This window comes from Cebidichthys violaceus, unplaced genomic scaffold, assembly GCF_023349555.1.
Source record: "Cebidichthys violaceus isolate CVI_PGR_0920_01 unplaced genomic scaffold, fCebVio1.0.p SCAF_29, whole genome shotgun sequence".
Classification (NCBI taxonomy): Eukaryota; Metazoa; Chordata; class Actinopteri; order Perciformes; family Stichaeidae; genus Cebidichthys; species Cebidichthys violaceus.
The window spans coordinates 4,659,379-4,728,543 of record NW_027176472.1 but is presented as its reverse complement, the minus strand read 5'-3'; the positions used below and the strand labels follow the sequence as shown (position 1 = coordinate 4,728,543).

Sequence of the window (69,165 nt, the reverse complement as noted above, 5' to 3'; positions counted from 1 at the left end):
CCATGACAACACACACGCGTCCTCACACAGCTAAATGTAGTTATTCCGCTTATTCATGGTCAGAATGTGACATATTGCTCCATTAAGTACGGTTTTTTGGGGGGGGGGGGTTTAACGAACGACTCTTTGATTCCACCGGCTAACGGCTCATTTGTAACATCCGCCTTCCACGCGCCGCTTCAATCAAAGATGAAATCTTACTCACAAATATGTTCTTTCCCGCCGATGCCGGCTCTCCTTCAGCTCTCAAGAAGAAGAAATGACTCTGCTACCTGCTACTTCTTCTTCTTCTTCTTCTTCTTCGTCTTCTCAGCCTCTCATTCCTTCCACGCTCTTTATTCGGTTTCTTCCGTTACATGTGCGACGCTTAAGCACGTCTCTCTCTGCTGCCGACTCGGTGCTGCATATTCACAGATTATATATATACGGCCACCGCCGAGTCCGACACCCAGCCGACCAATCAGGAGCGACCTTCCGCTGCTGGGTTCGGCTACCTCACGCGCGATGTCGTCAGAAGAAGAAGAAAGATCGTCTATGTACACGAGGAGAAGGCTCGAGGACAGTACGAGGATGACACAACGGAAATAGCCGAAGGCTCCTGTTCAAATACAGGTATCTAGAGGTGGAAGAAGTACTCCGATATTTTACTCACGTGAATGTACAAATACTTCAAAAATAAAAAAATTGTGTGTGTTGTTTAGGCCATCTTAACTTTCCAGCACAATACTAATTATTAATATATTAATGTATATATATATATATATTATACTATATATTATGTATTATTATATATTATAATATTATTAATTATAAAATATATTATTATTATAGATTTTATTACATATATTATTATTATTATTATTTGTAGCGGTGGTGGTTTCCAGAAATGTAAACAGAGTGGGCGCTCCTCCCCCCCTCCTATCAGATGGTCAAACTCTCCTTGAGGCAGAGCGTTGTATAATAAGAGTTGGGTCAATTTTTCCACCAGCCACTTTGGCCCTGACTTAAATATCTCAACAACCGTTGTTGTAGGGTTGTCATGGACATATTGTACCCATATTCATGATCATATATTAACATTAACCATTGGTGCATATCTAAACCATTATGTATATAACTGCATGAATAATGCACATCCAAATAATTGGTTTGTAATATATATATAATACTTCATTTACAAAAGGGGAATCCATCATTTATAAAGTATGAAAACACAATCACCAAACACATAATAGACGAGCTTATTAGTCAAGAATAAAACATTTATAACTGTTGTTATGAATTGCATACTAATGAGTGTTAATGTAGGAACAATGCTCTTTAAATGATGAATTAAGTGTTTACTCATACTTGTGTAGTTATTATAAAGTGTTACCAAGTAAGGTTGTATTTTGTCCTTATGATATTATTTTAAGAACATGTGGGATGTTCTGTGACCGACCGTCTTCATGGCTCTGGTTTCTGGCTCTTTCCAGCATGATGCAACAGGCCGACCGCTCACTGCCGCTGCAGCACTGCTCATTGCTCACGTTGTTCGTGGGGTGAAGTCACCGCAGTAAAACCAAGGCAGCCAATCTGTGATGAGAACACTCAAGAGATAAGAGGATATATATATATATATATATATATATATATATATATATATATATATATATATAAACAAACAACATCCCTCTGGATCATTAGAGTTAGGAGCATGAATGTGTTTGATTTCATTCTTCTATTAAATTAATCGTTCTTTGATGATTATTTTGTGAATAAGTTTGATAATGGCGATGAAAGGAAAGGTCAGGCGGTCTTTTTTTACTCTTATTTATTATTCTTTAACCTCTTGGACCCTAGCCTTATTTTTAGGCCATAGGACCATGCTAATGCTAACGTTAGCATGCTAAAATGATCATAATGTCAATGCTAACACGCATGATGCTAAGCAGGTGTACTGCTTAGCATCATTACTCCTCCGCTGTCCAAATATGGTCACTTCCGTCCACTGGTTGCAAACAAGCCAAGATGGCGACGGCCCAAAATGCCGAACTCAAGGCCCCGAAACCGCAGTCCTCAAACCGACGGGTGACGTCACGGCGACTACGTCCACTATACAGTCTCTGGTATGTATACCTGTGTGTATACGACGGTTCTAATAAAGCTGAGGTTTAGAGAAGGAAGTGAACCTCATGTTGGAGCAGGAGGAAAAGTCAGAGCCACTGTCTGGGAACCATGAACGTCAGCGTAACATCAATTAATTGTTCAAACATTTCAGAAAATATAAACGTCGACGCAGCATGAAACAATGGAGCCATTATGAGAAACACAAGCAGTCTGTATCAGAGAGGCCTCTGGGAGAATGAAATACAATAAATAGATATACAGCTGTGTAGCATAAGACTAGCAGATGTGTTGAGGCCTGCAGACGAGCTGTTCACTTATAGAAACAGGCAGCTTCAGTGAAAATGTACTGAATGTACTGATGACACGTCGCCAGCGGTCACACCTTTTATCTTGTTCCAGGACTCTAACAGAAACATCTTTGTCATGTTGGATGTTTGGTGAGGCAGAGCTGCAGGCGTCTCTCACATACAGTCTTAAAATGACAAGACGTTCAAAGCCTTTTGTACGGGTCCACTCATCACCTCCGAAATTATTATTAATCTGTGTACAATTATCTTTTGTAAATGTAGGGTTGACCTGGCTGTTAACACACAACCTTTTAACTGACAGAGTATATAGAAATTAGTCAAGTCATCATTCCTTTATTCATAACAAAACAAAAAACAGCCGAGGCACCGCATGTGTGTTCTGGGCTAAGCTAAACTAGCTTAGCAGGAAATCCAACACGCTACGAACCCCCCCCCCCCCGCAGCGTTTAGCTAGCTGTTCCCCACTGATTCAAACAGGGCTGAAGAAATCACCACACCATCCTCATTTCTCCAGACCATGATGCTTTGTTAAAGAAACAAAAGCAACTCACAAATCCGTTTCTCCTCCTTCAGCCATTGAGTGTTAAAAAAAAACAAAGCTAGGTTAAAAAAAGCACCAAGCAAAACGCTACAAATGTCATCATTTCTTCCATATCTTTCAATTTGAAGTCTTACTACTCCGACTAAGTTCTGATAGCTACTTTAAGTTTCACAATAGTCACATGCTCGCCCACCGACCAATCACGCTGCACCTCACTGCAGACCACACTGCTGACGCACTCGTAGGCCAGCTAGAAGGCTCTGATAGGTCAAAGAATACGGCCAACATGTCAAACTAAAGATCTGATTGGTTGAAGACGATGACAATCAACATTATCGTCCCCATTTACTGAAACTGCAAAGGCTTCACTTGTGAGTCTGAAGGCCTCTCTTCTTACCCAGGTCGCAATCGCATCACTATTTGCCACCAAATCCAACACACTGTCCCTTTAAGCACATTATTTTACCCCAAAAGCTCCCAGAGGCTCCCGGTGTATAAATGTGGGTCAGTTCAGGGTCTAGAAAGCCTCCGCCATCAGTATGAGTGGGTGTAAATGGGTGAATGATGCCATGTTGGAAAACTAAAAAGGTGTTAGACAAATACAAGTCCATGTACCATTTACAAAGTGCTAGCTTGTGAAGAGTTTGGAATGCAGACATGTTGCCGGTATGCTTGTGATCGAGACACTAAACTGGTTTGCAACGAGAAACTGGAAACAGACATAGCAGCTGGTCCAGGTTGTCTTCTCATAAAATACAGGTAGAGGGAGGGGAGCTAAAAACAAAAATGTGCATCAACTGGAGGAGGATTATATAACATTACACTGACATGGACTCAAGGAAAAAAGAAAACCCGGAAGACCAAAATAGAGCAAAGGAAGCTCAACATGTTGCCAAGGATTGGGGAACAATGGTGGGAGATCATTGTTGCTTTATGTCCCACACTACTTTGAAGATGTTTGATTTCCAACATTTACTTTTTCTTTCTTTTCGTTCGTAGCATCAGCACAGTTAAAGAAGTCGTGTGAAGGAAACCTGCAGACCCTTTGTGGTGGACGAATTGGAAATGCTTTCACTATTTATGGGAATATTTGGGGAAAACAAATGTATCTGAAACATAAGAGGACACTTATTGTGACCTCATATACCTAAAGGAAAACATGCTTCGGGTGTCAGATAAAGGGCTCCGACGGCTTTTGGTGTGAAAGCCGAGCGGCGCGAGTCTAAAGATGCCGTTGGGAAACCCAACGCCGGCCTGTGAGTCACCGCGTAATCCCGTCCAGGAAGCTTTCCTTTTGTCCGTGTGTGCCGACGTCACGGGGATCTGCTCTCAACGGCCGAGATCACAGGCAGAGGATGAACAGATCAGAGCCAGACAAAAGGGCCTGCGAGGGGTTAAAAGTACACAACGCATTCCTCATCTGTCGTTTCTTTTTTCCAGGAACAGAGGGAACATTTTGGACAAGACAGAGAGACACAGCGAGGTACGGCGGTGGTCCGACGCTGAGCTGTGGGGCTCGGAACTTCACACGGCCCAAAGAAAAACAGCGACGGGCGAGATGTGCCGCGTAAGACATTTCACCTGAATGTGTCTCTCTATGACCGGGGGACACGCTGTAGGAGGACACATGCAGTGTTAAGAGACAGCATTGAACGGGATCTGTGAAGTGTTAATAGCTCTTGATTTAACACTTGAACAAGCCCAGAGTCAGAGCTACACTACCGTGGAGAGCCCACACTGTCACTAACTGCACTCCCTGCATAAATGTTAAATTAATGACAAAAACAAAAATGATTTCACAGAGAAGAAGGAGACATACTGGGATTTCACCGGATTATACCGGATGCATTGTTATTTGAAGGAACGGTTCCAGCATGTAACGCCAACTCTTCCAAACGGTCTTTATGCTAAGCTAGGCTAACCACGTCCGATGTAAACTGTGCACTTAACACACAAATATATAATACCTTTATAACTGTTCGAGTCGTCTCTCTGCTCACACTGTGTGAACATGAGGGGTCGGGGGAGTTTGTTTGTTGCAAATTGGATTGAAATATTACATAAATAAGATTATGTAATACTTTGTCATTGTGCAGAGAGGCTGATGACGTAACACTTTGCTGCCGGTGCTGAAACGGCATTATGTTGATCGCTGGGATTATCAGACACGGTGTCGTGATGCCTTGCTCACCGGCACTCTGGCTGCAGGATTTGGTGTATTTGTTTCTACCTTTTCAAATCTCACAGCAGGTATAGTTCTATGTTCTTATATTTCTATGTGAAGCTGGTTATTAAATTATATGGATAAAGATTTTCCCTACATTTTTGGAATGCAGGCAAATATAGAATAGTACTAATAATTAAAACCTTTATTTATAAAAAACGTTTCAAAGACACATCTACAAAGTGTTTAACAATAACTCAAATACAAACAACATGACCACACATCAGTTAAAACAATAGTGCAAGCCAAGACGGCAAAACTTTATTACTCCTTTCAACATCGACAAAAGCCGTCACAGACCAGATCAAAGCCTTCCACTCTTACCTTTCACAATAAAACCTCAAGACATAATAATTTGCAGGTGAGTATTTGTCATCGTTCATTCGTCAACAATGTCCACGACGCAGCTACAGAATCAAACCATGTAAGCCACGAGGACAATTTGACTGTCTGGACCTTTTGTGTCTCCGTTTTATCTCTTATTTGTTCGAAGGACATTCTGAGACGCCCACTCGTGGATGTCACAAAGTCATTTTTACACTCATATTTTAGATCAAATAGATGTGTCATCGGCGTAAAAGGAAAACTGCTGAACAACTGTACAGTGCATTTTTGTGTGTGTGTTGTGTAACGAAGTGAGACGACAAGACTAGTGTTAGACTAGGGCTAGGCTATAAGCTAGGATTCTGTTATGTATTATTATTATTATTATTATTATGTATTCTGATTAACCTTCTTCTCTATTGAGGATTTTGCCCCGTCAGATTCTGCATATGAATGCAGAATCTGTTTATAGGGAGTCGGGTGTGGTTAGCTTAGCTTTGCATAAAGACTGGAAGCAGAGGGAAACAGCTAGCATGGCTCCGTCTGTTGTATCTCATTTGTTTAGAAAAACAGAAATGTAAAAGCAAATCATTGTTGTGGTTTTAGGGGGGGGGGGGGGGGTAATCTCTGGTTCGTTCTTAATCACTGGAATTGTCCATTAAAACTACTCAATGAAAACTAAATCATGTGTCAAAGTGAAACATGATTGGCTACAACCTGTAAACTCAGGGATCATGACACGTTCTTGTTTATCATGGGTATTTATTTGAGGGCAACTTTCTGTGTGATAAACCCATGAGTGGCTTTACAGGGTGATGAGGAGGAGCACCTGAACGCACCACTTTTAGTCTCATTTTGGGAGGAGGAGCTGGTAAACACGGTCACCCAAATCACTAGAAATATTTTATTCACTCAACACCGGCGATATCTTCGTCAAAATGTGAATCGTCCACCTTCACACAACAAAGATTATACTACAACAAGGACTTGAAAGCTACTTGAAAGCTAATATTCATAGGCGTTATAAAACATGCATGGTGTCCAGTAGCATCATGTTGCACATTTGAGCGATGAGTGTGTTTAAAATGGTTTTAACGCTCAACAGGTCTGAACGTGACTCACAAAGGAGGACTGTCAGCTTACCCACCTCTTAGCTACCATTGACAGGCTCTTCAACCAGCGTGGGTTTGTGTCACTCAATCCTCCGTCGTCAGTTAAAGTCAGTTATGATGCAAACCGTCACTAAAGCAGGTGCACAGTTAAGTGAGGTTAAGTAGTGCAAAAATATCAAATAAACAGCGATATGTTGTCAAAGGAATGACACTATTTTTGTCTCCTCTTACACATTTAATTATTTCTGCTGAATTGTAGAAAAGAGACACTTTCTGTGTTTTTAGGTGTTTAACCGTGATGTCTTTCTGTCATATTTTCTTCTCGTTTCATCTCGTCTTTAACCCACATGTCCCCTCTCCCAGTTCCCTCTTATCTCTGCTGTAAATTCCCTTCTTCATTAAACTGTCTTGTATCTCTCCACTCTTGTCATTAAAATTCTAGAGTCTAAAGTACTCTTTTCACTCCGTTTGTGTTCCTCTGATAGTGTGAGGTTAGTCATTAAGAGGCATGTTTCTGGTCCGGTATTCTTCCATTCAAGGATACTTTTGTGTCACAACCTGCTCAACATTCTGTTCGCAAAATCCTACATTTGGATTAACGCTCACTGTCGACATCACTTTAAATGTTTTTTGTTGGTTAATGCTGATGTTTGAATGTATATTTGCAGAACTCCTTGAAAAGTCAAGAGAACTTAAGTGTTATCTCACCTTTTGCAAAGAGACCTGCAGCCAAACTACCCTCCTCAAATAGACAGTAAAACCAGCAGCATGTGTGTTCAGTGCAGTCAGTGGAAGTGGACTTTACTCTACAAAACACACAGAGGTGTAGAGTAGTCAAACAAAAACTATGAACATAAAACATTTTTTTATAATTATTTACATTTTTCTAATCAACTGGATGTTGTCTAAACGTCACACAGGTCACATTACGTAATGACCAGAAATGTCATCAGGTGGACTGAAAGTCTGAATGTCTTGTTCTCCTTTGAATTTGCTTTTGTGTAAATCCGATGTTTTGCATGTATGTTTTCAGCCCCACCCAGTAAACCTGCCTGCCGGCTCTTTTGTGTCGCCTTGTTAGGACCTTTGTTTGCTCTAAATCCAGACAAAAAGCCAATAGTATTGCTCATGGAAATATTTACAACCACCTCTGTTGCCAAGGCTGGTGGGGCTCCGGGTAAAAACCTGACCCAGTCAGAGCTGTATTCTACGATTCAGATCATTAATACAGCAGCAAATAACAATCAGCTATGTAAAACATGGGGTAATATCTACATGAGCAGAGGGGGAAGCTGCATGTCGCCCATCCTCCGGTTCCCCTTCAGGTAAACACTGTTAGCGCTGTTAGCACAGTTAGCTATCAACCATGGGCTCGCCGTCGACATGTTGAGAGCCCTTGAGAGGCAAACACAATGCTTCAAATCTCGGGTTTAGAACCTTTAAACTTTTTTTTAAATGGGATTAAAAGTAGAGTGTGTAGGATTACAACCATTGCAAACTTCTCCCATTTACCAAAAAATTTGAAAATATGTGTAAATATGAATGGCCGTATCTAGAGCCAGTGTTTGGTTTGTTCCTTTCTGGGCAACTGTAGAAACATGGCGGCCAACTCCGTGAAGAGGACCTTCTCCATGTGTAGATACAAACAGCTCATTCTAAGGGAACGACTACACACTAAAGAAAACACTTTTTAATTTCATATCCAATTTCTGCGAGTAGATCCCTCTAAATGCTACACACTGGTCCATTAAAACTTTGATATAACAAATCCGTACCTTTAAGTAAAAGTTCAACATTTGTTTTCTTACAGACATTTACCGTCATATCTGTCCACTAAATATATCACGTCATAAGCCTGTTAGCTTAGCACAAAGAATGGAAACAGGGGGAAACAGCTAGCCTAGCTTTGTCAAACGGTAACAAAATCTGACTGCCAGTTTCACTAAAGCTCACTAATTACCACTTTATATCCAGCTGCATTTCTTAAGTAACTTGTCCAACTTCCTTCCTGCTCAAAAGGAAAGACATATTTTCCAGATTGTATGCTACGGTAAGCTAAGCTAACCAGCTGCCTGTGGTAGCCTCACATTTACCATACAGATAAGAGATTGGTGTCGATGTTCACATCCTACTGTCAGCAAAAAAGAGACAGAAGAAGTGACATTAAAACCAGGTTCAAGCGGGGATTCAGCCAGAAGACAGTCCTGCATTAATGCTGCGTTGGTGAGATGTGAAATTCAAATCCAGGAAGTTCAGATTGATTTACAGATTTATGCGTTGAAATCAGACGGCAAAACATTGCACAACATTTTTTTTTTTTAACACTCGCAGACAAGATTATACAACTCTGGAAGGTTATCACGACAGCAACTATGTTATCTCACGCGTCAACGTTAAAGAGATTCACCGTAAAAATGCAGAATTCATGAGACTGATACACAAGGAATGTGTACTTGCATTTAAAGCGAGAGCTGCTTTTTCCTACATGCAGAGCTTAAAGTCGGTGTGAACGCAGCTTAAACCCTCAACAACCTCTTTGAAGAAGTGTAAGGACATGAAAAAAAAAAAGAATGTCCTCGTTCATTCACAACCGCCACCGGTCCTCACAAAGACATAAGTACGCGCGCGCGCACGCACGCGCGCGCACACACACACACACACACACACACACACACACACACACACACACACACACACACACACACACAGGCTACTTCTCTAATCCCTCAGTCTGCTGAACTTGCTAACCCCAGAACTCCGTCAGTTTGAATTCTACGTAACGTGAATAGAAGATATCATTTTCTTGTCTTTATATTTTTGCTCCTCAGTCTTTTTTAATTCATGTTCCCTGAATCTGATTCTTCCTTGTTCTGTGGAAGGCAGAACTCGTCCTCGCTGCACTTCCCCTCCATGAACGCTGGAACTTGTTCTGCAGCTTTGTAATCGCTCGCTCTGCTCTCCTTGTTTTCCGGTTCTCAGGTTAAGCTGCTTTGTAGCTTTCACATATTTACAGCGATGGATGAGGAAACTCAGACCTCCTGTTGTGATTCAGGAGGAATTAAGGGATCAGTCTGGACCAGCAGACGCAGCATCACATTTCTTTAGCTGAATAAGACAGAATGTGTCAGAATTTAATGCCTTGGGAACAAAAACAATGTGTTCTCATTCTCACATGGCTGATGGATGCATGTGAAGTGAACAAAATGAGCCGAAAAACCTCATTTTGCTTCATTTTCTAAAGTTCGATATGAGTTCAGAAGCTTTCAAACGAGTTGGAAATGTACCAGCTGATAATAAACTCAGCTGCTACCTGTGGATTTATGAGCCTCGTCTCATAAAGTGTGTGTGTGTGTGTGTGTGTAAATATTGTGTTTGCGTAACGTGGATGTTTGTCAGGTCCTTCACAGCCTCTTATCCTCATCCCACAGGAACAACGTCACATGACGTGACTCAGCAGAAGTGGGACAAAGTCTCCGTCATCTGGACATGAAGTATGAAGTAACTGAGCAATCAAAGATCATAGAAATGGTAATAAAAGATAAACGTAATCAAATAAAACACATTTGTATTTGCAGCCACAGCATCTAAAACTTTAGATTTGACCGTCAGCTGCTGAGTCATCTAAAAATCTAAATAAAATAAAACACGATGACCTCGTTTCAACGCACTTCCTCAAACGCTCACAGACTTTCTCTCACTGAGTCCTCGTGATCTCAGGCCTGAAGTCATCGAGTCTGTGAATGTGCTAAAGGGAACGGCCCACAATGCATTGCACCGACGCCTAAACGTATGGGGGAAAGTAAACAGGATTATGTCGCCACACCTTTCACTAAGTACACATTTCATCTGTTTGTGCTTTTAAAGCTGAAATAATCAAGAAGTCCCTAAAGTGCTCAGAATCACCGGATTGAAAGATCTTATTAAAGAACGATTGATCTCCATGATGCTGACGAAGACATGAAGATGAAGATGTGAGTCGACCTGAGCTGAGGTGGTCCATATATGATGAGTAGTTCAGTATTGTGATCAGTGATTTCACAAATGTTAGCGTCACAATGTACTTAAAGTACCAAGTACACTGAGTGTTCAGGAGTGGACCGTCTTAGAATGATGTGATGGACTTTATGGAGGCGAATCGTTTAAAGACTAAATCAAACTTCTTCTAACCTTCAACCAGGCGAGACTTCTAGAGGTGAGAAGTGAGATGATTTTGGGGGAAATTCAATGACTTGGAAGCAAATAAATAATGAAAAAATAACATTTTTAAAAAGTAGCTTCAGCGTTACAGTAGCTACACCACGGTCACATGACCTCACCTCCACTAAGACAAAGGTGATGAACTAGTGTTCTAGAGATGACTTAGAGTTCAGTTCATCTCATGTTTACATCAGGAACCATGTTCAACAATACATCTCACAATCTCACAGATCTCACTGCTAGCTAGTTTACATCTGAAACAAAACTATGCATTTCCACTACAGAGGGACCACACACACACACACACACACACACACACACACACACACACACACACGCTTCATAGGAATAAACATAAAACAAAACACAAATATTAAAATATTACTGACACCAGTCACATAAAGTCACAGTGTCACATTAGTGCTGACAGTTGATCAAGCTATTATTTTCCCTGACGAGGGAACAGGAAGTGCTGACTCATGTCTGGAGTTTAGGACTCGTGAAAACACGGCCGTGTCAAAAGTCCTTCAAAAGACCTTCACCGGAGAGGAGAATAAATACCTTCAGGTTCAAAGTTAACCAGGTCATTCAGTGTGTGTGTGTGTGTGTGTGTGTGTGTGTGTGTGTGTGTGTGTGTGTGTGTGTGTGTGTGTGTGTGTTGAGTCTTGACAAAGATAAAGATCTGTTTGAGGGTTAGGTGAGGGTGAGATGACAGTGAGGGTTCTTTAGGGTTCAGGAGTCTGAACCTGTTTTAGAAGCTCCTCAACAGATCAGACATACCGATTTAAAATGTCTTGATTTTATCTTTTGTCTGTTTTAAACGTTATCTTCATGCATGGACCTCCTGCTTGCTGTTGACATCACGTATTACTTCTCAGAACATGAACATGAAGTCCTCCTGCAGACCTGGAGCTGTGAGTCTCTGAGGTGCATCTTGTGGAGTTTCCCTCTTAACGCTGCAGACTGACAGAACCAGCTCCACACCTGGTCTGTGATGAGTCTCATGAGTTCTGTTCAGCAGCACGGGTCTTTGTGTGTTTTCACCGTAATCTGCCCGGAGACAGCGCGTCCAAATATACTGTAGTCTGTCCGTCCGTCTCTTTCTTTCTACTTTTCCTCCATCCTGTCTGTCCGTCCATCTGTCTGTCTTTCCTTCTTCTTTTATTCAACCCTTTCTGTCTGTCTTCCTTCTTGTCTGTCCTTCCTTCGTTCCTTCCTGTCTGTCTGTCTGTCTGTCTGTCTCCCTCCCTACCTGTCTGTCTGTCTTCCTTCTTGTCTGTCCGTCTCTTTCTTTCTACTTTTCCTCCATCCTGTCTGTCTGTCTGTCTTTCTGTGTTTTCCTGTCTGTCTGTCTGTCTGTCTGTCTGTCTGTCTGTCTGTCAGGTAGACTTGGTTGATCGTCTCATCAGAAGATCAACAGTTCGATCTTCACATGACTCCTCAAGTCTTGTGAGGATCGCTTTGAGACTAGAAAGCTGCTCCATTAATGTGTGTGTGTGTGTGTGTGTGTGTGTGTGTGTGTGTGTGTGTGTGTGTGTGTGTGTGTGTGTGTGTGTGTGTGTGTGTGTGTGTTTCCCGGCCATCACTTCGTCATAGTGCTAAGTAAAGAACCAACACCTGCTGCAGTGGATTTACACACAGAGAGAGAATCACCAAAGAGAATCAGGTCAGAGGTTCCCAACCTGAGGTCGGGGTCCTCTTAGGGGTCCGCCAAAGACCACAGAGGGGGACGCTCAGATTCTGTCCTCTCTGAAGTAGATTTAACTCTAATTATCGTCAAACTAACAACAACAACAACAACAACAACACACTTACTGGATGATTTATACAAACGTCTGAATATAAATATATATATATATATATATATATATATATATATTTATATATATAAATATATATATATATATATCTATATATCTATATATATATATATTTATATATATTTCTTATTCTATATTATTTAATAATGTTGAAGCATTAAGATCTTCCTTCACTGAAAAAGTACACATAAGTACACGTATGTTGTGTCCAAATACTGTTGGAGATACACAGAGTTGTACTTTTGCAGAAAGACATGGTCACATGTTGTGCTGCTGCTCTCTGCTGGCGTAACACACACACACACACACACACACACACACACACACACACACACACACACACACACACACACACACACACACTGTATTAGACACACACACACACACACACACACACACACACACACACACACACACACACACTGTATTAGACACACACACACACACACACACACACACACACACACACACACACACTGTATTAGACACACACACACACACACACACACACACACAGAGAGTGAGTACATTCTAGGTAGACATGACTCCACTATATCTTCACATAGACAACAGTAGGAATGCTCTGAATTTTGTATATTATTACACATTTATTTATGGTGAACGGACTTTTTAAATTGGTCATTCATCACAGTTCATTTACTCTCATTCAACAGGATAAACACCCGGGTCTATCTCCAGATGTGAGACCCTGAACAGATGTGGTCCCTCGTCATCATCATCAGCTGGTCAACTAAGCTGATGATGATGATGAAGAAGAGGCTGAATAAGGTTCAAAAACTGACTGGAACAAACGGCATCATGATGACTGAGACATTTATTCATTCTTCTACAAATGAACGCTGACAGGATACTAACCTCTGAGTCACAAAGATCCTGGTCCTGCGTCACAATTCACAAGCTGTCAGTCCCTAAATAAAGGAAGTCTCTTACCAGATCACCACAGACAGGGAGCCAGCGGGGAGCCAGCAGAGGGTCCAGCAGAGGGTTCAGCAGAGGGTCCAGCAGAGGGTCCAGCAGGGAGCCAGCAGAGGGTCCAGCAGAGGGTCCAGCAGAGGGTCCAGCAGAGGGTCCAGCAGAGGGTACAGCAGGGAGCCAGCAGAGGGTCCAGCAGAGGGTCCAGCAGAGGGTCCAGCAGAGGGTACAGCAGGGAGCCAGCAGGGAGCCAGCAGAGGGTCCAGCAGAGGGTCCAGGGCTTGTTTTTTGGAGGTTAACCCGACGACGTTTGAGGGTTAAAAGAAAGAAGTTTAAGAGAGGTGATTTTGGAAAATGAATTCAGGGATAAATCCTGATTATCATGTTCAACTGATGCACAACAAACGACACAAAGACGCATGTTAGTTTCATCTCCAGATCACAGGATTAACATCAGCAGTGAACTGGTAGACGTTTATTAGAGAGGAGGAAGTGAACGTTGCATTGTGACGTAGTGAGCTCAGGCGGTCTGTCCCCGGGGCGTCGTGGTCTAACCGGCTCCTTTGGTCAGCAGGTAGACGGCAGAGACGGTGATGGCGGCGGCGGTGTAGGTGAACGCGGCGTTATAAAGAGTGTTTGTCCTGATCCGTTCTCCCAGAGTCCTCTGAGTCTCCTCCAGACGCCTCACCGCCGCCTCCGCCTCCCACTGGTCCTCTCTCTCCGGTCTCACCGGTCTCTCCGGTGGTTCTGGTCTCTCCGGTGGTTCCGGGCTCACTGGCGCCGCTAACAGCGGCTGAGCGGCCTGCTCCCTGGTCTCCAGCAGCCTCCTCACCGCCCCCAGCTCCCCCTCGACTCTACCGAGCCCTTGCTCCAGCTGTCCCAGCTGCGGCCGGAGGGACTCCAGAATGGACTCCGTCTTCCGGCTGCCGACCTGGAGGTCTTTCAGGGCCGAGAGGGGCAGCGTGGGCGAGTCCGCCGCGGGAGCCCTCTTCTCCTGAAGGGCGGCGGCGGCGTCGTCCCTCCGCGCGAAGGCGTCGTCCAGCCCGACCCGGAGGCTGTCGATGAGCGTCCGGAGCTCGTCCTGCTGGGAGCGGTGGTTCCCGGCCTGGACTCTCAGGGCTTCCTGCAGGCTCTCTGGACCCTTCTGGGCCTCCAGCAGGAGATTCTTCAGCTCCTACAGAGGAGAGAGACGAGGGCGTCGAAAGGTGTCGTAAAAATCTCCGCGTATCAAACGAGACGTGTTGTCTCAGTGACGTCACAACGAGTGGGCGGTCCCTCACCTGCAGGCGGACGCGGTTGATGTACGTGGACCCCATGACCCCGATCAGGGCCCCCAGCACCGAGCCGATGACGGACCAGTTCTTGGTGCGCTCGGCCCTCGTCCTCTCCTTCTCGTGGCTCTCCCGGACGCCCGCCGAGAACAGGGCGAACTTCTCCCGCTCCGAACCCTCGGAGTCCTCGTACGCCGTCCGGAGACGACGCTCCTCCTGGAGACAGAAGGGAAGGACGAGGGTTCATTACGGGTTCAACCGGTCCGCTATCACATCATCAGGTACAGTACTGAACACATCAGGTGTGAGAGCGCCCTCAGTGGTTTCTATTGCTCCCATTGTTAGCTGAGCTCACCTGCAGCAGCTTGTGCTCCTGCGTGGCCAGCTCCAGGTAGTGAGCCTCCTCCCTGGAGACCCGGTCCAGCCGGTCTCTGACCTCCTTCAGCCGGACCTGCAGGGCCTCCAGGCTGACGTGAGCCTCGCGCACCATCCCTCTGGCCACCATGAACGCCGCCTCGGCCTGGAACACACACACACACACACACACACACGTCTGAGACTCTACTACACACACACACACACACACACACACACACACACACACACACACACACACACACACACACACACACACACACACACACACACTGACCTCGGTGACTTTGGTCTGGGCCACGCGGACCTCGTTGAGGCCGACAAACTGCTCGTACCTCATCCACCAGTAGTTGGCTGAGTTGGTGGCCGCCTGAGCCGACCTCTGACCCCACTGCCGCCCAAACTCACCTGCATGCTGGAGGAGGAGGAGGAGGAGGAAGAGGAGGTGAGGAACAGGGCCGTGGCTTCGTAGCATCAGGTGATAAATGTGTTTATTATATAGTCGTGAATGCAGCTCTAATGAGTCGGCGGTGGTCGTTTCTTGTACCTGTAAGGCAGTCAGGGCGTGCTCCTTCACCACCTCGGCTACGCCCTTCCCATCGGGAGGGGCGGGGTCAGCGGGTGGGAGGGGCCCGGGCGGAGGTTGAGCGCTGTAGGTTCGGACCAGAGCGACTCCGCCGGGCCGAGGGAGGCGGGACAGACGGCAGGAGTCACGAGCCCGGACGACAATCTGAGCTCCTCTGTACCTGCAAAGACACGGTGATTAGCTCCGCCTCCCCTCAGTCGACTGGCTCTGACGTTAGATTAACAAGGTCAAGTTCCGGTCCTTTCTCTCGAGCTTCACTGAGCATGAATACCTCATGGAGGAGGGGAAGCAGACAGACGAGCAGCTTGAACCGTCAAAGCTTCTCTTTCACCGCAGCAACACATTCAGGACCGGAGACGACGTCTGAGGAACAGAACGGAGACGACCGATGAACCCATGTGAGAACGTTCACGTCAGCCAGAGAAGTGGTGTTTGTGTGACGGAAGGGGTCTGACTCCTGATCCGGATCCGGATCCAGCTTCTCTAATTTCAGACAAAATCTCAGAAATGCAGCTTAAGTTTAAATTTGAGTTCTTCACAACGTTATTTAGATATTAATGCAATGACACCTACCGATCCATTACTATCACTCTTCAGTGGAAAGTAACTAATGAGATGTACTCAAGTACACTTTTGTATTTACTTTTTCTAGATTTCTATTTTAGCAATCGTGTCGTAATTTTTTAAGAAAAATAATTATTTTTTTCATGTTTCCAGCTTCTCAAATGTGAAGACTTTGGTATTGTTTTTGTACTGTTTGTTGGACAAAAAAGTGGAGGATTCTGGGTAATTGTGACGACATTTCGATCGATTAACAGAGAAATCAATCAGCAGATGAATCTCTGATGACAATAATCATGACTTCATAGTATGAGCTCAGCCAATTACAAAAGTAAAGTACTGCTTTTACTTTACGTTTAAAGTAGTCTTCAATGTACTCACAACACATGTACATGTCAAATGTAGGGGAACCTATGAAGACTGGTGTTAAAGTATCTCATAGTTTCTCTTTTTTATTTTCTTTTTGTGTAAATAAAAATAATAATTATTTTTTTTAAAAATACATTTTTTTTCTTGTATTTTTTTGTAGTTTATATAATAAATCAAATAATAATAACTTAATTTATTGTATTTTTTTTTTTTTTTTTTGCTGGCGGAAATGGGATTCCGTAGACTACTTCCTCCTCCTCTGAAGTCAACGAACACTTCTACTGATACAACAGAGTAATACAGGAGGAGGATGACGTTTACACGACTCAATATCAACATGATAATAATAACAATAACAATAATAATAAGTATAACTTAAGCATTACAAATACAGTTTACTTCAAGGTTATCTCGCCTGTTCTTCGTCACTGACACGATGCTAACATTTACCGGTAAACACTTTGTGTTTAGCTATAAAAACAATAACTGTGACAGTTTAATCCACATAAGTCAGATGAATAAACATACCTGGTTTCCTCACTGTTGTCGGGGCACACATGTCACATGGGACGCAGCTTTTCCTAAGCTAACTAGTTAGCATCCTGGTGTCAGATGAAACAGCTACGGCTAAGTTTTCGTTCAGGCAGCATTAACGGTCGTACTACTTCCGGTTCAGAGTTCCTCGGGGTCCTGACTGCGCGGATTAGAAAGCCAGAAAACAAGCAGTTTATTTCTCTGCTTCAAACCACTGCGACCCGTCAGAACCATGTCGGGCAGAGAAGGTGAGACGTCGGTTTTGTTCTGAGTTATCATCTTTAAATATTTATGGCTAAAAACGTGACGAAGCGCGTCGCGGCGCGTGTTAACGGGTGGGTTAGCGGTCGCGAGCTAAAACGTGCTTTGAACGTGACGATCTTTCGCCACACTACAGTCACGATATGACGCACTTTTTTTGTGTGAAATACACGCATAAAGAAGACGCAGTGTCTAGATCTCACGAGGCATTGCGATCGTCTGCGACAGTCTGTTTAATAACACTAACGATAGTTCAGCTGACGTGCGTTCTGATGCGGTGTGACGGGCTTCTGTGAGTCGGTCTTCTCTTAGTATAGGCGCGGTATTGTCAGATGTATCAAAGACTCGTTCATGTCTGTGCTTCTGTTTGAGCTGATGTCACATTTTATTATGTCCACAGGAGGCAAGAAGAAGCCGCTGAAGGCGCCCAAGAAACAGTCCAAGGAAATGGATGACGTGAGTCTTCATCAGCCAATTAAACCAAGTCATTGTTTCACACCAATGCTTTTAACATCTGCATGTCCCCGAGTCACTGTTTGCATTCATTCATCTCCATTTTGAACTATTCTTCAGTTTCATATATGCATTACAAATTCATTCTCTCTCTCTCTCTCTCTCTCTCTCTCTCTCTCTCTCTCTCTCTCTCTCTCTCTCTCTCTCTCTCTCTCTCTCTCTCTCTCTCTCTCTCTCTCTCTCTCTCTCTCTCTCTCTCTCTCTCTCTCTCTCTCTCTCCTGTATATTGACCATTATGCGTCACAACATCGAGGCACATTTCTTGTAGAAGATGAATCTGTTTGATTCATAATTGTTTAGTTAGTTCACGACTAAACGTTAGAACTCACCGTCACTATTCAGTGATGTCTTCATATTAAAAAAGACACAACATGAATTAAGAAAATGAAGCGCCGTGGGATTCTTCTTTCATAGCTAAATGTTGGTTGCGTCTCAAACTAAAGAGAAACAGGAAGTGATGTCATCCAGTCAGAGTAAGCACGTGTGTGTCTGCAGGATGACGTCGCCTTTAAGCAGAAGCAGAAGGACGACCAGAAGGCGATGGACGCGCTGAAGGCCAAAGCTTCGGGGAAAGGACCTCTAGGTGAGACCAGGGACACGGTGTCTCAGTGAGACGCTTCTGTCTTTATGAGACTAACCCTGTGACACATTCATGCATGTTAGAGGTTTTTCTTCCGCTCACAACAACACGACTGTTGTGTGTTTCTCCTCTGCAGGGAGCAGTGGCATCAAGAAGTCGGGCAAGAAGTAAGAGCAGGATGTGACGACGACGTGTTTCTGCTGCCCGGCTTCTCCCCTCAGTCTGAGACCTGGTTCTGGTTCTGGTGTCCACGTTTATCTCTGTTACACCTGAACCCCGTCAAACCTAAACGACTAAAACAAACCCGCCCTGCTGTTGGACCTCCTCTAGCCAGAGGAAGTTAATTCAATCATTTCAAGGACCAGGAATCTAACTATCTGTTGACACATCAGTGATTAGAGGCTTCAGGCTGTGATGTCAAACAGTGAAAACACGTCTTTAGAGGTGAAGTCTGCAGTTTAACAAACGGGGAAAGAATCCGATTCCACCGTATTCAGTTTTGTGTTCATGTAAAACTTTAACCATCAAACACAAAGTGTTCATTTTCCCCTGGTTGTTGTTGTTGTATTGTAAGGGGAGAGAGATACTAATAAAGTTTTTTTTGTATTTACTGCTTATCGCTTTATTTCTGTAAATGGAAAGAAATCTGAACCGTGAATCAATGTTTACAATAACAGAAGTGATCAGCCTCATTAAATCAATAGTTTGCTGAAGAGCTTCTTCTTTTCACCATGTTCTCTTCCGTCACAAGGACAGACTGTTTCATGAGCAGGATGAGATGGACGTGAACCCAGACCACTGATGCACGCAGAGCAGTGTGAGCCGTAATAGAAGTGAGAGGGTTCTAGAACTCCAGCCTGCTAGAACAAACTAGAACCTTCCCCGGCCAGTTCTGCTCCTCCACCGAGCCTCCTACCCTGATCCCTGTCTCCATCACCGGCCAGCCTCCACCTCACCCAGCGGTGAACGGACATGAGGTCACATCCCACTCAAACCGTGTTCCTTTAACAAAAACATTTTGTGAAACTATTTCAGAAAAATATGACTTAAAACCTGACATTTTACAAAAACGGGAGATTTAAAAAAAATCAACGGGAGGTTTTAAAGGCATTCAACAAAACACTTCATGAAACACGACAGCTGGTTTATTATATACTGCAACCCGATGCAGTAGAACATCCTGGTATTTCTGACATAGTATTAGAACATGCAAGATCTATTCCTGACAGAACATGCGAGATCTATTCCTGACATATTAGAACATGCTAAATCTATTCCTGACATATTAGAACATGCTGAATCTATTCCTGACATATTAGAACATGCAAGATCTATTCCTGACATATTAGAACATGCTAAATCTATTCCTGACATATTAGAACATGCTAGATCTATTCCTGACATATTAGAACATGCGAGATCTATTCCTGACATATTAGAACATGCTAAATCTATTCCTGACATATTAGAACATGCTAGATCTATTCCTGACATTAGAACATGCTGAATCTATTCCTGACATATTAGAACATGCTAAATCTATTCCTGACATATTAGAACATGCTAGATCTATTCCTGACATTAGAACATGCTGAATCTATTCCTGACATATTAGAACATGCTAGATCTATTCCTGACATTAGAACATGCTGAATCTATTCCTGACATATTAGAACATGCTAAATCTATTCCTGACATATTAGAACATGCGAGATCTATTCCTGACATATTAGAACATGCTAAATCTATTCCTGACATATTAGAACATGCTAAATCTATTCCTGACATATTAGAACATGCGAGATCTATTCCTGACATATTAGAACATGCTAGATCTATTCCTGACATATTAGAACATGCTAAATCTATTCCTGACATATTAGAACATGCTAGATCTATTCCTGACATTAGAACATGCTGAATCTATTCCTGACATATTAGAACATGCTAAATCTATTCCTGACATATTAGAACATGCTAGATCTATTCCTGACATTAGAACATGCTGAATCTATTCCTGACATATTAGAACATGCTAAATCTATTCCTGACATATTAGAACATGCTAGATCTATTCCTGACATTAGAACATGCTGAATCTATTCCTGACATATTAGAACATGCTAAATCTATTCCTGACATATTAGAACATGCTGAATCTATTCCTGACATATTAGAACATGCTAAATCTATTCCTGACATATTAGAACATGCGAGATCTATTCCTGACATATTAGAACATGCTAAATCTATTCCTGACATATTAGAACATGCTAAATCTATTCCTGACATATTAGAACATGCGAGATCTATTCCTGACATATTAGAACATGCTAGATCTATTCCTGACATATTAGAACATGCTAAATCTATTCCTGACATATTAGAACATGCTAGATCTATTCCTGACATATTAGAACATGCTAAATCTATTCCTGACATATTAGAACATGCTAAATCTATTCCTGACATATTAGAACATGCTAGATCTATTCCTGACATATTAGAACATGCTAAATCTATTCCTGACATATTAGAACATGCTAAATCTATTCCTGACATATTAGAACATGCTAGATCTATTCCTGACATATTAGAACATGCTAAATCTATTCCTGACATATTAGAACATGCTAGATCTATTCCTGACATATTAGAACATGCTAAATCTATTCCTGACATATTAGAACATGCTAGATCTATTCCTGACATTAGAACATGCGAGATCTATTCCTGACATATTAGAACATGCTAGATCTATTCCTGACATATTAGAACATGCTAGATCTATTCCTGACGTACTATTAGAACATGCTAGAATATGTCAGTATTGTAACCTACAGCCAGTCTGTAATGAACAGGCGTAGGATCCTTCTTGGATTTCAGTAGACTGCTTCTCATGTCAGGATAACAAATATAACCGTTCGGACCTCACCGGCGTTGGAAGAGTTTCACTGAAGATGCTGCAGCATCCGCTGCTGGATTCTGGACCAAATGAGTGATGGAGTCTACTAGTCAAGTGAAGACACCCAAACCTGTCGGGTCACACTTAGATTGTGCTGAGAATCAAATATGTAGAAGAATCAAGTCACAAAATGTACGTAACATATGAGCCAGTTTTAATTTGTTTCAACAAGCAAGACAACGTGATTCAGTCAAAACACGAATGAGAAGAGATCTTCTCGGTGAGGTAAGGAGGTCCAGTGCACTCTAGTGGTTCTGTAGGGGATGGGCTTATTGAAGTAGGAGTTCATTGTTCTGTTGGAGGTACTTTTGGCTTCCTGAGTTTTAATGTTCATCTCTGCGCTTCATGCTGGCCATCTTCAGCCGCAGCATCTGGATCTCCAGGCCGAGCTTCTCCCTCTCCAGCAGCAGGTTTCCTCTCTTCAGCTCCAGCAGATCCTCGTCCTCGACCACGAGCCGCGGTGGCGTCGCCTGACGCGTCAGTCCAGGATCTACAGGGGAGGAAAAACACAAAACACCCATAATCCACGGAGTCCTGCATTCCACTCTTTAACTTTTTAAATATAAAGCTACAGCCGGTTAGCTTAGCATAGCATACAGACTAGACACAGGGAAGCCTGGCTCTGGCACCTCTAAAGCTAATTTATTACATATTTATTTGTTTAATCCGAACACAAACAAAAACCCAGTTAGACAGCAAATTGTCATTTTTCTATCTCAACACAGATAACAGTAACTGAACAAAAGGATTCCTTAAGATAGTACCGGAACCAGAAACTCAACATTTGAGTAACGAGCTCGATCTCAAGGTATTCATCTAATAAATATGAAACATGAACCATGTGATCTACAACACATTGGTCAGTTGTCTCTACTCTTTATTTTTGTGTTTGTGTTTAGCATCATTTTACATGAACTGAATATTGTTAGTGTACTTATTGTTAATAGTAGTACACAATAAGTATGTGTATAATTGTGCTGGTTACCATCATCGTCTTTGTGTGCTTTGATAGACTTCAGCTCCACCTCCACAGGGTAATGGTCGCTCACCTTCAGAGCCTGGAAAACATTAGATTTTGATAAGCTACAACATTTTCATGCTCCCCAGAGGATCATTCCACCGTGTAAACTTTACAGAGTGATGTTTTTGATTCGTATATATTAACCACATAAACAATTAAAATAATAAGCAGTACATGCTGCTGGGGCGTCATAATAAAGGAGAAAACAAACTGCAGGTGTGATTAAAAACCTTCAGGCTCTTAACGACACAAAGATGAATTTCAGGCCTACGGAAAATAAAAACCTCAGACCTGCTCGTCGCTGAGTCGATATGCCTTCTGGAAGTTGAAGGGTTTGGCAGAGTTCGGTACGACGGCCTGGACCATGTCATCTCCGTAAACCACTATCCTGCAGAGAGACATACAGTTTTACTCACATTACCCAAGTTATACTTTAGGTTATACTTTAAAATGGAAACTCGTCTTGGAGCAGCCATGAAAACCGTTACATGAATACAAAAACTATGAACAAATAGTTGTAGACCCACAAAACTAACATTTAAGCAAACAAACAAAACTTATACAATATTGAAAGGTAAAGAATTTTGTAACTTCCTTTTTTATTTCAGGCAATTTAAAGAAATCGTTTGACCGTTTTTTGCTGAAACTTAAATAAGATACAAATCTCATATCTGTCCATTATATTTCAAGCCACACCCAGCAGCCAGTTAGCTTAGCATAAAGACTGGTAACAGGAGGAAGTAGCTAGCCTGGCTGTGTTCTTTATGCTAAGCTAACTGCTCATAACTTAGCACAGTATTATATTTGTTTTAAGGGGTACCCTGTAGAGCTCATTTTAACTACTGTACTTTGGACAGTATATATAGATATATAAATAACATTTAATGAATTCTATTCACCACCACTTCAGTTGCAGCTGTGTGTTGGTGGGCGTACCTGTCGTATGTGTGGTCGTTTCGGTTGCTGGCCGTGGTGTCGACGTCGTCGGCGATCAGCCAGTGGAAGTTCTCGTCCATGCGGATACGGATGCCCTTCATCTCCCTCTTGGAGACGTACAAGCCGTCGGCGTTGAAGTCGCCCAGGATCATCACGTTCTGGAGGACAGAGGCCCGACGTCAGGACAAATCTGTGACCCGAACACGGAAATAGAGCCGCCATCTGCTAATCTGACAAACACGTCAATGTCTCTCACTGTTGGATTGTTTCTTTGAATGAATTACTTTTAGAATTATTAAGAGGTGTACATTTTCTGACCGCTAAAGCATTCTAACGTCTCTGCTGCCAGATGGTTTCCAACAGTTTTATTGGACGACGGACGCCATTAAAGAAAAGTGGACGTTTTATTTTATTGTACATTTTTAGGTCACTTTGGTTGAGTTTGCATTCAGTTGCAGAAGCTGAATGTTTCAGACATTTATCGGTTATTTCAACCAATCACCCAACGCTACCGCCATCTTTTTCAACCATATTTCCATTATTTTAACTATGTCAATGACTTGTATACCAACTGTTTTTAGACAACATTAACTATTTCAGCTCTTTGTCCATGACTTTTATCCAACTATCCACTACTTTAAGCCAACGCTCTCAGCTGGTATCAGCCATTAATCACGTCGTGTCCTCACGTCTGTCCTCCACTTCTTCTTGACGTGCTGGAAGACATCGTAGAGCTCGTCCAACTCCTTCTCAGAGTCGTCTGGTTTGGTGTGAACTGGGATCATCACCAGGTCCTTCAGCACTGTGGTGGGGGGGGCACACGCACACGCACACACACACGCACGCACACGCACACACACACACACACACACACACACACACACACACACACACACACACACACCAAAGCTTAACCCTAAACCTAAAACCTGAACCTTGGAGAGGAGACCATACGAGTAACACTGATGAGGTCTAACCAGCATCCTTTTAATATCTTCTTTTAAGGTTGATTTCTATTTAGAGAGCGTTTATATTATTGTACCTGTGCCCCTGAACCAGCAGCTACACTTATGAAGATGTAGAACGACTCTTTGTTGACTTATTAGAACACTCCCCAGTGTTGTGTTTTTACCTGTATTGAGGCATCTGAATCGCAGGATGTAGGGATCTCTAGCGAAAACGTCTCCTCCCTCGGCCACCAGGTCATCAAACTGATAGGAGCCCACCAAGTCAACCAAGTCATCCCTACACACACACACACACACACACACACACACACACACACACACACACACACACACACACACACACACACACACACACACACACACACACACACACACACACACACACACACACAGATCAATACATCGTATTTTTGATTATGCAGCAGTAGGTTTCTATCAGAGGTATGCTGCTCTGTTGGGAATGAATTAAAAAGACAAAGATAATGAAAAGTGTTTCAGCTCAAATGTTCAACATTCATCAGCTATGAAGATCAGGAACGCCGTTGACTGAACTGCTGTACCGGCTCTGAACTCTGTTCATAACTGATGTTTATGGGGAGTCATGGGGAGAACCTGCTGCAGGTGAACTCTCACCTGTACAGGAACATGAACTGCTCCTTGTAGCGCGTTCGGCCCAGACGACTGCTGATCTTCAGGGTGTAGTGATGCTTCCTGTTGGCACTAGACAGACATACAGACGTTGATATGATGTTCATCTGGATCTGTGAATCCCAATGACTTTTGTGATCCCGTTACTGTTCCTCTAGCGCCACCACAAGGTTCACATTGTTGGTTTCAAGTGAAACACCTGCTGGAGAAATTGCCGTGAAGTTTTGAAGCCTCGAGTTTGTCATTTTGGGCCGTCGCCATCTTGGCTTGTTTGCAACCAATGAATGGAAGTCACCATATTAGTCAATCAGCGTGTAGCCCCGCCCCTAAATCATCCCCTGCTTTATGGTCTGTTTGACTCTAAATGGAGCATAATGTACTAAATGAACATCATGCTGTATTGAAGAAGACTATAAACTAGAGATTGAGACCATAAACTCATGTTTACAATGTTTACTGAGGGAATAAATCAAGAGAGAAGTAGAGTCACTTTAGACTAGACTTCTATACAACCAGAGGAGTCGCCCCCTGCTGGACACTAGAGAGAATGCAGGTTTTAAGACTGCTGCAGTCTGATGTAATAATAATAATAATAATAATAATACAGAAAAAGAAAGCTTGCACTCACTTGTTGAGCGCATCCAGGAAGGTTTGTACAGACTCTCCACTGATGTCCACCACCTCCAGGATCACAATGATGTCATATCGAGACACGATCTGGACGGACACACACACACACACACACACACACACACACACACACACACACACACACACACACACACACACACACACACACACACACATTCACTCCTTTCATTAATAACTCTAGTTAGGTTTTCCATAATTAATAATTTCCAAATGGCTTTAACATTAACACATTTCTTAAATAAACATTTTAATTGGAGCAGGTGACAGTCCGGCGAGTCCTTTCCTGTTTTGTGTGTGTGTGTGTGTGTGTGTGTGTGTGTGTGTGTGTGTGTGTGTGTGTGTGTGTGTGTGTGTGTGTGTGTTCACACTGGTCATCGTTACCTTAACCAGGATATTGAGGACATCTGGGTCTGACACTTTGTTCTTTCCAAACTTCTGGATGTTGAACGATGCTATCTTCATGGTGGCTGCAGAGAGAAACGTAAACAGAGAGCCAGACGGGAAGAGAAGCGAGAGATTATTGACATTTCTGTCCCTTTGTTTGTGAACATGAACAGGCATGTGTGGAGTGTGTGTGTGTGTGTGTGTGTGTGTGTGTGTGTGTGTGTGTGTGTGTGTGTGTGTGTGTGTCACTTAAAACCTGGCATCTCACTCGACTCGCTGAAGCCCAGGAAACAAAACATTGTAGAGATTAAATAAAAGATAAAATGTTGTTGGACCAAGTTTCATGAGTCTTCATACAGCAGAGTGTTTTTAATCTTTATTTCTTCAACAAGTATTTCATGAAAACAAAAAAACAACATGAAGAAATGAGAACCTTAAGGAAACATTGTGTTCATGTTAATTCTGTAAAAGTATTAACTGAAACGTACCTCATCGATTCCTCATTCGTACAATGAAATACTCTGTTTTATGTATATTATGGCCACAATCGATCAGGTTTATGTTCATAGAGAATAATAAACAGAAGATGAACATCTGTAGAGCTGAGCGATGACAGAACATTTATTTATTATTCAGTCATTGTCGAAGCAAAACTGACAACAGTAGGTTCAGTTCCAGTTCCAAACAGATATAAAAGGTCCATGTTAACAACGTCAAAGTGAACAAACAGCTGCTTCCTGAACTCATCCAGAGATCAATCCTTCAACATTAATCATTCAGTAAAATGAACTCATTAAAATCCTTTTCTTTTCTTAGGTTTACCACATCGACCAGCAGCAGCTCGTCTAACTACAGCATGACGCAACGACGCCTCACAACCGGTGTTTAACGGCATGTAAACAGAACGTAATGAAGGGTTACACTGGTAATCACTGCTGTCAGTCACACACACACACACACACACACACACACACACACACACACACACACACACACACACACACACACACACACACACACACACACAAGCTTAACCCTAAACCTAAAACCTGAGTCCAAATCCTAAGCAATATAATAATAATAATAATAATAATAATAATAATAAACACAAGATGGATAAAATAAGAGAAACATCAATAATGATGAAACGATTGGAAGAAAATCATATTTAATAATTTAAGCCAAAAAGGTATCTGGTAATATTTGATGTTTCTTCACTTTGGGCCCCAGGAAACAAACATTTTATATGATTCTCTGACATGCTATAGTATATACTATTATATATATATACTATACTATATGATAGTATATATTATAGTATATATATTATAGTATATACACTCACATAGTACGTATTTAACAGAGAAACATGAGGATAGAGTTTAACTGGTCGTTGTGGTTAAACCGGTGATCAACCTCTAAATCCAGGCGCTCAGTGGATAACACACACACACACACACACACACACACACACACACACACACACACACACACACACACACACACACACACACACACACACACACACACACACACACACACACCATTCGATCAGATATCAGTGTTGCTACGGTGAGTTTTGCTTCGTATGAAAGCTTCAGACGGTGGCAGCACTTTGTTTCTACCTGCTGGTGTCGTCCCGTCTGCTCTCACTATAGAACACACAAGATCCTTTACTGCAGTACAAGTACTAACACCACACTAGAAATACTCCACTACAAGTCCGGAACGCAGACCCTAAAGTAAAAGTACGTAAATGTTCCCGTCAGTGTTTTACTGTCCGTCTGTGGTTTCATGTTTCTGCTGCATTTTAACTCTTTGATGTCTGTTGTCTATTCATTCTACAGTAACGCATCATGTTCTGTAAGATGTTCTAAAGATCATCACACGTTCCTGTGAGAACCACGTCTCTCTAGAACAGAACCAACAGCTTGGTGACGATGTGTTATCCAGCTGATCAAAGAGTTCTTCTAGTCTAAGAAGAAGGAGGGTTCTCCTCACGCTTCATCCTTCACTTCACCACAAACAGTCACTCAAACAAATGCTCAAGTACACCACAAGTACCGCAAATTTGTACACAAGTGCAGTACTTTAATGAATGTGTGGTCACTGCTGCTGCTCCTTTACTTCAGTCACACTTTACTTCTACTTGGTCAGTTGTTCTACTGTAGTTTCAGCATGTTAACCTCAGGACCCAACAACAACAACAACAACATGAAGCCAAGTGAACTCCTGTTCCTCCTTCCACCTGCTGATTCATGGCCTACAGATGTTCCACTGTCTGAACGACGTGTAACACGACGTGTAAAGCCTCTCAAGTATTCAGCCGAGCCTGAGGGGGAACACAAAGGAAGCAGTTTCTCACCTGCAGGAGGAGGAAGCTCTGCCGTGACCCTTTAGATCCTTATCGATCCCCAGTAAGAACTAGATGAAGTGAGGGAGGAGGAAAGGAGACCCGGTGGGCTTCACAGTGAGGAGCTCTTAGATCTAAAGCAGGGGGTAAAGCACTTTATACAAGGTGCCCAGAGGCGACGTGATTGGTCGAAAGCCAACCAATAGCAGAAGCTGGAAAGAGAGAGAGAGAGAGAGAGAGAGAGAGAAAAGAAAACGAGTGTCCCGCCCTTCACATGTTTCCATGTTGTGTGTGTGTGAGAGAGGAGACTTCATCTGGTCTTTATTATCTATGAACAAACCAGAAGTGTGTGAGACGACGTTTGTCTCGTCTCTGTGAACCCACAACGCAGCGACACAAAAGCACAACAGGAAGTGGTTCACCCCCCTATATGTGCGATATGGTATGGTTGTGTAGCGGCCCTACATTCACATAATCAAAGCATGACACAATAAACGCTCGCGTGGTGGTTTGGGTCATCAAAGCGAACGTTTAATAAAATAAAGAGCGACTCAAACAGAGCGGTGTGACAGAGAGAGTCTCTGGGATCAAGTTGAGGAGTTCTCAAAGTTATTAAGAACATGTGCTTCAAGATCATTTGTATGTTCCAGAACGTACGCTTCCTCCATATAGAGCAAAAGAGAACATCTACCAAGACATGCACCATAACTGCAGCATGATACACTGGGTGTGTGTGTGTGTGTGTGTGTGTGTGTGTGTGTGTGTGTGTCTTGTCCTGTTTGCTGTGTATTTGTATTATTAGATTATTGTCATGTGTCATGTGAAAGCTGGTAGAGGCGGGGCTAGTTTCATTTACTTCATGGTAGATGGTAAACTTCCTCCCGGGGATCAATACAGTGTATTAAGACACAGTATGGGAATGTGATCAATAATTATAGATATCATGTAACGTACCCAGTTATTTTCTAAAATGTTTAAACAAGATAAATGTGACAGATGAGACGTTATCTGACGGAAACTTTTGGTGAATTTAGGAGAAATCTACAGACGAAGCAATAAAATAAACACCTGAATGTGTTCATTTCACTAGTCTGATCAGTGTATGAAAAACTATATGTTTGCCTGAGCTGTCTCCCCTAAACCAATAATAATAATAATAATAATAATAATAATAATAATAGATAATAATATAATTAGATTTGGAGTTTTGTTTGTCACCAGATGAATTTAAATCAAATATCCTCAATCTCTTGAATTTTTGAATTTACATTCATTCATTCAAATAAATATTTATTTATATATATATATATATATATATATATATATATATATATATATATATATATATATATATATATGTATATATAAGAATAAATATTTATTCTTATATATATATATATATATATATATATATATATTTATATATATATAAATAAATATTTATTCTTATATATATATATATATATATATATAAATATGTATTCTTATATATATATATATATATATATATAAATACATATTTATTCTTATATATATATATATATATATATATAAATACATATTTATTCTTATATATATATATATATATATATAAAAATAAATATTTATTCTTATATATATTAAAATAAATATTTATTCTTATATATATATAAGAATAAATATTTATCAGAACGTGGTCACTGTGTCAATTCAAAGACACCTGAATCTGTGACAACTGGAGGCAGACTTGAACCCAAAAGCACGACAGCACACAAAGGTTCAGGTAGAAGAGTGGTTTACCTTAAAGTTTGCAAATCCAAAGACGAGCAAAAGGTCAAACCAGGTAATCAGTCTGTGCCGCAAACAAATCCGAAGGGAAAGGTGATCTAGAAGAAAGCGAGCGCAGCTGCAGCGGTATAAATACACAGAAGACTAACGAGGGAAAGGGCTGCAGGTGAGAATGGGAAGGGAACCAATCAGAGGCTGGAGGACCTGGATGTGAACTGACAGGAGAACAAGAGACAAAACCAAACCATATCGACTCATGATCTACGCCACGAGAATCCAACGTCCTACAAGAGACACAAACTGTCTGTCTCACAATACAGCAACAATAAAGTTCAGGCAACAGAACCACGTAGTTCGGTTTAACAAACAAACACACATCATGGGTTGGACTTGAAATGACTCCGTTTAGGTTCACGGTGGTGTTGTGGTTGAACTCGTGTCCACATATGAAACCAATAGATGGATTTTAGTGACTATTACTACGACTATTATTTACGTTTCTAGTAAATACAGTATGACCGGTTTATGCTCTATTTACATAATTCATGGTTTCTATTAGTCCTGATTTCTTCTTAGTGACGACTCACTACTTTGTGTACCGTTTTCTTCTGTATTTTATACGTTTGATCTTGTTCTACACCAAATGTCTTCTTGTGACCTGTGACGGTGGAAAGCAAAGAAAAAAGCGTGGTTGGTTTCGTGTGTGTTTTTTTTACACACAGAGACACAGACGGCCAGCAAGACACAACTCGTCTTGTTATCTCAGCGCTCTTCCCACGAAAGGTATGTGGACACAATGAGGCAGCGTGACGGTCTGGAGTCATCGCAGGAGGGAATGGCGTCTAAAGGCTTCTCTCCTGTCCCGTCTGCAAAGACACCTTTAAAAAGATCTGGTCCTGCAGCCACAGCTTCTGTGATTTGATGTCATTACATACAGACGTACTTCAAATGTTGTGTGTTTTACCTACAATACTCTTTCACTGCTTACTGGATGCACACTGTGAGAAGGAGTAAGAGCTTGTGTTTTGTTGCTGTCTTTGATTAATAAATAACTACAATAGTTATTACATAACGGTCCAACGGTCAGACGACAGAGCTCCACCCCCAACTCGACTGAAACGAACCAGGAAACAGACCCAGATGTGACACGCTCTGACACGGACAACAGTAGTCTCTGTTAGACCCCCAACTCCAGAAGCTCTGCAGCAGGACTTTGTTTGTTTGTACTGCAGCTCTGACCTACTGCTGACTGCATTCACCGGCTGTGAATGTTAGGAGGTCGGAGTGAACGGGACTTTCAAGGAGCTTTTCCAGAGGGTTGTCTCACTTCCTGTTTAGCTTTCTGCCTGCTGTGTTTCCAGCGTCGCTCGGGGAGAACATGTCTCTGGGATCAGAGGAGGATCTCTGCTGTTCTGTCTGCTGTGACGTCTTTAAAGATCCTGTTCTACTGTCGTGTAGCCACAGCTTCTGTAGACGCTGTCTGAGGAACTGGTGGGCAGAGAAACCATTACAGGAATGTCCGGTATGTAAGAGACGATCATCGAGGAGTGAACCACCTCGTAACCTGGTGTTAAAGAACCTGTGTGAGTCCTTCTTACTGGAGAGAGACCAGAGAGCTTCAGAGACTCTCTGCAGTCTGCACTCTGAGAAACTCAGACTCTTCTGTCTGGACCATCAGCAGCCAGTGTGTGTCGTCTGCAGAGATTCAAAAACACACAACGACCACAGATTCAGACCCATCGATGAAGCTGCTCAACAACACAAGAAGAACCTTCAGGAAACTCTGAAGCCCTTACAAGAGAAACTGAAGCTCTTTAAACAAGTTCAAGGAAACTGTGGTCAAACAGCAGAACACATGAAGGTCCAGGCCCGACGCACAGAGAGGAAGATTAAGGAGCAGTTTAAGAAGCTTCACCAGTTTCTAGAGGAGGAAGAGGAGGCCAGGATGGCTGCACTGAGGGAGGAAGAGGAGCAGAAGAGTCAGATGATGAAGGAGAAGATGGAGGCTCTGAGCAGAGAGATAGCAGCTCTTTCAGACACAGTCAGAGCTACAGAGGATGAGCTGAGAGCTGAAGACGTCTCATTCCTGAACAACTACAAGGCTGCAGTGGAAAGAGTCCAGCAGCGCCTCCTGCTGGAGGATCCACAGCTGCTCTCAGGAGCTCTGATAGACGAGGCCAAACACCTGGGCAACCTGACCTTCAACATCTGGAGCAAGATGAAGGACATGGTCTCCTACACTCCTGTGATTCTGGACCCAAACACTGCTCATCCAGAACTCATCCTGTCTGAAGACCTGACCAGTGTGAGAGCAGGACAGAGACAGAAGCTTCCTGACAACATTGAGAGGTTTGACTGTTTTTGTATTGTTCTGGGCTCTGAGGGGTTTAACTCAGGGACTCACAGCTGGGACGTTGATGTTCAGGACAACACAGACTGGTTTGTGGGTGTGGCAGCAGAATCTGTCCAGAGGAAAGGAGGCATAAAGTCCGGATTGTGTCGAATAGGGTTTTATGAAGGTGAATACACAGCAGTCTCCCCGTCACATCCACAAACTGTTCTCTCAGTGCAGAAGAAGATCCAGAGGATCAGAGTTCATCTGGACTGGGACAAAGAAAAGCTGTCGTTCTCTGATCCTGATACTAACACACACATTCACACCTTCACACACACATTCACTGAGAGGATGTTTCCGTACTTTAACACTTGGACTAAAGTCCCGCTGAAGATATTACAGCGCAAGATCTAAGAACAGAAAAGCTCAACAGATAAATGATGCACAGAAACATCTCAGTGAAGTCGTGTTTGAATCAAACTAGATACAGTTTGTTTGTAAAAATGTTTAACAATGTGTTTATTTTACAAAACTTAAGACATGTTTTTATCATGTAAAAGCTTTATATATATAAATAACTCAGTCATATAAATGTGATGTAAAAGTGTAATATTTCACTCTGAACATTTAGTTGAGTATATATAAAGAATCAGAAAATGGAAATACTCAAGGATTTAAATTTTCCTCCACTCTGAGTAAACAAAAAAATGAAAACACATAAATTCAGAAGACGCTTTTTCATTGTATCATTTATTGTAAAATGTATTTGTGTCTTGAAATATATTTGTGTAAAATCAATCATATCCATAATTTGAAATGCATCCATGTATATTCACATTCACACTGTGATATTGGTCTGTATCATTGTTATATATGTTATTCATGTCTGGAATGGAGGTATAAAATATTGAACAATGCTATTGTGAAGTTAGTTGACTCCGGACAGCTTGGTTTACTTGTACACTTTGCATCACAAAGTATACAAGTCATACTGAGCCATAAAGTAACAACACAACTTTTTAAAATTCACAGACTGAACCGTATGTCAGTCTGCTGTTATTGCATCATATAACCACATGAGGGCGCTCCAAACTTTGTATTTACTTTGCAACATCCGATCAGATGCTTTTAGCACTTTTGGTTGGAGCCTAACTACTTGTCTCGGTACTCAACTGCAAGGACAATAAAGTTGAGTCAAATGTAATCTAAACAGATTACTGTTGTCTCTGTCTGCGTCACATATGTTTAGATAAATAATAATTGATCTCAGTGACCAGAGATCCAAACACTGTAACAAATGTAAAGTTTCTCATCAGACAATTTATTTAACAAACTCGTTTAGAGATTATTACTTTGAGTTGCATTAAACAACCTGCTTTAACAGACGGGTCTAAAATATCTTTGTTAAATTGGCCCAAGATCATGAACACTTTGAACAATCAATCTTTCTTTCTGTCAGATCGCAAGTTTCATTTCCTTTCTGATGTGTTGTGTATGTGTGTGTGTGTGTGTGTGTGTATGTGTGTGTGTGTGTGTGTCAGAATGAGTCGTTGAGTCTAATAAGAAGTCTTGATCTGTTCACCAAAAGAGGAAATCACATCTTTTCCTCACAGCTCCTCATCTCCGCTGGTGAGACAGAGAAGTCGACTGGTGAGTAAAACTAATGTTTTAAACTAACTAAACTTTCAATATTTGTTTATGCTTTTCTGTCGACATTATCGACAACTGTACCGCAGCAAAACAACACAACACAAATGTACCAGTACGTAATGTAAAGATAAAGTTAACTAAATCTCACTGTGACAGATTATCTCTCTGAAGCAAGAGTTCAAACCTCTATAATGTGAAAACTAATGGGATTATTTCAATTCAGAAATACATTAATTGCCTATTGTTTTGCTTATTTATATTGCGCCTTTCTCTTTTTATTATATGTGTGAATCAATTCTGTTTCCTGATCTTTTTTGTGTCTTTTTTGCAAACCACTTCCCTCCAATTCCCCTTGTGGGACAATTATTAAAGAATGAAGAATTTAAATAATTACATAATTAATACATATCCAGCAATGCTTTAAAATGTATATAACTTATATTCACACTGCAATGCATTTTCAATATATTTACTTTACTGACCATAACTTCTTTCTAAAAATGTAACATTTAAATTGTTTTTAAATACTTTATTATGTTTTAATAGCATGAATTTTGTAAAAAGATAATGAAATGACCCACTCTGACAGCAAAAAGAACAGAAAGTGTCCATTGGATTTTTATATTATATCTATTAACTTCTAACTGTTTTATTATATTCTACTAATACCAATGTGTGAACACTATATATTTAGTCTATTTAGTTCTCTACACTATTCAATTTAATTATAGTGGAAATATATTTTGTACCAAAAACATGTTTCTAAAACCCTGAGTGTCAAAAACAAATAATTAAACTTCTTGTGAAGTGTCTTTATCCGTTTCTTGTGTTTTGTCGTCCATCGTTGCCAACGCCTTCTTCTTTTTCATCTTCTAAGCATCATTGTTAAATCCAGGGTTTTGGACCATGGGAGGTCATTATGGGATGGCGGTTCTGGTGGGCGTGGCTTTGCTTCTGACGACGGGCCAATGTGATGTGAGCTGCAGAGGGACGGACGGCCGGGCTGGAGAGGCTGGAGCTCAGGGCAGAGATGGATTTCCTGGAGAGAAGGGAGAGAAAGGAGAGCCAGGTAACAGACCGACGGCTTTATGCAACTGATCTCATCCAGCATTCGTAGCTATACCTGTACCTGTTCATTCCCTGTGAAACGAGACGTCCAATGTTCATTTATTTGTCACGTAACTTCTGTACCTGAGTAACTACACTTCTGTTGTTATTCTAACTCAAACAACGATCTTTAACTTAAACCTAACTAAGTATTTCACAATCTTTTCCAAAATCTAACCAAGTATTCACAAATGATAAATTATCAAATTGATAAAACAGTGAAATAGATGACACAATTAAATCAATACCATAAGAAAAAAATTAAACTTAAATAAAATATTAATAACAAAAAAAAAATAAAAGCAATAAAAAGACGACGTCACATTAAAGCCTGTGTAAATAAGTTTTAAGAAACTATTTAAAAGAGATTCCTTCATCTGTTTGTCTCCAGCTGTGATGGACGACGGTCCGGTGGATGTCGGCGTCCTGCTGAGGCTGAAGGGGGAGGAGGGGAGTCGAGGCCCTCAAGGGGTCATGGGTCCTAAAGGTTACCGCGGACATCTGGGACCAACGGGTGACCCCGGAGAGCTCGGGCACCCCGGTCCCGAGGGGAAGAGCCTCGGCCAAGGTAACGACACGACTTCTGACCCTACAGCTTACAGTATAGAAAATATGAACTTGTGTATAATACAAAAAAACATCTGACAGGACAGAGAATAAAGCAGATCACACACAGATGAAATACATTAAAAGGCAAAATGGGAGTAATCTCAGTTTGCTGGAACTTTAAGATTAAGAATACATTTTAAAAGTCAATAGAATGAAATCTCTGTATTGTGATATTGGGCAGAATAAAAATGTACACAACAAATGGATTATGGTGACAACTGAACAAGAAACATTACAACCAGCTCTCCAGAATTGCACTAAATGGGAGAAGTTAAATCATAGAGGGGAACATAGGGGGAAAAACTAGAGCAGATTTCTAGCCACGTATGTATTGTTCATGCTGCAGATTTGTCACAGTGGCCACTCATGGTACTGCAATGATTAACAAAACATTTTGGGGACTTGCCTCCCTTTTGGCTACAATGTAAGTCCTCGTAACTTTAACCATTACATTTTAGGGTGAAGTCTTGGTTTGATGTTAGGGTAAGGGTGATACAATTAGGGGATGTCTCCAAGAAATGAATGTAAGTCAATGCAATGTCCCCAAAAGTCACATAAACATGACTGTGTGTTTGTGTGTGTGTGTGTGTGTGTGTGTGTGTGTGTGTGGTTTAGGAGGACAGCTCTCCCCTCAACAGGGTCGTTCAGCCTTCTCAGTGATCAGGACTGATAACAGTTATCCTCGCTTCGGCCAGGTGTTCAGTTCGTCGTCCATCACACCTGTCTGTCTCTCTGCTGCTGTTTCATCTCAGGAACGTTTTAAAATCTGCAAAATGTCTACAAATAAAACTAATTTCTGTCTTTATTTAATGTCCGCTAGAGTAAAAGAAAAAAACATTGCAGTTTAATTAATTTTTCAGATTTGCTAAACTGTCAGTTGAATGAATTTTTTGGAAAGTAACTAAGTACATTTACTCAAGAACTGTGTAGTATTTAAGCAATTTTACATTAAGTATTTCCATTTTCTGCTCCTTTATACTTTTGACTCCACTACATGTATTTGATGCATTTGTGTTCAGATTAATCATATAAAGTATAATATTATACTTTTAATATTATACTAGTATAATTCATAAACTCTATAAAATAAAGTAATTTAAAATAAGCTCCAATTTTATCAGCTCCAAAATTAAAGTGACGACATTAATGCACCAATAATTATAATACAATATTATACCATATATTATTCTGAGAGTACTTCTCCATTTTGTACTTTTACTTAAGTAAGATTTTGAAGGCAGAACTTTTACTTGTCACAAGAGTATTTTTACACTGAAGAAATAGTTCCTTTGTAACTGTTCACTGCTCATATTCATTGTGTAAAAATAATTGGAAAGAATTTAAAAACATTCTATTTTTCATTTTTTTCCTTTACATTTTTATGATTGTATCAGCTCATTATTTATCTTTGACTGTTATTTATGTGTGTGTGTGTGTGTGTGTGTGTGTGTGTGTGTGTGTGTGTGTGTGTGTGTGGGTGTATCAGAAAATAACCTACCAGCAAACCGTGGTCAACGCACAAGACGACTTTAACGCAGCCACAGGTCACTTCATCTGCAGTGTACCTGGCTTTTATTACTTCACCTTCCACTCCATGGCCAAGGTAACACACTTCACAGCTTTAAACTACGTAACAGATCAGAAACGCTATTTTTATGTAATCAATACCTTTGCACAAGGATTGTGGTACAAAGTCGAGGTACTGACTTTTATGCATCTTTATACTTCTACTCCACTAAATCTCCACTGCATTTGTCTGACAGCTTTAGTTGCTTTCAGATTACAATGTTTCTTACCCTTCCTGTCCAGTGACAACAAAAGAAAAGTTTAAATTAAATTATTTTTCTGATAAACTGAATGATAGAGGGTTAGAGATAGAGAGTAAAAAAACCTTCTTTCCTACTTCTTACGCTAAATAAACTCTTTAAAAAGTCTCTTGGATCAGTTGGAAAATGCATTTTTTAGATTAATTGTAGATAAAACTAACAGTATATTAAACACATCTACAGCAGAAAATGCAACGTACACAGGGAACATTCAGTACTTCTCATACTTTTACTTAAGTTGGGTTTTGAATGCAGGACTTTTACTTGCATGGAGTACTTTCACAGTGTGGTATTAGTACTTAAAGGATCTAAATACTTCTGCACCTACAGATAGCTCCGTTATCAAACTGCCTTTCAGCTCTTCTGTGTGTTGTGTGTTTGTCAGGTCAGCGTGTGTCTGGGTATCGCCAGTGACGCTCTGACAGACAAGCTGGGATTCTGTGATTACAACAGGAACAACGATCAGGTCAGTTTGACAGAATTATTACAGCAAGAAATATCCCTCCACCGGCTGTACTTTTGAGACTATAGTATTTCTGCTTTAACGTAAAGAGGCTTCAAGGAACTTTGATTTTGTGTTCATTTTGACGCCCCATGTGGACAAAAGCGGTAGTGTTTTCTATGAGCACCACGGCCTCGTGTTGTAATATATATATATATATATATACGTATATATATATATATATATATATATATATATATCTATATATATACGTATATATATATATATATATATACATATATATACATACATACATACAAACTACTGTTGATAGTCTGGTGCATGTTAGTCATCATACTCGTAATCACAGAAAAAGTTTCTCGACAAATGCAGCTAACGTTAGCGACATTCAACTTACGTTAGCCAAATCGTTAGCTGGCTTTGTTTTAGCCATCAATGTGAATTCATATATTGATGTAAAACCACGTCTTTTTTTTGAGCTTTTCTTTCTTTTTCTCTTTGCTGATCCTGCCCCAGTATCAGACATATAACCCCAAAATATAACTTAAAATAAATAATACTCTAAAGAAATATCTCCCTCTGCTTCCTCCAGATATTGACACGAGCAAAACTGACGTGAGAGTGATACGTAGAGCGTCAAAGTTTGAAGCTTAAACCCACTCATCAAACAATTATTTGAAGCAATGGTGTGAGAATGTGTCGGAGTTTTGGGGGAATTGTACTCGCTGACAGGCGATAATAACCAATCTTCTCCCTGGTGGTGTCATATAGAGGCAGCAGTTTTAGATTGAGGCAGTTCAAATCTTCTTGTATTAAACTTCTTCCACCACTGCTGAGTTTTGTCACGTGATTGTCTGCGTTGTGTTTTCCAGGTGATGTCGGGCGGCGTGGTCTTACAGCTGACAGTGGGACAGAAGGTTTGGCTGGAGTCTTTTAGGGACCAGCAGAAAGACGCTGAAACGCGAGACATCCACGAGAAACGGATCATCTTCAGCGGCTTCCTGCTCTTCTAAACTGCCTTTACAACACAGCATCATGTGCATCAGTGTTCGTGAATCTTTAGTAACTTTAGATTTGTTCATCTGTTTCCTTCATATTGACTCATGTAAACCACCTCTGAATCTTGACTGTAAATGCAACTAAAACAAAATTAAAGTTTATTATTGAGAGTGGGTTATGTGTAAAGGTATGATGCGTATAATTTCATTACACACAGATTTCGGGGACAGTCATTGATTTTGTTGAAGTCCCCCAAACCCCAAATCTCTTCCCACTGCTGTTGTTTTAACGTCATCATAGTTTCAAAACCAGTGACTCAAGAATTACTCAAGTAAAAGTACCAATACTGCAGTAAAAATACTCTGTTACAAGTAAAAGTCCTGCATTCAAAATGTTACTTAAAACTATTGTAATTTTGTGTTGATTTTGTTGAAAGTGGTAGTGTTTCCCAGAAGTTTTTCTTAATTGTTTAATTTTTCTTTTACTGCCATAAATGAGAATTATTAAATCAAAATACACATATTGCCTTAATATCACGTGCCAGATTTTCATTTGGGTTTTAAAAAACTATGCAACTTACTGATGATTCCTGCCCTACCTGTGAGGGCTTTTGCGGGTTTTAAATTTCCTCATTCATGATTACGTGGAAAACATATGAAATCATTTTGTGGGACATCTACAAATTACAGCGCATTATTTTTCGTTGTTGTAGCTGTGAAATGCTGGATAGACAAATAGACAAAAAAACTAAACTCAATTAGTAAAATAGTTCATTTCTCTCTCAGATACAGTGACGTCTCTAAAATATAATATCTGAGCACATAAAATGTAGAGCTGTTTTAAATGTTGCTCTAGAAATCTCACTGACCGAGAGTCAGGTCAGATGATTAACAAAGCCAGGCTAGCAGTTTAGACTAACCACGCCCTGGACCCAGATCAAAATGTTACATCCTCAATGTAAATGCTTTTTTTATCATAAACATTACAGCTGACAGTAAAAAGAAAAGAAAACGGTTTCCTTTAATCTGTGCGGTACGTCTATGTTTGACCACAGGAGCCCTCTGGAGATTAAAGAAGTGAAACTTTTCTGTTTTTTCGCACACTTCTTCTTTTTTGGGAAACTTTTGCCCTTTTGGCTCTCCCTCAGTAGACTTCCTCTTGTTCTCATGCTCACCAGCACATGGCTCATCATTCTACATTTTTGGGAACACGTCAAAACCGACAATGTGTCGTCTTTCTGACTCCGATGCTGTGTCTCTAAGTCCACAGTGTTCTGGTTCTACTGAAGACAACGTTCGACTGTATAAACAGCTCACACGTATAGAAGATCAAGTCAAAATAACAGAAGACTCAATAAAACAGCTGGTCACTGTAGTTTTAATCCAACGTCTGTCTAACAGCAACATTAGTGCATTTGATGGTCTAGTGAGTCTTTGTGGAAACAGGACGGTGTGTGTCTGTGTGTGTGTGTGTGTGTGTGTGTGAGTGATTTAGTCAAATTAAATGATGCTCATGCGTGTGTGTTCATGGGGATGAAGAAACATCATTTCTCTCTCTCTCTCTCTCTCTCTCTCTCTCTCTCTCTCTCGCTCTCTCTCTCTCTCTCTCTCTCTCTCTCTCTCTCTCTCTCTCTCTCTCTCTCTCTCTTTTGGTCGTCCCTTTGGCTCTCAACAACTTCCCAACATTTGCAGAACTACATGAAACGGGCTCTGAGGAGAATTCCCGGCGTAGAATCTGTTGAATCTTTAGAATCTGTTGAATCTTTAGAATCTGTTGAATCTTTTGTTTTGTGCTCCAGCTGCTGCAGGATCGATGCTTCACGTCGGTTATCTTTGAAATCACTGAGTTGGGTTTAAACCTTCAGTCAGTTCTCAGGTGAGTTTTATATATTATGTTTATATATATACATATATATATATACATATTTAAATATATATGTTATTATATATATATTTTCCACATCTTTGTCTTGATTACAGTTTGAAGTCAATAACATGTATTTGTAAAAGAGAATCAGATTCTTTGTTTTAACATCATTGTTGTGAATATACTTTTACAGTATTTGTATATTTCTCTTTGGAAACAGCACAGTTGTGTCTTCTGTGTAGTATAACTCAGTTATTATGACATAAATCATGAAAAAAATCAAAAGAAACGCAAGTTGAATTTCTTTGACGATTTTGTTTCAAAAACTGGAAAACAATTTAGATTCCCTTCCTTCCTTCCTTCCTTCCTTCCTTCCTTTCTTCTGTGTCTTTCCTTTTCTTTTTTTCTCCTCCCTGTTTTCTGTCCTTGTCTTCTCTCCCTCCTTCCTCCTCCTGTCACCTTTTCCTTTCTTTGAATCTCCTCCTCTCCTCTCTTCTCCTCTTTTTTCTTGTCTCCTTATCTGTTTCTTCCTTGGCTCATCTCCTTGTTTCCTCTCCCCTGATCCTATTTCCTTTTTCTTCTCCTTTTGCCTCCTGTCCTATCGTCCTATCCTCCCTCCACCCTTTTTCTCTCCTTTCTTTTTTTCTATCTATCTTGTCTTCTCCCCACTTTCCCCATACTCTCTCATTTCTCCTCTTGTACTTTCCTTTTTCCTTTCTCCCCCTTTCTCTCCTTCTAACCTTTACTTTCCTTCTCCCCTCCTCTTTCCTCCTCCCCTGTCACCTCTCCTTCTCTTGTTTAATCTCCTTTCTTCTCCTCTCATTTCATCTTTCCTCCCTTTTTTTTCTCCCTGTCTCTTCAAGTCTTTTCTTTCTCTCCTTTCTCCCTCTGGTTTTGATCCCCTCTCTTCTTATTTCCCCTACTTCCCTCCCATCTCCTCGTTTCCTCTCCTCGTCTCCCGGGCAGGTTCGTCATCATGCTCCGTCATTGTCTTCTCGTGATCGCTGCCTTGCTCTCGTTGGCCACGCCCCTGCTGCTCGCCATTGAGACCTGCCAGACAACAGGGATGCACGGGATGCCAGGTGGGTTCAGGCCACGTTTGTGTATTTGTACCTTGTTGTTGTCTTTCCTTTGTTTACCTGTCTCTCCGTCCTCAGGTATTCCCGGGCTGCCTGGCAGAGACGGTCGTGACGGACAGAAAGGAGACAAAGGACAGACAGGTAACCGACGCACGCGTCTTCTGATGGTTCGGTTAATCCACTTACGAGAGAATACGATGAAGGAAAACAAACAAACATGGACGCCTATGAGTGGCTTGTTGTTGTGGTCAATGATCGGCATGTTGTTGCTGTGAACAGGAGCGGTGCGGCACCCCGGCCTCGGCCCTCAGAAGGGGGAGAAGGGGGACCCGGGGCCGATGGGGTTTTCTGGCAAACGAGGACAGAGCGGGGAACCGGGAGAACCGGGGGTCCCGGGGATCGATGGTCCTCCAGGGGAACCAGGAGAATCAGGGTATGTAAAAACAGAGAATGACTCCTTCATATCTATAGGCAACTTTTAACATGTAATTAATGAGGTTGTGAGGCAACCGACTGTATAGAGGACGTAGTCGTCATGACTTCACCCGTTGGTTTGTGGACTGATGTTTTGAAGCCGTGAGTTCGGCATTTTGGCCGTCGCCATCTTGTTTTTTTGCAACCAGTGACAGGAAGTGACCATATCTGGACTGAGGAGGAGTGATGTAGAGACGGCGTGTACGTCTCTGATAGAGACCTGCCAATCAGCGTGTAGCCCCGCCCCTAAAGCATCCCCTGCTTTATGGTCTGTTTGTCTCTAAATGGAGCATAATGTACTAAATGAACATCATGCTGTATTGAAGAAGACTGTAAACTAGAGATTGAGACCATAAACTCATGTTTACAATGTTTACTGAGGGAATAAATCAAGAGAGAAGTAGAGTCATTTTAGACTAGACTTCTATACAACCAGAGGAGTCGCCCCCTGGTGGACACTAGAGAGAATGCAGCTTTAAGGCCCTTCGGGGCTGGCTTCACAGCCTGGAGATCACCAGGCTGTGAAGTTTATAACACTTCCGCCTTGGCTTCACTGATCAGAACTGGAGGTTGGGGCATCAGGGGTTCAATGGGGATCCACCAGCAGGTTAATCCAGCTCTGAGCATCAGTCTGTGTTGTTGTTTGTGTGGCTGCAGGACTGTTGAAGTCCAGCAGCAGGCGGCCTTCAGCGTGGCCAGAGGAACCAACGACTACCCGGACAAAGCCAGCGTCATTCGGTTCACCAAGGTCATCACCAACATCGACAATGACTACAACACTGAGACGGGACACTTCAGGTGAGAAAATAACGCTGGTTTTTCTCATCATACGTTACAGAATTTGAGTGATCATCAAACTAACTTTGAAAGCAGAGTATTTTATTATTTTGGATGATGTCGCTGTAATGTACATTAACAAGAAGACATCAAGTCTTCAGCCATGCTAGCTGCCTGAACCTGAACTCGCTGTGCAGACCGAAGTTTATTTTGAAAATACAAATATGAAATATCGGCCGAAAAATGAACATTTCCTCTGTTATGACAGGACGAGCCCAATAGCATTCCTTCAATATTTTCTTCTTTCTAATCGTGTTTCTAGGAATGCCTAAGAGGCAGCATCATAAAGTCGTAACAAGCTAAACATAATACAACATTTCTGTTTGTACAGATGTAAAGCTGCACAAAGAATCCACTTTAGTGATCTGATGAGGTTTGTTGCAGATGTCGGGTCTCGGGAACGTACTACTTTGTGTACCACGCCTCGTTAGATGACCGGCTGTGTGTGCTGATGAAGCTGGACCAAGTGACGCTGGCGGCGTTCTGCGATTTTCGCCGCACCAGGAGACAGGTACGATCATAAAACAGATGGTTTTTATATTATTTTGCCACCAAATCAGTGAATTTAAAGTGTCAGTGCTCTGCAAAAACATGTTCCCTATAACGACTGAAATACAATAAAGAGCTTCTTGAATTTGGACATATTCCAGGTGACTTCTGGCAGCCTGGCGGTCTACCTGTCGCAGGGTCAGGAGGTTTGGCTGGAGACCAAAGACTACAGAGGGATGAGAGGAAAACCAGAAGGTTACAGCATCTTCTCCGGGTTCCTGCTGCACCCCCACTGACACGAAACAGTTTAACAGTTTAACAGCGACAAGTCTGAAATTAAAAGCAAAATAAAGTCTTCCTTCCTTCACACGAAGTATGTCACCTTTTTTTTTAAATACATATTTCACATTTTATTTTCAGTTTATATCAGTAACACACTATATGTTACCCTCAAAAAGAATAGTACATAATATAACATAACATAACTATACAAACAATAAAATAAATAAAATAAATAAAATAAAACCATCTATTCAGGTAAATTCACATTGCGATTAAAATCTCTTTTCAAGAAGTCAACAAGGCAGCATAAAATCATTACGTTCCAACAAACCCAGAATTATCACAGTGATTAATAACTCTATAATTCTATCATGTTCCAAGTTAAGCCTCAACAAATCAGTTTAGCTTCATATTCTCAAGTGAATAGAAACTCTTATGTGATCCTTAAAAGTTCAGGTTTCACAGTTTATTAATAGGCATAATGCAGAGTTTACATTAATGTGAGCATTTGTATTATAGGATGATTAACTTACTTTATCACCCTCATATATAAATATATATGATGCAATGATTGTATCTTCTCTGTCTGCCAGTAAACAAATTAAAGACAAATAAACCAATAAAAAACAACACAATACTTTGTGTGATCATAACACAGTGATCTACTTGATCTACAGTTTGAAGACAGTTGTGTCACAGTGTCACAATTTGACTACAATCAATTGTAAATTAAATGTTTATTGCAGAAAAAAATATTAATCATAAATAGAATAAAAAATGTACTGCAATCGGAGGGATTACCTCTGAATATAGTAGATTTATTAGGTATTTCAACATAATTCATTCGACATCCAGACATTTGCAGGAAACCTAAAAGTCAAGAGAAAAGCTTTGCGTTCCAAACAGAAATAAAAAACTAAACCAAATGGAAAGAGGATCTGAGAAGACAGAAAATGACAACCTGGCAAATTTCACAGGATGGAATTATTAAAAATATACATCAGCTCTTTGTTGATAGACACTGTTGATGAAATTAAATGATTTGTGGAACAGATACTGACGTCCACGAGGACAAACTGCCAGGAAAACAGAGGAAGTTCAGAGAAAAACAGAACAAAATGTCAATGTGGAGGAAAGATGTTTTTAATCCGAAGCATTCAATGATGCTTCATCATCAGTTCTTCATCAGGTGGAGATGTTCCTGACTTCTCGTTGCCATGTTTCACTTCCTCCAATGATGAGCTATTTGTTTAGTCACATAAATGCAATAAAATAATCACAGATTTGAAGGAAAGAGCATCAAACCAACCAAGAGTATGAGAAATCTATTAAAAATAAAAACACAAAGAAAGAAAACGTCTGAACAAGAACAGAACGATGAAGAACGTAGTTAAGTACATTAACTTAAGTACTGTACTGAAGTACAATTTCAATTCAATTTGTCTGAGTATTTCCATGTTGTAAACCTTCCATTATATTCTGTATCAGATGTAGCAGAGTAAAAGATTTGGAGTTTAATGAAGTAATGTGTACTTAAATAAATGTACTTAGTTACTTTCCACCACTGACACTCTTCACCTTTTTTTTTTTACGTTCGTGTGTAATTACCGAGCTGTACATTTTACATACTGCTAGTTCTTTGTTGACCACCACAGAGTTTTTTGAAGTTATCTTTGGTATAACTTTGTTTCCAACTGATGCTCTGTGACGTGACGTCTTTTTTGATTTTGTCCAAAGTCCAAAGTCATCAAATGTGTGACTCCAGTCCAAGGAACGTGACCCGAGTGAGTCCACTCCTGAGAAGTACTCCATAGGTCCAAGCTTCAAACTGTAACTAAGTAAAAGTATGCTAGTATTATCAGCAACATGTACTTGAGAACAAAAGTACTCATAATGCAGAGAAGAAATGTGAATGCAATACTGTAATATATTATACAGTATGTTTGTTATTACAGACAAATCAATGTGTGATTATATTTTAATGTTATAGTATTTAATATGAAGTAATTTATCACACTGTTTAATTAAGTTAATGTTTATTTATAACAGTGTTGCCCAAACGTCTTTTACGTGGAGTCACTTTTTAAAAATGATAAAATATCTCAACAGGCCAACCGTGAAAAGAGAGAATTTGTTCGTAAATTAACATTCACGACCATTTTTACTGCCATTGTCTTGAATATGTAAACCAGCGATCAACAAAAGACAAAGTTTGATGAATCAAAACTGTGTTATGCATGTGTTGTGTATACATGTGTTAAATACTTAATGCATGTATACATAAATGAGAGCAAATAAATGCATTTAGTCAGTTAACAGGTTCTTGTTTTCTTCATCAGTAAAACAAAGAACGTACGCGACCCTGTCGTATTACAGTCAACGTTATAAGTAAGCTACAATTATCAGAAGGATACGATCATTCAGGCTCCCTCGTGTGGCTCAAAAGGGTTCTGCAACTATTATTGTTAAATGAAAGACTATGGAAATGTGTAAATAAAATCCCCCTGCAACCCACCGACGGGTCCCGACCCAGTCTTTGAGAATGTTTTAAAACATATTCCTTGTAAAATGTAAGCCAAAACATAACTAAATGTATTGCAGTAAAAAGTGAAATATTTATCTAAAAAAAGCAGTACTTGAGTATTTGTACTTTCATTCATTCCACCTCTAACCAGAGGTAACTTGTTTCAGTGAATCAGTATCTTAAAATCATGATTACACCAACATGCTCGCTTGAACTGTTTCACTTCCTGTTTATTTTTGTGCGTTTCTTTCCAGACTGAGCCGCTGCCATCACTGAACAGCTCTTCATCTCACTCCACCACGAGACGAACGGCTGCAAATGGTGAGACTTTTAATGTTCTACAGAACCAAAGAACAGGCAGAGAAAGAAACATGTGGATATAGACCGGGAGAGGAGAATCTCGTATTCAGCATCGGTGACACCAGAAGGGGACGCTCATTGTGTTTAACCTTTAAACATAGTAAAGTTTAAGTTGTTGTTAGAGTGTTTGTCGGTCTGAGCTTTAACATGTCTTAAATTTAAATGCACACATGTATTTTCTTTAGCCAGTAATTTGTCTTAAACTTCATTTTATATCTTGATTTTCAACATTGTATATTGCATCATGTGTGAGTGTGCGTATGTATTTATATATATGATTGGTGGATAACAGGCTAAACTATTCATACTATTACAGTCCTATAAGAACAATTTCAAATTTTCTGTTGTCAGATAACTATTCAGGAATGTACTATTCTGTGTGCTATGTGGATTTTACTGATACAATTTCAAGTGATTATGATTTAAATGAAATTAAAAGACTGCGAAACTCAAGACCATTAAGTCAGCTAAATGAAAACCAGTAGATTTTCAGAATCAGAACCAGTTTTATTGGCAGGTATGTGTACACATACCAGATATTTGACTCTTATTGTACATAAACAGAAAGACAGAAATACAGCTAAAAATGCTGAAAACTAAAATAAACACACATTTCGCTTCCATACCAGTAGGTGAAAATATATACTGTATAACAATACAACAGGAAACAACAGCAACATAGAATGCGTATAACTCATAACGACTTGTGTTTTTAGTTAATGTTGTCTTCGGGGTCTGAGTTTAAAGTTGATGGTCCTCCTTAGTGACATAAACGAGATTCTGTGTGTATCTGTGTGTTGACTCAGGCCCCCCGGTGGTTGAGCTGCAGTACTGCAGTGTTTCTGCTCTTGGCTCACGTCGCTCCAGTCGTCACACAGTCCTGCTATGGGGGAAGTCCAGGGATCCCCGGGATACCCGGCACCCATGGGCCCAACGGCAACAACGGTGGCAAGGGAGAGAAGGGGGACCCTGGTGAGCTCACACCGAACAAAAGGACATATCAGCTACTTTTGAAATGATCTTTTCACGATTTTCTTTACATCGTTTTAATGTGAATCTCACTCATGTGTCTTTTCTTTTTTTAAACATCTGGCACACATATATGACTGAGCCCTGAGAGCTCAACATTCTGCAGCTCAAAGTTTTCTCGTAAACAAGTCAAAGTTATATTTACATTTTAGCTCTAACAAGCATTTTGCGCCACACTAAACATTTGCAGAGCAGTTTTCTTTCCTAAAATTATGAAACCTGCATTGTTTACATAAAGCAGTCTTCTTCTTTCCTGTCTTTGTTGGTAACATTGTCGTGTTGTTGTTGAGATAAAATGATTTTGTTGTATTTTTTATATATATATATATATATATATATATATATATATATATATATATATGTATATTCTAGATTCCTTATTTTCTTATTATTTGCGACACGTTTTTTATGTTTATGTATTGTGAAATTGTTGAAAATATTACTTTTATTTTTACTGTGTTTTGTCTTTATGTTCTTTAATTTGAGTGAAAGAGCTCCAACATTTCCTCTGAGAACAATAACATTGACGGAGTGTTGTCTGTCTAGATTAATTATAGTTTTTAAGTATCTCTCACCTTAGTGTCAGTTCACAGTAAAGTGTGTCTCTGTACGAGCAGGTGAGGCAGGTCAGCCTGTCAGGGGCCAGAAGGGGTCGCCAGGTCTGTGGGGCCCCCCAGGACGGCCTGGGCTGAAGGGGGACGTGGGTCTCTCTGGGCCTCCCGGTCCTCCAGGCCGTGTGGGGGAGAAGGGAAGACCCTTCCAACAGTCCAACCAGCAGAAAACCTTCTTCTCCTACAAACGGGAGATACCACAAATCCCGGAGTTAGACACCACCGTCAACTTCAACAGGTCAGAGCGGTGGAGGGTTAACGCCACAGAGCATGAGAGGTGTTTGATGTGATGTATTTCCTGTTGAAACGAGATGATGTGGCAGGTTTCATTTGCAGCCTGTAGTCATCATTAAAGCCCCTAAAATAGAGAAATCATTAAAACGTGTTTCTCTGCAGCAGGCGAAGGACACGGACCCATAACTTAACGTTACCACAAGGAACTTTCATTTTGTGTTGATTTTGTGGCCCCCTGTGGACTAAAGCTGTAGTGTCTCTGAGCACCAGACTCCCTTTAGAAAACCTCTCATTTTGCTGCAGCAGGGTCTGACAGTCTGACCCGCTCAGTGCTGGTTCTGGTTCTCCCGTGCCTCCCAAATGACCTCTTTCAAACGCAGCAATCGTCAGTTGCGCGACTTGTTATTTACGGTCGTTTGTTGTTTAGTCTCCCTCTCTGATTGGCTACCACTCGTTGCTTTCTTTTCAGAATTTGTTCAGTTTATTTCTCATGAACAAGGTTGGTGGAACGTTGGTTGGGTTAAATATTTCAACGCTGACGTTCTTTTGATGGATGCATGTTTGTGTAAAAACTTCCCTCAGTGAGATTCTGGACCTGGACGAAGAGTTTGAAGGACACCCGCTGACAAACGGGACGTTCACGTGCGTCGTCAGAGGGATCTATTTCTTCAGTTACCACGTTTCAGCAAAGAGCAGAGTGAGTCTGAAGAGTTCGTCCTCACAAAACTCATCTGTCGCTGTCTTTCTAGTTTGTCCGTCTCCTTCTTCTTTTCAGATTTGCTTCATTTTGTCCTCAAGAGACGGATTTAGTCATTTCATTTAATTCAATATTTTTTGTTTCGCTCAAAATCCCAAATTTGCCTCAGAGGGCTTTTCAATCTGTACACATACGACATCCTCCAACACTAAGTTCAGTAACTAATAATACATGATGTATTAGATATTAGTTTAACGTTGACATGAACTCTACTTCAACCAGCTACTATATTAGAATACTCCTCGCACCGTAAAGCAGAACTGAACTGATTTTACATTGTGGTATTGGTACTTCTACTTTCAGTAAATTATTAATAGAGTACTTTTTCCACCACGGCATTTAACCAAAGTTAAAACATTTCCAGGGAACCTTTAGGACTTTCATTTGGAGGCTTTAATGAGCAGTTACTTTGCAGATTCAGATTAATAAATTATAATGTATTATTATGGATTATTAAGATACCCAGCAGTGCATGAAGTAGTTCAAATCAGCCCCAAACGTTTCTCCAGACCTGAGTACTTCTTCTGTGTACTCGTACCGTCCTAGGTGTGTCTGAAGCTGGTGAAGGGCAGCGACGGCGACCTGACGCTGTGCGACTTGTCCGAGGGCTTCCTGGTCACCTCCGGCTCGGCGGTCCTGGAGCTGCGGCCCGGGGACACGGTCTCGCTGCAGGCGACCCGGTACAACAACTTCGTGACGAGCCAGGGCAGCACCAGCCACATCTTCACCGGCTTCCTGATCTTCCCCACCGCCCAATAGAATCCACCCGTCCTTCTGGTCCATTCGTTAATGACATCACAGACTTTTTATGGAGGGGGCGGTATATATGTCTTTTCTGTAACAGTGCACACATCAGCAGAATGAATAAAAACTGGCTCAACAGTGCTGCCTTCAGTGGTTTTGTGTATTTTACATTTTAGCAACCTTTCCGATAGACGTAGGTGTTCGTTTTTCTCCCGTCATAGTGAATAATTCACCAACTTTTAAGGTACAATCTGTAATCCAAATATTAACAATATCAATTGTTGACAATCAAACAATCCTGGCTCTATAGCTTTAAGTCAAAACACCGTTGTGTGTGAACAAAAGTGTGAAATATCAGCTCATTTCAATATTAAATAAGATTACACTTTATTTAGTGATACATCCTTACAACAGGAACACAACTACGCTGCCTGGCTGAAGAATAATGTAGTCAAAACGTTTAATATTTAATATATTAAATATTTATATCGGTGTGTAACACTTCCTCCAGTGGTTGAAAACACTGAGGTATCAAGTGAACATCTCTCTGACTGATACCTGGCCAGGTGTTCATTAATCATCCATCACACAGTATCGGTAAACAGGAAGTAGAGGATCATCATTCACACAAAGACTCTAACCCCGTCATACATATTACAATTTAAAATGTGTAACATCCAACCAATCACTGCTCTTTGAGATGTTTAACATCTGACACTAGTGTCTAAAGCAAATCACCCAAACACTAAAAAGCGTAGAAGGGAAACCAAACAAAAGAATGTTTTAATCTGTTGAATAAGATTACCAAGATTTTATATCCAAAAGTTGCCATTTGTCGTGATCCCAAAGCAGTTTATAATATAAAACCCCTCAAATGAGTTGAGCTGGTGGCACATTTGGGATTAAAATCAGGGAATTTAAAACAAACATAAAAGCCCGTTTTGAGCTACGCTCTCATTAAAGAGCGCCCCCTGGTGTCCGGAGGCCGAACTTCAGCCCAGCTTGTCGGTGGCCGACGGGCTGCTGAACACGCCGTTCCTGGCGTAGAAGGTGTTCTTCACCACCGACGACTTGGCGCGGGACGGAGTCCTGTAATCCAGCGCGTAGTCACCTGAGGATCCAGGTAGACACCGTTAATCTGGAGAAAATAACTGAGAATGTGTAGAGATATGAAAACACAGATATTCTCCATTGCTGCAGGTTTGGGGCTCTAGCTCACCCAGCCTCCAGCCGTACTCCCAGGACGACAGCAGAGGAAAGTCAAACTTCTCCTCCGGTCTCATGAGGCCACGTTTCTGCAGGTAGAGTCTCCGCCCCTGACCCTGCAAGAGAACCTCTAGTTAAAGATCACTGTTAATCACGCTACGTTTAAACTTCAGCGCAGGAGTACATGAATACCGACCAACCACATTATGAAACGTCTGATGTAACCGTCGGCTAAATGTCTTAACAGACGCATTTCCAAATATTAACTTTATCTACACTTTGGATACAATTTAAATCCTGTTTTTGCATAAACTGTAACAATTGAAGACACTTTGGTTTATGCATATGTTACGGCTGAACGTGTTCCCTGTGCCGTCGTCCCTTTATTCCCTCTCTTATGAAAACCGTCAAATGTAGAAGACATTTTAAACCAAACAGAATGTCCGGTTTAGTGTCACAAGGACTCGTACGTGGTGCGAGGAGTCCTGGTAGAGAGCATGTCTGGTCTGAGGAGAAACTGGCCTCATCAGAGGGGCCACATTGAGAGGGCCGTCTCCTTCCAACGAGACCACAGGAGGACCAGGAGGAGCAGGAGGAGGAGGAGGAGGAGCAGGAGGAGAGGCGCTCTGCTTCTCGGTCGTCCTGCTGACGGGAGGCAGGACCGCCCTGGTGGGCGGAGCATAAACACGAGATCATCAGTAGTCTGCGGGATACATTTGTTTGGTTTTACACAGAGTTTGTCACAGCGCTGCAGTGTTACATGAAAACTCTTTCTGACGGCAGCTTTAATGAAGCAGCTCACCGGGGCAGCCGTGTCGGCTCTGTGCCGTCGTCGGTGTTTGGGGCGTCGCAGCAGGACGGGTAGAGGTTAGCGTAGCGGCTCTTCCAGGCCAAACGGGTCAACATCTCCTTCTGGATCTGCTCTCGGTAGCAGTTCTGGCTCTGGGTCGTCAGCATCGCCTGCTAGAAAAAAAAAAAGCTTCATTTGGCAACACAGTTTTACATTAATCTCCATCTTTTTTGAGACAAATGGAGTGTTCCTCTACCCTGCTTTATGGTGTGTTTGACTCTAAATGGAGCATAATGTACTAAATGAACATCATGCTGTATTGAAGAAGACTGTAAACTAGAGATTGAGACCATAAACTCATGTTTACAATGTTTACTGAGGGAATAAATCAAGAGAGAAGTAGAGTCATTTTAGACTAGACTTCTATACAACCAGAGGAGTCGCCCCCTGGTGGACACTAGAGAGAATGCAGCTTTTAAGACACTACTGAATGGGCTTCACTCGGCAGAACCGGAGGTTGCCGCCTGATAGAAATTCTTAAGGCTGTTTGTTTGTCCGTTCTGGGCTCCTGTAGAAACATGGCGGACTGCATTAAGAGGACCCGCTCCCTATGTCGATATGAAAGGCTCATTCTACGCTAAATACAACATAACTACTCCTAGTTTGAGGCGATTATCCCCCTCATTGTTACACACATATGTAAAGACCTGAACTATCACTTGGACACGAATGCAGGTCATTATTTTATAATGGAGACAAATTCAGACAAAAGTGAAACCGTGGACATGAAAATAAAGAGTTGCACTAATTTGTTTGCTTATGGTCGTCAGTATGGTTAATTTAAAGTTGAAATAAAGTTGTAAAAACCAAAGAGAAACAACAATAAGCACAAAGTGATCTCTTTCACGAACATAAAGAGGAAAAGGTTTTTGAAAACCTGAGTCGTGTCGTCGTTTAGACGGCAGAGGCGCTGAAGTCTCTTAATGAAACGATACGTTAAGATAACATAAAACATCTTCATTTACCTTTAGTCGTGCCTGAAGCAGAGCTGTGGGTCAGCTCCTCACCGAGGAAATGAGATGTGGATCAGATAACATTGTGTAACACCAGGAAACATGAAACATGACACACACACACACACACACACACACACACACACACACACACACACCTGAAACTAAATCCTTTGTGAACGCTTAAAGCCTTTAACCTTTGATGAACAGCGCCTCCTGTGGCCACAAATGGTAATTGTATCAATTTGATGTTTGTTTCTTTAATAATGAAATCACTGGACAAACAGTTTTAGAGTGAAAGGAGACTCATATCAGACAATAATAAAGGTACTGCCTACACCCAATATTATTGTATGAAAAATATATTTTTAACAATTTTATACTCAAATTTCAATGTCATTCCTCTACCTGTCCACCAGATGTCCCCAGACCTTCCCACCTCCACCAGTCTGAGACCTGAAGCCTCAGGAACAAGACGCAATTGTCAAATAACTTTTTCTCGTTTTTACCAGAAAAAAGAGACAAGAAAAAAGCTTTAGAAAGCACAAATTAAAAAATTCCCGATTTAAAACCAAAATAAGTATAATTATAGTATGTTATTTATATTTAATGAAAAAGTTCTAGTATATTATGCACTGAAATGTCATACAAAATCATACTATAGTAAGAGAACAATCCAATTAAAACGTTATAGTATGTAGTATGTCATTAAATATAGCATTACCTGGTCATAGTTTAGTATTGTATGACTTAAAACGAGTATAGTACGTTATACATAATGCCATAAAAATATCATAGTATGTCATAAATGGTCATAAAAGTATCTTATGTATTCTATGTCATAGTATATTGTGCAAAATGACCAAAAAAAGTTGTATAGTTGAATAGTATGCCATTAAAGTCATTTTCTAGTATTTTGTTAAAATGTCATAGCAAATTTACTACTATGTACTGTTATTCAACATAGTATAGTATGTCAAAAAGTCACTAAAAAGTCATCATTTTGTATTTACTTAAACATGTTAGTGTAGTATGCTATCAAAAAGTAATATATAATTTAGTAATAGTATGTATAGTGTATCATAATGTAATAAAAAGTCATGATATAGTATGTTATACACAATCTCATTAAAAAGTCAGATTATACTATAGCATTCAAAATGCACAAACAAGAGTTGGAGCATATTATGCCATAAAAAATGTCATAGTTTAGTATGTTTGTAATAGCAGCAGCTGGACAGGATGCTGTGGGCGGTGCAGAGACTCAAAGTCCATGAGGAGACTCCTCCTCGTCCCGCGGGAGGAAGAACAGCCGCCTCGCTGTCGTCGTCAAAAGTCGTTCATATTGTCAGAATATAGGATGGAATTCATAGTATTTTATGCCATTAAAATGTCATGAATGTCATGTGTGTAGTTTGTCATTAAAAATTAAACACTTACTAAAGTCCTTGTAAAGTATGTTAATATAAAAAAAATATAGTCAGTACGTCTTTAAAAATGTTTCATGAAAGAGTGCAGTGTGTATCAACACGGTATCAAAAAGTCAAAGTATCGTGTCTTAAAAATGTAATGCCTTAAGAATGTCGATATAGTAGTTCATTAAAATGTCATAGTGTAGTATATCATGAAAAGAAAATGATTTATCATGCAATAAAAAGTCACAATAAAACTAGTGTAGTATGTGAAAAAAAATAAGTCATATTGTAGCATAGTATGCCATTAAAATATCATAAAACATATATTTCATTTAGTCAAAAAGTCTTCCTGTAACGTTGTAATAGTCATAGTACACTGTCAGTTATATTATCATAAGCACAGACCCCCCCCCCCACACACACCTTTGGGACTTGATTAAATCACTTTACATTCTGGCATTTTGCATTCGACAGTGTTTTAAAAACTGTCGAATGCAAAATGCTGCAAGATAAGTTTAAAAACCAGACGTCATCCAGTAGATCCGCCTTCTGTTATTCTGTTTGATATTTGCATTTCTGAGAGGAACCTGAACTCTACACGTCCACGGATCCACTGCATGTCATAACATGAGATCCAGTGGTTCTTTGAAACGTTCTTGAAGAACCACAGGATGAAAGCAATGTACTGCTGTGGAACAGCAAAACGCATTTTACACACCTAAAAGAAAGGCTTATGTAAAAAATAAAAGAAATACATATGTAAATATAAGTGTATAAATATATATTTAACTATAAATACTTAAATATATGTATATATTTAAATATAAATACATATATGTATATATTTATACGTATATTTAAACATATATATTTATATTTGAATATACAGTATATATAGATATAAATATATAAAATCAGTTCAAGCGTATACTATATTTAGAACATTTCTACAGCGTTGCCGTTTTCTTTGTCCTCCCAAAGCCACCGGTCTCCGTTGACAGAAACACTCATTTCAACCTCTCAGATCACGGGAGTTGCTGGTTGAGCGCTGCCTCAGTCGGTGTTTGTTTTCCCGTGTTCTGGGAGGTAGAAAGTGTTTTTGTCAATGGCTCTAAAGACAAAGACTTCAGTTCCCTCTTCAGGTGTCCAACGTACGTCCAGATGCTCTTCATCTCATACTAACCCCAAAAACAACCATTCCTAGTGTAAGACTTTCAACTGGCTTTGCATCTTCAATCAGAAAACTGAGATGAAGTTGAATAAACATGCGTCATTACCAGCTGTGATAATAAACAGAACAGGGTTGATTCGGAACTGATAAAACCTTTATTTCACTTTAAATTGTCTTTTACATTTTTGTCCTGTTTATAACATGAAAGGTGAAACTAGAGTTGGATTTTTTTTTTTTTAAAAGACATAAACACAAATCTAGTATTACTTCAATAACCAGGGTGGGGGAGGGGGTGGGGGGGGAGGTGTTGAAGGTTTTTTTTAATTTTTTTTTGTCATTTTGTCAAATTTTTTTGGTGTTCTTAAGCTAAATCTAAATTGTCACAACCACGTGCGCGCTAAGCAATAAAACCGTCACAGAAGCAAACGTTTTTTTTTTTGGGGGGGGGGGGGGTATTTTTTTTTTCTTTCTTTTTTTATTTTAAGCATAATACTGGTCAGTAAAAACAAAATTATTTGAGATACCAGATATACAGACAGGCTCGGTGCCACATTCACTACTGCATGGGATCATTTTTTGTTTCCTTATAAAGCGTAGAATAACTAACTGTTTGTTCAGCTAACGAGAAAAAGAGCAGAGGGGGGGAAGGGGGGGATTTTTTTTTTTTTTTTAACCTTTTGAACTTCAGTGCATGAAAACATTTGTCCTCAGCTAAAGAAACAAAACAAACATTGAGACACGTGACTCGTCTACAGCTAGAGAGTGGAATGTGGAGATGGTGAGTGACAAGGCTATTGTGACACTGAGTGGATCGGCCCTCCGATGATTCTCACCGTCTGGCTTTTAAAATGTACCATTAACTGACGGACTGTTTCGTTTTTCTGAATGCAGCCCAAAAAAAGAAGACGAAAAGGATCTAATAAAAAGAGTCTCCTCGACACGAACGCGTTTTATGAACTTTAGCCGCGATCCAAAACGCTCTCACTTCCGCTAACAGATGATTGGTTGATCGGCTGCCGGGGAGATTCGGCTCCTTCCTGCTTCCTCATTAATTTTTTTTTTTTTTTTTTTTTTACAGTTGAACCAATTTAAATAAGTCCACTTGTTTAACCCTAAAGAAAAACCCGCGTTGGATTTGGTTACAAAAAAACAAACAAACAATAGATTCCGTTTCCAACTCTCCTTTTATTTTGAAGGGCAGTTAGCCGAACTAGTCTAACTGTCCTGTGTATTTTGGAAATGAGGAAGCTGGAAGTGTCGATCCACAGAGTGAACACGAGTAGATCTACGCGGTGAGGAATGACGGCGCGTCTTCAGATCATTCAGAGGTAAGTGGAAACTTTATGTAGACTTTAGGGGGGGGGGGGGTACCCAAAGATAAATGTGGACAGCAGCTGACTGTAACGGCTTCAAGGTTTTCATTGCAAGCACCGGTGTTAACTAACGACGACATCGACAAAAAAAAACAAAAAAAAACGTTTTTTCCAAAAGACAGATTTACAGTTAAGCTCTAAAATGTTTTACAATTTTACAGTTCTCCAAAAACCGGAAAGAAGAGTTTGATTTGTTAGAGAAAGAAAAGAAAAGAAGAAAGGGGGAAGGAACCCGTTTCAGACAGCAGGACTGACGCTCATCCCAATCGTCTTCTCAAACTTTAAGATGGAATGTAGGACTTCTGTTCTTTTGTTACGTTTTCAAATCAGCTGGCGTTGAATGAACCTCTGGGCCTCAGTAGAGCGTGAACTGGTGAGGGTTTGACTGCAGCAGGTGAACTGGTGAGGGTTTGACTGCAGCAGGTGAACGCTCTGTGTGTCTTTAGGCTGGTCAGTGTCACAATACGGCCTTGTGGGAGGACCCTTCTGTATGAACCTCAGCTCTAAACACACCCCCTCCCATCCCAGTACAGGGCTGGTGTTACCGTCAGATCGAGGAGCAAGGTGGAGGAAAAACTAAGCATCACAGTGTTTGTTGAAAATAAACGGACAGTTTAATAACCTTGATGTAATTGATGTTGTTGTTGTTGTTTAAAGTGGAATAAAACCAGCCATTCGCCAGTAACACTAAGAAAAAAAGCCAAAAGAGAAGGGATGGACAACTAAGCGTTAACTCACTAGAGCAAGGAGGAGAGGAAGGGAAGGAGGGAGGGGACAACTATATAAGTGCGTTAACTCAATAGAGCGAGGGAGGGGGGGCATTAAGGAGAGAAGTTAGGAGAGAGGGAAGAGGAGAGAGGGAAGGATGGAGGAGATTAAAAAACATGAATTAATTTGTATAATTTTTGGATAAAAACCCTCCCTGCGTGCTAGAAGACGAGACCGACCCGTGGGTTAGGACAGTCCTGGAGTGCCATGACCAAAGGGGGGAGGAGGGGGAGGAGGAGTTTTAGGGTGATGGAGTAGTTTCTCTTTTCTCACCCCCCCCCACCCTCTCCATTTCTTTCTGTTTTCTGATGATCTGTCTGTGGAGGTCGGGTACTATTCATGCTGTTGGTTATACAGAAGGGGAGTCGGGCTTGAAAAAGGGGGATGAACGGGGGATGACCGGGGGGAGGGGGGATGTTTTAATGTGTACGAAGAGAAGGAAGAAGAGGAGAGAGAGAGAAAGAGAGAGAGAGGAGGAGAGAGAGAGAGAGAGGGGTCGTAGGTCAACAGTGAAGTGCTCTAGTTCTCTCCGTCGCCGGTTTCGCCCTCGTCTCCCTGGTTTTCTGATGTCCACAGCTGAGGAGCAGAAGAAGAACATTTGGGTCATTTTTATACAATAAATCACATCTTCACTAAGGTTGGACTCTCTATTACCTGCGTTCTTAACGAATCCTCTGAAAAGACCCAAACCAACCATGAATACACCCTACGGACAGGTATCTCATCACTACCCCTAGTGGTACTGTGGAGTACTGCAGGGAGTACTTGAGATTAGTTTGTAAGTTATGCAAAGTTCCTAAAACAATCATACCATAAGTTCAATAAATAGTAAAAAGGTCAGTTTGATGAACCTCATGATGACGGTAAAAGTTGTAGAAACACTGCATCAGAGCGCCAAATTTGGATTAATCCGCCGCTGAAAATAGTCCCCGAGAGACACACAACTTCTCTCCTGTTTGCCAGAAACCACGGCTCAGCTGTCGTAGTTCATACAACATTAAACAGTGTGTAGTTGTGTTTTAATCCACACAGCTGTGTCTGGCTTCTTCAGACAGGTCAACACAAAACAACTGTACCTCACACATTTTACAGCTTCTTTATCGTTGAACTTCACCGCTAAATGTTCTGGATCCTTCATGTTTTACTATCATGTAGCTGCTGGTGAAGTACGGTACAGTAATAAACCTTTTAATAGCATGTATGTGTTTATATGTACTCGCCGTGTTTTGTGTCTTCAATCTGAGGAGAAACCCAACAGACTGAACTGTATGACGACACGTATTCATGATCAGCGCTAGCAGTGGTTACTCACAGTGAGGTTGTCCCTTAATAGCTGCATGATCAGCGTGCTGTCTTTGTACGAGTCCTCGTTCAAGGTGTCGAGCTCAGCGATCGCCTCGTCGAAAGCCTGGAGGGGGGAGGGGAAGAGAGAGAGAGAACGAGAGAGAGAGAGAAAGAGAGAATGTCAGTGGTTCCTTAAAAACACATTCACATGAAGGTTCGGTTCCATCACTTTCTTTGCTCCGTGTTCTCAACATGTAAAGTAAACAGGCGGCAACCTCCGGTTCTGTAGAGTGAAGCCGCTTCTTCACGTGTTGAAGCTGCATTCTCTCTAGTGTCCACCAGGGCGCGACTCCTCTGGTTGTATAGAAGTCTAGTCTAAAATGACTCTACTTCTCTCTTGATTTATTCCCTCAGTAAACATTGTAAACATGAGTTTATGGTCTCAGTCTCTAGTTTACAGTCTTCTTCAATACAGCATGATGTTCATTTAGTACATTATGGAACATTTAGAGTCAAACAGACCATAAAGTAGGGGATGATTTAGGGGCGGGGCTACACGGTGATTGACAGGTCTAGCATCTTCAACTAAACCCAGCTCCGTGAAGCTGCAGGTATCCAGCAGAAGGCACCACCCACCTGCTTGGCCAGGGTGCAGGCCTGCTCGGGCGAGTTGAGGATTTCGTAGAAGAAGACGGAGAAGTTGAGGGCCAGACCCAGCCGGATGGGGTGCGTCGGCTGCATGTCCTTCTTGCTGATGTCGAAGGCGTTCTGGTAGGCCTGCTGAGAGTTCTCCACCGTGTCTTTAACACAAACACACACAAACACACACTGAATCCCTCTGAAGCCATGTGTAACTAGTTCTTAAGAAGAGACCACCTCCGGGTGATGAACACACACTCACCCTTCTTTGAGTCCCCAGAGGCCACCTCCGACAGGTATCTGAAGTAGTCTCCTTTCATTTTGAGGTAGAACACCTTGCTCTCCGCCTGAGTCGCATTGGCAATGAGGAATTTGTCGAGCAGATTCTGAAACACAGAAATACATATTTAAAAACAAACAGGTCAGCGGATTCTGTGTCTTCTACAGACGCACAAAGAAACCGTACAGATGGTTTTAATGACCTTCCTTTGCACAATGAGCCCAGATGCAGGAGAACATCCTGGTATTGTACACTGCCTGAGACGTGCTGCACAGTAAGCTAGGACGGGTATCAGAAGACACAGACTGACCACATGTGTCCAGCCTGCGGTGCTCCGGTCATGAGCAGCTGCTGATGTTCAGAGTCTCCGGTGGAAAAGGAGCTGGAGCCGGTACCGAAGAGCTTTGAGACTCAAGACGCGTCGCTACGCTAACATAAACCAATCCAGAAACATAAATAAATAGATCGGGTTAGAATATAACAGTCTGCTTCCTTTGTAACATCTTCTAGCTGAAGGTGAACAACATATTCGGGTCCTTCTGAGCTTCCCGCTGCCTTAAGGATGCCGCGTCTCCTCACCTCATTCCTCCTCATCGCTGCAGAGGCTTCCAGTCTGACCTTGGAGGATATTATCAGAAGAAGAAGATTTGATTCTGATCTGATCCTGTAAGGACCTGACAGACTGAGGGTTCTTCAGAGAGGCTTCAATCGAATCAAAGAGCCAAACGGTTTCCAACTTTAAGGAAAGCGTGAAGTGAAAACAGAGCGATGGCAGCGCTGAGCAGAGCAGGGAACCCCTAAAGACCAGCTGTCATTCGTCACACATCAGACACAACTGAAGCGGGCCTTTTGCCCGTTGACGCAACGATGCTCGCGGTACCAGAACCACCTGAACACCCTCACTGGCTGAGGGTCACACCCTCCACATGGTCACTGTCGGCTCTTTCCCCGATGCCCGGAAACGACCCGACCACAGAAGAAGAACAGAGAAACCAGACATGCACTCCTAGTGGCTCATCACCGATGAGTGACAGCAGCAGATTTTCTCTGTGCTTTGTGTTTGTTACTTTTTGTAATTCTAGCGTTTACATCAGAGCTAATGCACCGGAAAATAAAAACGACTCCGTCTGTAAAATCCTGTCTCGTGATCACTTGGTAGAGTTCTGACAGCTGACGAGCCGCTTCACTCAAAACTGGACTTTCTGGATCGTACTTCATGTTGTTCATCACGTCCATCCGAAGAAGCGCTCCACGGCTCCCTCTAGAGGTCAGCCTGAGGTAAACATCTTGATTCAAACCACATTTATCCTCACTATTATCGAGAGATCTTCCTCGTCATTTGCAAGTGTTGATTGTAAAAATAAAAGACCAAAAAGCAGGAGGCAGCTCTTAACAGCTGCTGTGAGCGTGGTACCCCCCCCCCCCGTACCAGCACGTCCTGGCAGATCTCTTGGAGTTCGGTCTCGATCTTCATGCGGTACTCTCGGGCCATCTGCTGTTTCTTCTCGTTCCCCTCCGTCTTCTGCTCGATGCTGGAGATGACGCGCCAGGATGAGCGGCGGGCCCCCACCTGATGAGACGACAACAACAACAACGTTAAAATATCACTCGCACACGCACACACGCACGCACACACGCACACACACACACACACACACACACACACACACACACACACACACAAAATGATTTCACTGCACACTTTGCAGATCAGATGTCAGGGTTTTATTAAATCCTCTGAGATGAATGCAGAGCGATGAAATAATGGGAACATTTTTACATCAACCTCAAAAAACGTACGTATGAATGAATGCCTTCATAAGACGTAATAAAGAATGAACATGTCACTTAGATCACAAGATGATCTTCAACCAAATTGGCCTCGCAACACCAGAAAACAAACCCCATGTCGCCCGTCTTAGAACAGAGTACATGAGATAAATATCCTCCATGTCCATGAAACAGGTGCTGAGGACGACTGCATGGACACACGTTTCAATCAAACCTCGGTGATGAACAGAGCGGCGCTGGGCTGCTCTTATGTAATGTGAGCTTTTATAAATAGACGATAAAAATCTTCATGAAAATCTAAACCGAGGCTCCAGAAGCAGAACATAAAGAGCAGAACTCTGACCGCCGATGAGCCGAGAGACGCTCCCAGCTGACGGGTATTAAAATGCACAGATCACTGTTGGTGACGGGGCTCAATGCAGCGCTGCCTTACAGGCACAGGTGGAGTTTACTCTTTATTATGACGAGGACAGCTTTAATCTTCAGCTCAGCTCTATGGAGGAAACATCCATTGATCGACTTAAAGAAAGCGTGAGCTCCGCATTGAACCAAATCATCAACGGTGAGCATCGCACAGTGGTGTGGACTAATAACAGATGAAGGGGTGAGCCGTCGGGGGTGGGTGGGGGGGGTGCGTACCACGTTCTTGTAGGCGACGGACAGCAGGTTGCGCTCCTCGTTGCTGAGCTCCAGGCCCTGCTCCGTCACCGCCTTCATGGCAGCCGCCATGTCGTCGTAGCGCTCGGCCTGCTCGGCCAGCTTGGCTTTCTGCACCAGGTCGTTCTTATCCATTGTTTAGGCTGCAGGGGGGAGAAGAAGAAGGAGGGTTAGGAAAGACCAGAGTCAGAGTTTGGACTCAGGAGCTCCCATTCACCAGCTGGAACGAGAAAAAAAATAAGGTTAGACAAGAGAGTAGAGAGGAGACGAGAACGATGCAAAAGACAAGACCGGAGAGGACGCGATACAAGTAGAGCATGCCGGAGATGGAGAACATATTGAGAGGAAAGGGAGGAACAACCAGAGCACTGGGCTAGAAGCTCAAACAACCATATAGATGATGTGAATAACTAGGACTCTTCCAGTAGAGAAGTCAGCTTAAAACAGATGGACAAGCACTTTGAGATGCAGCTAAACTATGGAGAGCAAAGATCATCTTGTGTTTCACGCCTTTTTAAACATTCACCAGTTAGTTCCCCGTTAACGAGAAGCAAAATGAAAGCAAAACGGACGTCCCCATGAGCAAAGCAAAGCCCTCCCGGCGCCTCGTTAGATGTCAAGAAGCCTTGCAGTGAGAGCTGCCCCAGTCCTCACGTCCCCGAGGGCTTCTTCTACTCGCAGGACGGATCTGTAGGTCTAAGTAGGCCACGGCCTCCGCCTCACGTCTACCCAGCAACCCTCCGCTGGGGGCTTCAACCGGCTTCTGGATTCATCTCGTCACGTCGTGCGAGGACTGCTCAGGAATGAACCGACCCACCGACACCAGAACACAGCCGTACCCTCACATCTGCGCGACACCGCGTTGGACACGTGTCCGGTTGAGAGCAGCGACCACCCGTCTTCCACCAGAGGGACATTTACTCAAACACCACCTCGCTGGAGCGTACCTGACTTCTGACCTCCCTGTTGAAGGAGGGTGGGGCTTCCCTACGGAGGCCAAAAGAGGTGAGGTAATCTATGAGCTTCATGTATTCCTCTCTTCTTTCCTACAGTGAGCGACAGACCCGCGTTGAAATCAGCACAGAGAGGTCATTAACGGAGGTTGGAGAAAACCCCTTCAAGGCAGTCCTCTAGAAGCACTGCTGCAGCTTTAACTCTGGGAAATATGCGTTTTATTGCATTCATGCCCCCCCAGGGTGATGTGCAGAGCCCGGCTTAAGCCCGACTGTCATAAAGATCCACGTTTCACTCGGCTTCACGGTTCCTTCTTCAGACTGGGTTCAGCGTTCAGTCTTCTTGCAGATGCTCGGTACAAACGATCTTCTGCACCGCAGACGTTATTTGGGGCAATGTATAATATTAAGGAAAAAAAAAAAAAAAAAGATCTCATAATGATAACTTGATCAAACTGGTTCTGTCATGCATAGAATGCTCATCATGAAGTCTACCACAACGCCACTAGATGGCAGCGGTGTTCTCACCGTGACATTCAGTCGAGGTGGTTCAGCTGTGGCTCTGATGTCGTGTTTCGTTTAATTCATGGAGTCAGATCAGCGCTTATTCTTTACTTCAACTGCTTAAAATATTACTCAGGCAATTCAATCGTTTTTGCTTGTGAGCAACTGATGATCATCAATAAATCAACCTACCTAACATCACTTCATATTTAACATTATGTCTTAATATCTGTGGTTGTAGCAACAAAGGCTGATGTTGTGATCAACCAATGAGACGGACCTTAACGAGCTTCTAGTGTGAATTTGGGATCAATATAAAGAAGCAACTTCATTCATCTGGTATTTCACTTGCCGGATTAGAAAAGTATCGACACGTATGACAGCAGGACCCGACTGAAAAGATGGAAGCAACTCAACATCTTCAGGTCATTCACAGTCAGCTCCTGCTGCCTCTCATGCACTTCCTGTAACTACTGGTCTCACAGCTCCAGAGCCGATTCAAGAAATCAATCATTTGTGGACAGTGAGTGCGCTTCCATTCTTTCACCTAAAAACTAAAATGCGTTCATTACACATTCAGATACATCCCGTTTCCGGGACACCGATCAGGAAGAATCCCTGAAATCCCTCAGATGTTCATCACATCAACAACTGGAGGAACATACAGTTCAGTGTTGGTCACTCAAGTATGGATCTGAAAGTGAGAGGGTTCAGCAGCACATTTTAAATCACATCACATCAGAATTAAGAAGAAAAGACACACCCAGGTCATTATCATCATACTGTAAATCAATAATCAAGACGCCCGTTGATTTGGAATTGAAATACTAGAACCAATGGTAATTATGGGAAAGGTGGCGTTTATGTCTAACAAGCTCAGAATTACCATAACTTAATATCTAACCTCCTCATGTTTAACTTTAACAGTTGAACGATTGGCAGAAAAATTCAGCAACTTTTCTCATTTAAGTCGCTTTTCACGCAACAAAAAGAAGACCCCCCCCCCCCCATCATTTGCATGATTTAAATGATAATATCTGGATATTTAGCATGGACTACGTCAACATGGGTTCTGGGAAACTGTAGCAGGCCATTTACGGCTCCGATACATTACAGAGCGCACTATTAAATCAAGACAACAACCAGGCGATCAGTCAGTGAAAATAAAGATCAGCCCGACTACAGGGACAGTTTGTTCTTCACCTGAGAGAGGAGACAGGGTTTATATGACACCTTCAGAGAGTGGAAGGCTCAGGTGAGTCCACCAGAGTCTAACTTCTACTATCAGAACACTTTACAGCCCCTCACTCCTTCATGGTGCATGATAGTGAGGCTACGCTTTCACGATTCCACTCCTCTTGACAAACAGTGTTATTGAGATTAAAAGACCTCTTCCTGTTTCCTCATCTCTCAGGGTTAATCGCCTGAATTATTTCAGTTTTATTGACATGGTTTTTTATCGCGACCACTGATTTTAAATCACTGAAAAAAAGGAGCACGTGACGTTGACAGGTGATTTAAATGAGCACAAACAGGAACGTGAGCCCGGTGTGAACATGAACATGGTGAACGCTTCTTTTTTTTTATCAGCATCGATGAAAAGGAAGCGAGTCTTCAGCGGCTGCTGTCATGTCGACAACCGTGTTGTGCCTCCGAAGCTAATCGGAGTTAGCATTTAGCAAAAAAAAAAAAAAAAAAAAACGCCGCTCGTTGCGGTTATTAACAAGTAACGGTGAAGAGACGCGTAAATAACCGCCGCACGTCGGTTTAAAATGGATCCAATTATGGCCATTTTTCGTCACACTACCATCGTCTTGGCACGGTACCGATACACGCAACACTACCAACGTTACCGTCTTACGTTACAGCTAGCTGACTACTAAAGGTTAACAGGCGTATGCGCACCGAGAGAGAGAGAGAAACAAAAATGGGGTTCACCATCTTCAACAGTCAGCACGAAAAAAATATATATAAGACACTGAGCCCCCCCCCCCCCCAAGCACGCTTAGGAACAAGCCCACCAGGCCGTGAAATGTTCCGGTCGTGTCGGTTTGTAGTCGGCCTGCCATCAAACTACGCCCTCCTTGTCGCATTCCCCTGCGGAATTTTTAAGATGGAGAGATAGATTACCGCTAGCGTTAGCATGCTAACAGAACGTCACCTAGCACGGCCGTTGGCTTTCGGTTAGCCCCGTTAGCTTAGCTAGCTAACGGGAGCTGACCCAGTTCAAATCGGAACAGCGATACATTAAATGTGCCGAGCTGTGAGCGGAGATAGCTGGATTATTTTAACACGTAATGTATTCCCGTGTATCCGCTGTCCTCTGTCGGCTGTATGATGTGGAAAATAATTAAAATATAAATCGTATTTTGAGAGGAAAGTCCCGGTGAATTAGGGAGGGTGTGTTAGCTTCCATGTCGGCTCACTACGCCATAACGGGGCTAAGCTAAAGACATTTACGTTATTAAATTACGCTGTTTCTGCGAAGAATGAGGCCAAGATATGCGTCAGGTTGTTCTGGGTGTTGTCAGTAGCTCAGTATTGTAGCTTTACATTAACCACCGTGTAACGTACTGGCTGTACTTTAGCATTAGCTGCTATTAAAAAAAAAAAAAAAAAAAAAAAAAAAAAAAAAAGCTGCTTTCTCGACGGCTAAGCTGTCAAAATGGCCAAACTTGCCGCTTGCTTCTCCCTCCCTACTCGGTAGCGTGGTCGCGGGCCTTCAAAAAAAAAAAAAAAATGAACGACCTAAATGCACGTTATACAACACAAAGAGCCCGCGAGACCTCTCGACAGGTGCTTTTTTATGAGTTATTTATCGCTATATTTTGGGCTACAAAGTCTCGGCCTAAAAATCCTCGCAACCCAGCCCCAAAACCCACAATAGGCACCTTCCGCCGCAGAGGAAAGGAATAGGGGGGGGGGGGGGCGCAACCGCTGGGGCTTTTGCCGTTCCACCCCCCCCCCAAAAGAAAGCGTGTCCTCACGCTGCGATACAAGACAAGAATCGAGCATTATTTCAGGTGAACTCACATTTTAACGCGAACAAGGAAATCCCGATTGTGTTCTCTGAAACGATGGGAGTTTATCAAGCCGTCCTCCGCTCGCTGCTCAGGGTATTCAGGGCAGTACCACTTCCGCCTTCGCTCTGACACTTCCGCTTCCTCTGAAACCCCACCCCTCCCCCCGCCGGTGTCCATGGCGACCGCGCCAGGGGGTTTCCTGAGCATCTTGCGAGGGGCTTTGACGTCAGAGAGAGAGAGAGAGGGAGCGAGAGAGAGAGAGAGAGAGAGAGAGAGAGAGAGAGAGAGAGAGAGAGAGAGAGAGCGAGAGAGAGAGAGAGAGAGAGAGAGAGAGAGAGAGAGGACCATGGCAACCAACCGCTACGGGATGACGTGCGCCGGTCTCCGTGGCAACTGTCTCCACGAGTTCACCATCGTGTCAGCTGACACAGCTCGAGTGGGTTTTTTAAATTTGTATTCTTCTTCTTATTATTTTCTGGTCAAACCCTCAAACACGCAGCCCATCTTTAACAATCAGTAACTTAAAAAATAAATATATATATTTTCCGCATACTTTTCTCTGATTTATTTGTGAATTGTATCATAAAAACAAACAAAAAATACATTCAAACAGATAAAAAAAGTAAATAATGGTATATATATATGTATATATATATATATATATATATATATATATATATATATATATATATATGTATATATATATATATATATATATATAAAATAGACCACTGGTTTTTAAATTTTGTATTATTATTATCATTTTCTGGTCAAACCCTCAAATATATAGTGATATATATAATATAATGCCCATCATTAACCATCAGAAATTTGAAAAAATATATATTTCCCATATACTTTTCTCTGATTTATTTGTGAATTTTATCATAAAAACGACAAACACAACAAATAGAGTAGAACATTCCTGGGGTGCATTTTCTGAATGTAAACAAAAACATTTCTCTGAGGCAGATAATATGTCCGACATCTTCACACTAAAAATGAAACATGAGGAGAAACAACTCCATCGACTTTGACTGACGTTTGAGCTTCAAGCACCAGTGATGTGAACACAGAGTCCAGCTCCTCTCGTCCCACCGGAGTCCTGCTCTCTGTGCTGCTGTCCGCCCGCCATGTTTGAATACCCACAATGCCTTGTGTTTCTCTTAGTGAGCGGTGAACCGAGAGTTCAGACAATTGTGAATCGTAAAATATTGAGTCACATAACCGTCATATTTGCATGGATTCTTCTTGTTCTTGTCTCAACAGAACTAATCTGTCAGGGACCATTTGGTCATGTAGATCATTTATAACAAAATTAAGTCAGTTCTAAATGCTCACTAATCGATGAGTTGATCAGGCGAACGAGACGCAGTGAAAGTGAAGAGCGACACAAGAGCAGACAGCTGGTCCATCAGCAGACAACCAGGAAGTGAACAATCAGTCAATCAGTCAATCAAAACAGCCGGTGACATCACAGGTTATTGATTGGAAGCAGAATGTTGAAGTGTAACTGATTGATCGCTTAAAACCTTTTGCTCTTGCTGTGCTCAGTGTGTGTGTGAGTGAGTGTGTGTGTGTGTGTGTGTGTGTGTGTATGTGTGTGTGTGTGTGTGTGTGTGTGTGTGTGTGTGTGTGTGTATGTGTGTGTGTGTGTGTGTGTGTGTGTGTGTGTGTGTGAGTATAGATCTGTAAATACTGTATAGGCCAGT

The 69,165-nt window shown here is 41.6% G+C and overlaps 10 protein-coding genes across 13 annotated transcripts in view; 5 read left to right on the top strand and 5 right to left on the bottom strand.

Annotated features, from left to right (window-relative positions):
- Positions 1-398, bottom strand: part of osgn1 (oxidative stress induced growth inhibitor 1) — a 12,761-nt gene extending 12,363 nt beyond the window's left edge. For both annotated transcript variants that reach the window (XM_068722257.1, XM_068722258.1), the window contains exon 1: positions 206-398. The gene's annotated coding sequence lies outside the window, so the exon portion shown is untranslated. The remainder of the gene's footprint in view (positions 1-205) is intronic.
- Positions 399-13,990: 13,592 nt separating this feature from the next.
- Positions 13,991-17,375, bottom strand: ccdc51 (coiled-coil domain containing 51). The gene is made up of 7 exons (XM_068722220.1): positions 17,259-17,375; positions 16,072-16,163; positions 15,762-15,960; positions 15,492-15,629; positions 15,195-15,359; positions 14,849-15,055; positions 13,991-14,742 (listed from the first exon to the last, which is right to left on the bottom strand). Exons 2-7 carry the CDS (start codon positions 16,074-16,076, stop codon positions 14,119-14,121), a joined length of 1,338 nt encoding a protein of 445 aa, XP_068578321.1. The 5' UTR covers positions 16,077-16,163; positions 17,259-17,375; the 3' UTR covers positions 13,991-14,118.
- Positions 17,376-17,403: 28 nt separating this feature from the next.
- On the top strand, positions 17,404-19,228 carry tma7 (translation machinery associated 7 homolog). Its single transcript, XM_068722221.1, has 4 exons — positions 17,404-17,512; positions 17,926-17,981; positions 18,534-18,621; positions 18,755-19,228. The coding sequence occupies exons 1-4, from the start codon at positions 17,497-17,499 to the stop codon at positions 18,787-18,789; spliced, it is 195 nt and encodes a 64-aa protein (XP_068578322.1). The 5' UTR covers positions 17,404-17,496; the 3' UTR covers positions 18,790-19,228.
- A 2,492-nt stretch (positions 19,229-21,720) lies between these two features.
- Positions 21,721-30,414, bottom strand: dnase1l4.1 (deoxyribonuclease 1 like 4, tandem duplicate 1). Of its 2 annotated transcripts, none has more exons than XM_068722196.1 (10): positions 30,324-30,414; positions 26,189-26,274; positions 25,785-25,873; positions 25,142-25,228; positions 24,673-24,785; positions 24,230-24,342; positions 23,541-23,698; positions 22,896-22,992; positions 22,569-22,641; positions 21,721-22,073 (listed from the first exon to the last, which is right to left on the bottom strand). In XM_068722196.1, the coding sequence occupies exons 2-10, from the start codon at positions 26,267-26,269 to the stop codon at positions 21,907-21,909; spliced, it is 978 nt and encodes a 325-aa protein (XP_068578297.1). In that variant the 5' UTR covers positions 26,270-26,274; positions 30,324-30,414; the 3' UTR covers positions 21,721-21,906. The 2 variants fall into 2 exon arrangements, with proteins under 2 accessions (XP_068578297.1, XP_068578296.1); XM_068722195.1 differs by lacking the exon at positions 30,324-30,414 and adding an exon at positions 28,557-28,670.
- A 1,028-nt stretch (positions 30,415-31,442) lies between these two features.
- LOC137880561 (nuclear factor 7, ovary-like) lies at positions 31,443-33,850 on the top strand. The gene has a single exon (XM_068721972.1). The coding sequence runs from the start codon at positions 31,690-31,692 to the stop codon at positions 33,058-33,060; it is 1,371 nt and encodes a 456-aa protein (XP_068578073.1). The 5' UTR covers positions 31,443-31,689; the 3' UTR covers positions 33,061-33,850.
- Positions 33,851-34,188: 338 nt separating this feature from the next.
- c1qa (complement component 1, q subcomponent, A chain) lies at positions 34,189-39,473 on the top strand. 2 transcript variants are annotated; one of them, XM_068721974.1, is made up of 7 exons: positions 34,189-34,296; positions 35,174-35,365; positions 35,795-35,971; positions 36,628-36,707; positions 37,499-37,615; positions 38,224-38,304; positions 39,174-39,473. In XM_068721974.1, the coding sequence occupies exons 2-7, from the start codon at positions 35,203-35,205 to the stop codon at positions 39,312-39,314; spliced, it is 759 nt and encodes a 252-aa protein (XP_068578075.1). In that variant the 5' UTR covers positions 34,189-34,296; positions 35,174-35,202; the 3' UTR covers positions 39,315-39,473. The 2 variants fall into 2 exon arrangements, with proteins under 2 accessions (XP_068578075.1, XP_068578074.1); XM_068721973.1 differs by having other exon boundaries at positions 34,213-34,296; positions 35,192-35,365.
- A 1,488-nt stretch (positions 39,474-40,961) lies between these two features.
- On the top strand, positions 40,962-44,412 carry LOC137880563 (complement C1q subcomponent subunit C-like). The gene is made up of 7 exons (XM_068721975.1): positions 40,962-41,175; positions 42,133-42,248; positions 42,324-42,386; positions 42,525-42,678; positions 43,377-43,517; positions 43,941-44,067; positions 44,207-44,412. The coding sequence occupies exons 2-7, from the start codon at positions 42,143-42,145 to the stop codon at positions 44,339-44,341; spliced, it is 726 nt and encodes a 241-aa protein (XP_068578076.1). The 5' UTR covers positions 40,962-41,175; positions 42,133-42,142; the 3' UTR covers positions 44,342-44,412.
- A 2,639-nt stretch (positions 44,413-47,051) lies between these two features.
- On the top strand, positions 47,052-50,724 carry LOC137880757 (complement C1q subcomponent subunit B-like). The gene is made up of 5 exons (XM_068722279.1): positions 47,052-47,172; positions 48,018-48,183; positions 48,858-49,089; positions 49,668-49,782; positions 50,389-50,724. Exons 1-5 carry the CDS (start codon positions 47,170-47,172, stop codon positions 50,599-50,601), a joined length of 729 nt encoding a protein of 242 aa, XP_068578380.1. The 5' UTR covers positions 47,052-47,169; the 3' UTR covers positions 50,602-50,724.
- A 710-nt stretch (positions 50,725-51,434) lies between these two features.
- On the bottom strand, positions 51,435-52,842 carry LOC137880766 (protein SPMIP1). The gene is made up of 4 exons (XM_068722291.1): positions 52,595-52,842; positions 52,263-52,458; positions 51,806-51,908; positions 51,435-51,697 (listed from the first exon to the last, which is right to left on the bottom strand). Exons 1-4 carry the CDS (start codon positions 52,747-52,749, stop codon positions 51,579-51,581), a joined length of 573 nt encoding a protein of 190 aa, XP_068578392.1. The 5' UTR covers positions 52,750-52,842; the 3' UTR covers positions 51,435-51,578.
- A 3,471-nt stretch (positions 52,843-56,313) lies between these two features.
- On the bottom strand, positions 56,314-67,573 carry ywhaba (tyrosine 3-monooxygenase/tryptophan 5-monooxygenase activation protein, beta polypeptide a). Its single transcript, XM_068722278.1, has 7 exons — positions 67,464-67,573; positions 62,956-63,116; positions 61,955-62,095; positions 60,508-60,631; positions 60,243-60,406; positions 59,635-59,730; positions 56,314-58,898 (listed from the first exon to the last, which is right to left on the bottom strand). The coding sequence occupies exons 2-7, from the start codon at positions 63,106-63,108 to the stop codon at positions 58,842-58,844; spliced, it is 735 nt and encodes a 244-aa protein (XP_068578379.1). The 5' UTR covers positions 63,109-63,116; positions 67,464-67,573; the 3' UTR covers positions 56,314-58,841.
- Positions 67,574-69,165: the final 1,592 nt, after the last annotated feature.

Coding starts and splice junctions, on each gene's coding strand:
- ccdc51 (XM_068722220.1), bottom strand. Junction 15,630..15,761: donor ACGCCCTGACTGCCTTACAG/GTACAAGAAACG, acceptor CTCCTCCTCCAG/CATGCAGGTGAGTTTGGGCG. Junction 15,360..15,491: donor CCCAGACCAAAGTCACCGAG/GTCAGTGTGTGT, acceptor TGTGTGTTCCAG/GCCGAGGCGGCGTTCATGGT.
- tma7 (XM_068722221.1), top strand. Junction 17,982..18,533: donor AGTCCAAGGAAATGGATGAC/GTGAGTCTTCAT, acceptor GTGTGTCTGCAG/GATGACGTCGCCTTTAAGCA. Junction 18,622..18,754: donor TTCGGGGAAAGGACCTCTAG/GTGAGACCAGGG, acceptor TCTCCTCTGCAG/GGAGCAGTGGCATCAAGAAG.
- dnase1l4.1 (XM_068722196.1), bottom strand. CDS start 26,269: ATGAAGATAGCATCGTTCAACATCCAGAAGTTTGGAAAGAACAAAGTG. Junction 23,699..24,229: donor AGAAGAAGTGGAGGACAGAC/GTGAGGACACGA, acceptor TCTGTCCTCCAG/AACGTGATGATCCTGGGCGA. Junction 22,074..22,568: donor AGCACACAAAGACGATGATG/GTAACCAGCACA, acceptor CCTCCCCTGTAG/ATCCTGGACTGACGCGTCAG.
- LOC137880561 (XM_068721972.1), top strand. CDS start 31,690: ATGTCTCTGGGATCAGAGGAGGATCTCTGCTGTTCTGTCTGCTGTGAC.
- c1qa (XM_068721974.1), top strand. CDS start 35,203: ATGGGAGGTCATTATGGGATGGCGGTTCTGGTGGGCGTGGCTTTGCTT. Junction 35,972..36,627: donor GGGGAAGAGCCTCGGCCAAG/GTAACGACACGA, acceptor TGTGTGGTTTAG/GAGGACAGCTCTCCCCTCAA. Junction 37,616..38,223: donor CCTTCCACTCCATGGCCAAG/GTAACACACTTC, acceptor TGTGTTTGTCAG/GTCAGCGTGTGTCTGGGTAT.
- LOC137880563 (XM_068721975.1), top strand. CDS start 42,143: ATGCTCCGTCATTGTCTTCTCGTGATCGCTGCCTTGCTCTCGTTGGCC. Junction 42,249..42,323: donor AGGGATGCACGGGATGCCAG/GTGGGTTCAGGC, acceptor CTCCGTCCTCAG/GTATTCCCGGGCTGCCTGGC. Junction 44,068..44,206: donor TTCGCCGCACCAGGAGACAG/GTACGATCATAA, acceptor GACATATTCCAG/GTGACTTCTGGCAGCCTGGC.
- LOC137880757 (XM_068722279.1), top strand. Junction 48,184..48,857: donor GGGAGAGAAGGGGGACCCTG/GTGAGCTCACAC, acceptor CTGTACGAGCAG/GTGAGGCAGGTCAGCCTGTC. Junction 49,090..49,667: donor ACCACCGTCAACTTCAACAG/GTCAGAGCGGTG, acceptor AACTTCCCTCAG/TGAGATTCTGGACCTGGACG.
- LOC137880766 (XM_068722291.1), bottom strand. CDS start 52,749: ATGCTGACGACCCAGAGCCAGAACTGCTACCGAGAGCAGATCCAGAAG. Junction 52,459..52,594: donor GAGCCGACACGGCTGCCCCG/GTGAGCTGCTTC, acceptor TCCGCCCACCAG/GGCGGTCCTGCCTCCCGTCA. Junction 51,909..52,262: donor ACCAGGACTCCTCGCACCAC/GTACGAGTCCTT, acceptor GTTCTCTTGCAG/GGTCAGGGGCGGAGACTCTA.
- ywhaba (XM_068722278.1), bottom strand. CDS start 63,108: ATGGATAAGAACGACCTGGTGCAGAAAGCCAAGCTGGCCGAGCAGGCC. Junction 62,096..62,955: donor CCGTCGCCTACAAGAACGTG/GTACGCACCCCC, acceptor TCGTCTCATCAG/GTGGGGGCCCGCCGCTCATC. Junction 59,731..60,242: donor CCTGCACCCTGGCCAAGCAG/GTGGGTGGTGCC, acceptor TCCCCCCTCCAG/GCTTTCGACGAGGCGATCGC.